Source organism: Colobus angolensis, unplaced genomic scaffold (genome assembly GCF_000951035.1).
Source record: "Colobus angolensis palliatus isolate OR3802 unplaced genomic scaffold, Cang.pa_1.0 Scaffold21, whole genome shotgun sequence".
NCBI classification, from domain to species: domain Eukaryota; kingdom Metazoa; phylum Chordata; class Mammalia; order Primates; family Cercopithecidae; genus Colobus; species Colobus angolensis.
In genome coordinates this window covers 8,167,254-8,226,205 of record NW_012115266.1, presented here as the reverse complement: position 1 = coordinate 8,226,205, position 58,952 = coordinate 8,167,254, and the positions used below count along the sequence as shown (strand labels likewise).

The 58,952-nt window shown below is 57.8% G+C and overlaps 1 protein-coding gene across 1 annotated transcript; it reads left to right on the top strand.

Annotated features, from left to right (window-relative positions):
• Positions 1-25,873: 25,873 nt before the first annotated feature.
• On the top strand, positions 25,874-53,444 carry DAGLA (diacylglycerol lipase, alpha). Its single transcript, XM_011942721.1, has 19 exons — positions 25,874-26,014; positions 26,457-26,668; positions 28,645-28,746; positions 29,231-29,369; positions 31,802-31,889; positions 33,979-34,113; positions 34,755-34,832; positions 37,101-37,225; positions 40,912-41,065; positions 41,633-41,716; positions 41,811-41,888; positions 42,342-42,422; positions 43,272-43,414; positions 43,774-43,842; positions 44,223-44,295; positions 45,549-45,745; positions 46,528-46,657; positions 47,227-47,414; positions 49,990-53,444. The coding sequence occupies exons 1-19, from the start codon at positions 25,920-25,922 to the stop codon at positions 50,948-50,950; spliced, it is 3,132 nt and encodes a 1,043-aa protein (XP_011798111.1). The 5' UTR covers positions 25,874-25,919; the 3' UTR covers positions 50,951-53,444.
• The last annotated feature ends 5,508 nt before the right edge of the window (positions 53,445-58,952 follow it).

Here is a 58,952-nt window from a genome sequence, read left to right as displayed (position 1 = left end):
TTTTTCTTATGCATAAGTCAGCATGTCTGGTCTGGGGTCCCCGGTCACAGCGCACCTACCCTGCCTAAGATGAGGCCTCCTTCAGCCAGGGGCAGCCCAGACTCCCCCACTGGGGTGACTTTCACCATCGCCTCCCTCACTTCCGGGGTGTGGCTGATGATCCCCAGGGCTTCACCCCGCTTCTCCTGCTTTCTTACTTCCTCTCTGCTTTGAGTCTTCCCTGATGATGGCCAACACTCCTTCCGTTTTACATAAGAGGAGAGGGTGGGGCGGGGACAGCTGAGAGGTGGGAAGCCCCCAGCTTGCAAACCTCTGAGGCCAAGTTTAGTTTGGCATCACCTAGGCGACTAAATCTCAATTCCAGAGTCTAGGCACATAGGATATGCTCGGAGAGTAATGGCTGCATGAATGAGGCTGGGAAGGCAGCCAAGGATGGGGCAGAGGCCCGAAGCTGTGTGACCTTGGCACATCAGTATTCCTCTATGAGCTTAGGGTCCTCATTTGTAGGGTTCGGGGAATCTAGGAGGGTTGGCATCTAAGTTCCCTGGGCCCCTCCAGCTCTGAACTTCTGGGGACTGTCACATGGCTCCAGTCCTGCTTCCTTGCCTGTTTTTTTCTAAGCAATTTGTGCTGCCCAAAAAGACCTCACCTGCGTGTTCCAGCTGCCCAGTGAGTTTGCGTGTAAATGGCTGCTCAGGGCAGGGCTCTCCAGGCAAGGGTCTGAGCAAGGCCACTGCTGTCCCCACAGCCAGGCTTCCATGCCATGGCAGGAGGAAGGGAGACCAGTGCTGGGGCACAAGAGCAATCCACCACCCATAGCAGAGGACCAGGGTGCCTGTGTGTGCTTGGACCTGACACCCGCCTCGCGTGCACCCTTTGTGCCTCTGCGCTGGCTGCCTGTTGGTTGTCAGGTGTCTGCCTTTCATCCTCTCCTGGCCAAAGCAGCCTTTATTCAAGTGCCCCCCGCCAGGCTTTGTGACTGATACCCCATTTCCGGCAGCCCTGAGTCTGTGGCCCTTTGAGCTGCTGTTTTGCATTGAGTGGCTCTGTGGGGAGGAAGGGTGGGAGAAATCCATTCAAGTCATTTGTTTTAAAGACATTGAAGTAAACCCATGGGATTCATGTGGTCACATGTTTTCAGTCTTCTTTCAAAGTAATAGATGGGTTTCTGGATCGCTCGCATTACCCACTTCCCTGCCTGGGAAGAGCAAGAGGCCTGGTCTTCAGGAAGAACCATGGAGAGGGGAAGCCTGGAAGATAAAAGCTGGGGGCCTGGTGAAACCCGAACATGTGCATGTCTCCCCGCCAGTGGAGGGGCTCTGCCTGGGGAACACCAAGCACCTGTGTTCTGGTGATGCCAGGAAGCAGCCCCACCGGCCCTCTCTGTGTACTCTCAAGCGTGTTTTTCCTGGCCCAGGGAGCCTGCAGAAACTACATCTGCCAGCAACCGAGAGGCAGGGTTGGGAGCTAAAGTGGTGCCCAGCCTCTCTGCTGGCTGGAATCTGGCCCTGCACAAGGTGTATCTGCCCACAGGCTCTGGGGAACGAGGTGGGAGGAGGGTGAAGAGGAGGGTAGCTAGCTTTGCTTTCCCTGCTCTTTCTGTTCAACCATCAGGCACCTCCAGGAACCTTTCTCTGTCTGCCTGGGGCTGAGCAGTGGTCCGGGCATCAGTGTCAGAGCTCTGTGCTCACTGACCCGCCCCGGTTTCCTTGTTATTCTGCACTGTGAGCTCCTTGAGAATGGGGCTTGGCATCCTCCAGTTCATGTCCCCAGAAGCTCCTGCCTAAGGGCCTGCTGAGTCCAACCCACCCGCACTTCCCAGTGGGGAGGAGCAGTGGGAGCTTCTCATCTGGGAGCTTCCAGGTCCTAGGTCTGCTCTCTGGCCCTGGTCTGAGCCTCCCACCCCCCTCCAGCCAACCGGTCTGGCGGGTTTGTGGGGACCTGGCCACAGGCGCTTCTCCAGGGACAGGATGTCCTGCTGTGAGGAGGCTTTGTGCCTGGCTTTCTGTTCTTCTCAGCTCCTCTTTGCTCCTCCTCTCTCTCTCCTCCCAGGGAGGGTACTGACTCCTGGCCTAAGTCCGCTCTCCATACTGCCTTTTTGGGGTCCAGGGCAGCATATAGTGGGGGTGCTGGGCTCAGGCAGAGCAGTGGCCTTGCCTGGAAGGAGGGCAGGGGCAGGGCCCTTCAGGAATGAGGTAGGGTGTGCATCCCCATGCACCCCAGTGAGACCCCGGAAAGTCAGATACCCAGCGTGTGGGTGGCAGGCTCCAGGCCAGAGCCCAGGGGCTGTGGTGAGTGTTCTGCCACCTCCTCCCCTGCTGATGTTCAAGGGTGAGGGACCAGAGGCCCAAAGACGGCAGCAGCCTGCTGAGGCCTCGCTCCAGGACTCCGCCCCCACTGAGACGCCTCCCTGCCCCCACCACCAGGCTCGCTCTCAGGGAGCAGGAAATGGGAGTTGGGGAGCCCGGGTGTTCCTCTCACCCTCTGCGGGAAGGGCTGGGCACCCCGTTCCGTAGGTGTCAGCGGCACCGTCACCAGCGGTGGGCGCCAGTGCTGGGATTTCCCTGCTGACTCACCCTCGGCCTGGCTGTGCCTCAGCCTAGGCACGAGTTCTTTGTGAAGGTATCTGGATAGTGACAGCGATTCCCATGGAGTCCTGGGAGTGGGAGAGTGGGGGTGGAGGTGCCCACCACCCTGGCCGCCTGCCTTCCACTCCGGTGGACCTGAGGCCCAGCCGTCCATCAAGCACACCACCCCCACTTCCCAGCAGGGAGGAGCAGTGGGGCTGGAGCACACCCTGAAAGATCCCTCCAGGGGCCACATGCCTCCCCTCCCCTTCCCCTGTGGGAGAGGCAGGAGAATAGGGAAGCCATTGATTCCCTCCATCTCTCCCAGAGTAAGAGGCATTTCACAGACTGGGCGACCCAGGGTTGGGGATGGGGTGGGATGGGGAGCTGTGAGAGAGGCAGGAAGTGGGGTCAGCACCTGGATCCAAGGACCCCTTGGAGAAAAGGGGAAAACTGTAGTCCCTTTCCCCAGTAAGGTTTGCATGAAGCACATCTTTGGGCCCTCCCAGCCCCCTTGGCAGCGAGCAGGCAGCGGCAGGCGCTGTCAGTGGGGCGGAGGTGTTGCAATTATGGTGTGTAGGGGGCTGGGGGAGGACTGAGCAGACAGAAATGTGGAGTGTATGGCTTGCGAGCTGGCCTGTGGGGGCGGTGGCAGCAGAGCCGCGGGGTGGGATGCGAGGTGTGGATCTGGGTGGTTTGCCCCAAGACCCTCACCTTCCTATTGCCAAGGGGAAGGAGGCCACCCCGACCTCCCTGGGATGGCATAGCAGGGGATGGTAGCCTCTGGGGACTGGTTTGCCAGGGCTAAGGGCACAGGGTGACATTCAGGACCCTGGCATGGTTCGGTCTTGGCAGGCAGACTTCTCAGCCCCCTACCTGCTCACCTGGCCAGTGAGAAATGAAGCAGTTTCTGTGCTCCAGTGCCATGGACAGCTCCAGTGACTCTGATGAGGCTGTTAGCTGGGCTAATTCCTTTGTGGGTAGCCCCAGGGTAGGGTGGCCCTGGAAAGGAATGTGGTTGATAGGCCCAGCCCTGCCCAGCCTCCTGAGCTTGGCCCGCTGCTGTGGTCAGGAGCATAGAAGCTGGGCCAGGGCGCGGGAGGCCTGGCCTAAACTGAGATGGGCCCTCCAGGCAAGGCCAGCATTACCTCAGTCCTTGGAAATGCGTCACTCTGCTTGGGGGAATGGCTTAGCCCCTAGGTGGTGCCAAGGACAGGAGGACAGCAGCCATTCCTGCGCAGGAGCGCACCAAGGCCCCCGGAGCCTGGGCTGTGGGGCAGGGTTCCAAGTTCTGCTCTAAGCCTGCTGCTGACCTCGGTGTGGCCTGGGGCAGCTGTCTATGTCCTTCCTCGTCTTCCTCTTTCAAATGAGCATTTGTGACTCAGTGGCTCAGAGCCTCCTTCCCACTCGGATATTCTCCTGTTTTTTTTTTGTTTTTTTTTTAAGAGACAGGGTCTTGCTCTGTCACCCATCCTGAAATGCTGTGGTGCAATCATAGCTGACTGCACTCACTGCAGCCTTGAATTTCTAGGCTTAAGTGATCCTCCCATCTCAGCCTCCCAAGCAGTTGGGACTACAGGCATGCCCTGCCATGCCCAGCTAATTTCCTCCCATCATGGCCCTGGGTAGCCAGGTGTGTCTGCAGTGAGGAGCAGTGCCAGGGCCCCTTCTTGGACCCTCCATTTCCTCTTCCCCTGGGAGTCATGGGGCGAAGTGAGATAATGACTGGAAGTTCCCAGTACCAGGTCTTTTGGCAGCTAGTCGGGCTCTCAGTGAGCAATGGCTGGTACTACTGCCCTCATCACCCTTATATTTACATTGTCATCAGTCTTATTGTGGAGTTGCCTTCTCAGAGCCTGTTGGGGGCTCCCTGGAAAAGGCAGTGTGACTCGTGTCCTGGGCTGGCATCCTGGCCCCCAGTCTGCTCAAGAATCAGAAGGTCAGACTGGGCTAGCCAGAGGGTCAGGGCAGGCAGGTAGGGTCCCTGACATCTCTCCTGTGGGGCCTCTGCAGCTTGGCTGAGCTGCCGGCTCCCATCTGCAGAGGGGCGGCCCAGCTCTCTGCAAGTTGGCTGGGAGACCTCAGAATGAGGAGCGCATGTTCTCCAAACATCTTGCTCACAGCAGATGGCAGCCACAACTGCTTTCTCTCTGCAGTTCCGGTGCACTTCCCTTTCCTTTGCTCACCCCCCTGCTAACTTTGCTTTCTGCTTTTGGAGATGGGGAGGCAGCCTGCAAGCCTCCAGAGCCACTTCTGATTGTGGGTGAAGCTTGGTGCATGTAGCACGGACAGTTTCCAAAGGAAAGGAAACCTCGTACCCACCTGCTTCCCCGGGGCAGCTCACTCTTGCCCTGCTTCCCACATGCCATCTCTGAGTCTCTGGCCAAATGTGCTGGCAGCATGATGTGAAAGGAGCAAGGGAGCTGGGCCGGGGGCCTTGTCTGACATTTCTTGAGCAGCTGCTAGGCACCAGGCATGGTGCTGGGTGCCAAGGACACAGAGATGCAGAGTGTAGCCCTACCCTCCTGGAGCTCCTAGCCCAGCCGGGAGCCCGGAATGGAGGGGGCACTGATTAGGTCTGCACTTGGGGGTTGGTGGGCCCTGGCAGCTTCACAGAGGAGGTTGTGTTTAGGCTGAGCTTTGGAACACTGAGGAGTTTCCAGGGGAGCAAGATTGGAAAAGGCCTTTTGGGCAAACAGAATAGACTGTGCAAGGGCACAGAGGCCTGCGGACCGCCTGCAGGCTCAACCATGGTGTGCAGCAGAGCAGAGAAAGTGGGACATGCTGTGCACCCTCGGAAAGACAGGACCTCCTCTGGCTGCCTATGGGTGGAGGCCAATCTGAAGCTGAAGCCCTGGATGGGAGACACTGGGGGTACAGCCCTTTCTCAGCTGGGGGGAGTTCTGCCCTGAATTTGGGGCTAGCAGACGCACCAGCCCCTGCTGGTAGAATAGAACTGGACCATCCTTCCCTCCTGGCTGGCCCTGCAGCCACTGGCCAGAAGTCTGGTGTTGGCCTTACTGCCCTGGGGCTAAGGCCAGGGGGTCACAGATCAGCCAGGTGAGCATGGCCTGGGAGAGTGTGTGGGCCAGACCGCCATGGCATTGCCTCTCCTGCTGCGACCCGCCCTGGCTCCACCCCACACCCACAGGTGGCACTAAGCTGAGCACCCACGTATCCAGACCCTCTTCTGTGCCAAATCCTCTCTCAGTGGTCCCACGTGGGCCTTATCCCATTTAACCTTCACAAAGGCCATGCGCAGTGGGCATTCCTGGCCCTGAGGTCCTTTGACTTGCTCCAAGTCACCCAGCCAAGGCGTGGCCCAGCAGAGACTCCAGGCCCAGGTCCGTCTCACCCTCTGAAGACTCATGCCTTGCCTGTTCTTCCCTGCAGCTGCCTCTGTCACCTCACAGTCAGGCCCCTCCGGGGAGTACAGTGGAGGGAAGGCCGAAGCACTCATCCTGGAAGACCCTCCAAATACTGTGGGCAAAGTGCTGGGGACACCAGTGGCAGCTGTGGGCAGGGCCACCCGAATGCCACCCCATAGGGCAGCGGGCCTGCAGCATGGAGGCCCTCCGTGTTTGCTTTTCCCAGCCCTGCATTTGCTGTGCTGCTCACACCTGGCTGACTGTTTGCCCAAGGATTTCTCCCCTGGAAGGTGGGTGGGGCTGGGGAGGGTGGCAGGCAGGTGGCCAGCTGCCTCTGGGCACCCAGCTTTTCTGCAGACCCACAGTGCCTGCGAATGCCACGCCACCCTGCATCCCCAAGGCTGCCCCAGCAGTGCCTGGCCTCGCCTGCACAGAGCATGTGACTTGGCAGCACCCGGGCCTGGCATGCCTGGCATGCCAGGGCAGCAGCAGCAGCAGCTGGACTGTCAGTAAAGAGCTGGAGAGGGCCCCAGAGCCCTCCTGTTGGGGCACTGGTCCTGGGTCATGGGGGTGAGGGGATGCATCAATGAGACTTTTGTATGACAGGAGGCAGAGGAGCACATGATTGAATCTAGGAGTATTTATGGACACATCTGCGCCTTTCTTTTCTGCAGCAGCCTGTCTGCAGGCCCTCACCCTTCTTCCTAGCAAGGAGAGCCTGTCTTGATTCAACCAGTCCCTGCCCTGACCTTCTCTTCACCCTCTTTCTGATGAGTCGGCCCCAGGAACTTGAACTTGGACTTCTCTAGCCTCTGGGCCGGCCCTGGAGGCAGAAGCCCTGGACCTGCCTCCCCAACACCTGCCCTCCTGAGGGTGTGGCCTCCAAGCGTCCTCTCCTGTCAGACTCAGCTCATGGTCAGTGACTCCTTGAGGCTGTGGTCGTGGTCCTCAGGCCAAGGGGAACAGATTAGATAATCAGCTGCTGATGGATCTGGCATCCTAGGGAAGAGGGAGCCCTTTCTGTCCCACAACTGGGACCCCAAAGAGGGGCTTGCATTAGCCAGGCAAGGAACCAGGTGCCTCCCTCCCTGGAGTGCCGCACAACCCCTTCCTTCTGTTGCTGCTGTGGGGATCTGCCTAGGGAGAGCTAGCCCAGTATACCCACCTGGGACACACCCAGAGAGTGCCAGCCTGAATGGCACTGCCAATAGTCCGATCCTCATGCCTTTCACTCTGCACCTCCCTGCTCCTCCAGCAGTAATAACGAGACCCCCTGCATGTCAGTCACATGTGGCCCCAGGCCAGGCACTTGGCCTCCTCACAGTGAGCGATGCTGGGAGGCTGGTGTTCTTGCAGTCCTACTGGCAGGTGAGGAAATCTGATTTGTGTCACGCTTTCTCCAACATCGCTCAGATGTTGTTCATCCCCTTTTTCCAGGAATTGGGGCTCAAAGAGGTTGTGACTTGCCCGTACCTCTTGAGTGGCCGGGCCCCAGTTCCAGCCTGGATTCTCTGACACCAAGCCCCGTGTGTTTCCCTCTGTGCCCTGCAGTAAACAGAAGTGCTAATACAGAAGCATGTTAATACATCATTAATCCCACCTCCATCCCTCGGGCCTTTTCTCTCCCAGACGCCCTGAGCACTGCCCAGATGTGATCTCATGTGTCCCGCCAAGGCCCCAGAAGAGTGGAGAGGAGGCTGGGCTCCAAGGGGCCCTGGGGACTAGGAGCCAGCCGCTCCGCTGCCAGGCCCAGCCCCACCACATGCCCGCTGCCTGCCTTGCCCTCTGCTCTGGGTAGGGAAGCTGCTGAGGCTTGGGCACGTCTCAGGTACCTGCTGTCTTCCTCTGGTCTCCTGGATTATACGAACCTGGAGGAGGAAAGAAGCCGGGCTTCGATGAGACCCCATGTGGTGGGGATGTGTGCACGCAGGAGCCCAAGGCTCTGCTTAAAGGGAAGGAGTATTGCTAAGGCTTTTTCTGGTGCTTTCCTCTAAGGAGCCCTCAGTATATCTTGTTTGTTCTCACATTCGAGGGAAGCTGGCAAAGGGCAGTTCTGTGTCACAGGGAAGGGGGCGGATGAGGACCCTGAGAACCTGCCCTTTACCAAGTCTCATCCCCAAGCCTGCTGAGGTCACACAGCAGCAGTCAGTGGGGAGTTAGGTTTTCTTGTTTTGTTTTTAGAGACGGAGTTTTGCTCTGTCACCCAGGCTTCAGTGTAGTTGTGCGATCACAGCTCACTGCAGCCTGGAACTCCCCAGCTCAAGTGATCCTCTTGCCTCAGCCTCTGAGTAGCTAGGACTACAGGCATGTGCTACCATGCCCAGATAGGTTTTTTTTTTTTTTTTTTTTTAATAAAGACAGGTTCCCCATATGTTGCCCAAACTAGTCTCAAACTCCTGACCTCAAGTAATCCTCCTGCCTGAGCCTCCTGAGTAGCTGGGACTATGAGCATGCACCACCACATCTGGCTGAATTTAAAAAAAATTTTTTTGTGTGTGGAAATGGGTTCTTACTAGTTGCCCAGGCTGGTTTCAAACTCCTGGCCTCAGTGATCCTCTAGCCTCGGCCTCCTAAAACATTGGGATTATAGTTATGAGTCACCATACCTAGCCCATGTTAGGTTCTCTCTCTCTCACTCTGATAATTACAAGCTGAACATGTTAGGTTTTGAACTTAGTTCTGACAGATTTCAAAAGTGGGGATCGTCAAAGCGCTGGGCCATGGTATAGAAGTTCCTGGCTTCTCTACCTACTGGGCATTGTCAGGGTCCAGAAGAAAGTGGGTGAGAAAGATGATAGCACCTTAAGGCTCCGAGTCTTCTGTGGGATTATATTCCTGAGTCAGAGGCTGTAGACCCTTATAAATTGAGCATTGCGGGGTGGAGAGAAAAGTGGATCCTAGGGAAATTAGAGATCATCTGGTCAACCCCCTCATCTTCCAGATGAAGACACTGAGTCTCTTAGAAGAGAAGTCATTTCCCCAGGTCCTTCCCCTTCTCACTCACAGCCAGGCCATGGCTGAGGTGCCCTCCGGGCCCCCGGTTGGGAGAGGGCTTGAGTCTCCTGGCTGCATCCTGAGAACGTAGCTTTCTGTGCTCTTTCCTGGAGGTGCCCTCTCCCTCCCACAGGATGCTGTGCAGAGGTGGACGCAAGTCACGCTTGCCCGGATGCACAGGGAGGTGGAGGGGAGCCAGGCTTGTCAACGCTGGGGAGCCCTCCAGTAGAAGGACCACTCACTGCATTACCACAGGCAAATCACCCCACAGCCCCTTTCTACCACAGTGGCCTCATCAGTAAAATGAAGATGCCACGTTTCCTCCCTGCCTCGCCCACAGCGTGGTCGTTGGTAGCCAGCGAAGTCGCATATGTGGGCAGTTCAGGATAGGGCTTTGGATCCCAGGCATGGCCAGCAGATGGTGTGGAAAGAGGCCAGGGCTGGGAGTCAGGAGCCCTGGGTTCTGGGTGCAGCTCTGCCTTGGCTCCTATAATCTCCTATTTCTGTCCTTCTCAGGCCGTGCTCAGAAATGGTTTCTGTTTCAGGCAGCAGGGACGTGATGAGCTCCCCCAACCCGCCAAACCTTTACTCAGTGCAGGGAACCTGGCAAGGAAGAAAACAGGCGAGACCCCTCCCATGAGAAGCCACACTCTGGTGAAGGGAGCCAGACAGTAAACACATGAACCAGAATTTTAGATGGTGAGAAGTGCTGATAGGAAAACAGAGTCCTATGATGGGGGCGCTTGGGGTACCTGAGATTTGGCAGGCAGGTCCCAGGAGGGGCTGTTTGAGCTAGGAGCTGAATGACAGGAGAGAGCCAGCCACGCAGAGCTCTGGGGGTGGGGGTGGGTTGGGGTTCTGTCCAGGCTAGAGGAGGAGTGAGGACAAAGGCGTTCGGCACGCCTGGCCTGTTGTAAGAGCAGAGAGAAGGCCAGGGTGCCTGGGAGGTGGGTGAGGGCAGGCAGAGGCCAGGCCACAGGGCTGGCAGGCCAGCGTGAGAGGTAGAGGGCTTTCTAAGCATGATGAATAGCGTAGAATGACTGGAAATGGTGGGTGGGTGGATGGAGGATGGAGGAATGGATGGATGGATGATGGATGGATGGATTGATGGATGGATGGATGATGGATGGATGGATTGTAGGCGCAGCTATAGGGTGATCCCTTTTCTCCCCATCATGAGCGTCATAGCCAACACTCCTATAACAAAAGACAGGTTAACAAGAGGAAAGCATAACAAATGTGTTTATTCAAAGTTTTACATGACATGGGAGCCTTCAGAATGAAGACCCAAAGATCCAGGGAAAACTCCATTTTTATGCTTAAGTTTGAGGCGAAATGGACAACCATGAAGAGCTGTGATGGGACGAAAAGAGTAAGACGCCATGGGAGCAGACTGAGTGGGGAAACCCAGCAAGGCCTGCTCTCAGATTCTTCTTGGCCTCTGTGTGCTGCATTCCTTCCTTCAGGGTATGGGGCAGGATTCTGAATGGGGGTCTTATGATCTCCTATCAAACAAAGTAGGTCAGAGAATTTCTTTTTTTTTTTTTTTTCCCCGAGACGTGTTTTTTTTTTTTTTTTTTTTTTTTTTTTTTTGAAGTTGGAGTCTCATTCTGTCACCCAGGCTAGAGTGCAGTGGTGCGATCTCAGCTCACAGCAACCTCCTCCTCCCGGGTTCAAGCGATTCTCCTGCCTCAGCCTCCCAAGTAGCTGGGATTACAGGCGCGTGCCACCATGCCCAGCTAATTTTTTATATTTTTGTTAGAGACGGGGTTTCACCATGTTGGCCAGGCTGGTCTTAAACTCCTGACCTCAGGTGATCTGCCTGCCTCGGCCTTTCAAAGTGCTGGGATTACAGGCGTGAGCCACTGTGCCCAGCCGGAGAATTTCTTTATGGCCAACTCTTACACAGAAAGGCAGGGAAAGGCTGATACTTTTAGGTTTTGTGGGTGGCTTTAGGGGAAAGGAGTTCTGGTTTCTATGAGCTGCCTTGGAAAGAGGAATTCTAGTTTCTATGGCTTGCCTCTGGGGAGAGTGAGGGGTGGGGAAGAGAATTTTAGTTTCTATGGTTTGTGTCAGGAGAGTGAGGGATGGAGACAGGAAGGCAGGAGAAGGTCAGAGGAAAGCTTTGCTTCTGAGGCTGTCTGTGAGGTCTTCACTTTGGGGTACCATTTTCTGAGCCCCAACACATGATTGGAAGAGTGGGTGACTGGCATGCAGAGACCCTCCCTCCATTCCCCTCCTGTAGTAGGTTGAATTAGCTCTGAGAGCTCCTCTGCGGAGTCCTGTTCATGGTCAGGGCCGGATGGCAGGAAGAGCGGGGAGCTGAATGTTCAGAAGAATGCCTCAGATCCCCTCAAGCACATGACTGGGGACCCTCGGCGGTGGGGGCCGAGCGCCGAGCCCACTGACTGCCCCTGAGTGGGACTCCTGGATTGGTGTCCTGACCTGCTGTGCCCGGGCTTGCCTGAGCTCGGGTCTGGGCTGAGCTGAGACTGCAGGGAGTGGGGGGGACACAGACTTCACCTGTGTTCACAGAGTCCAGGGCCGACTCCTGGAGCTGTTGCTCTGAGGTTGGGGTGGGCAGCCCCAGGCCTCTGTTCTCAAGGCGTTCCTCTGGGATCAGGTGCCCCCTCTGCCTGCCCAATTGCACGGGCCAGATAGCTGGGGTTGTCTTTGACAGTGCCAATGTTACAGCGGGCAGTAAACATCCTTAATACCCGCCTTGTCTGTCCCCATTTTGTCTGCTGAATCTCCATCTGGGCCACCCGCTTCTCTTCACCCTCGCACCCACCTTGGCTTATTCCCAGGCTCTGAACCCAGGTCCTGGCCCTGCCAGCCTGCCTGCCTCGGCCTCCTCTCTGCTGGCCTGGCCCTGGCCTTGGCTCCATCCTCCAGGCCTCCACTGTCCTCACATCTGGGCCCTGCTGCCAAGGGTATCGTCCAGTGCATGTTCCCCGCCGCCCTCTCCTGTGGTCGCTTCCCTCTTCTAGTCCTTCCCAAACAGCTCCAGCTCCGAGCTCTGCAGGCAGCCTCCCCGTCTGAGCGCGCATCAGAGGATTTTCCTGTGTTGTGTGTGAAGGTTCACTTGAAGTTTCTTTCCTCCTGGACTGCAGGCTCCATAAGGGCTGGCACCGTGTCGGCTTTTATTTGTCACCATCCACCTAATCCCTGACACGTGGTAGGCACTCTGGTGATTTGTGGATGGATGGAGAATGACTGCATGCACTAATTTGACTTTAATCAGATTTCACATGTGTTCACACCACCCAGGGCCCACCCCCAGAGCTGTTTCCAGCCTTTTCTACTCTGAGAGCCTGCCCCTGCCCTAAGCCAGGGAGCCTGGAACCAAACCCTGGCCATCTGTGGGTGTGGGTGTCCTCACACCTGCCGGGGCCAGTACCACCTCCTGTCCTTGCTCCTGGGCCAGCCCAGCCTGGGGCTTGAGGCCTGGGCCTGGCTGGGACCTCCAGAGGAGAGAAGGGCTCACTCAGAAGCGTGCTACCAAATGGAAGAATGAAATTGTCAAGGACTCACCTGAGCAACTGTAGAACAGTCTCACAGGGCCCCTTTCGAAGTAGAGTACACCCCAGGGAGGCTGCCAGGGTGGTGACAAGTTTGGAAACCAGGCTGAATCAAGAATCGAGGACAACCACAGGACTGAGAAGTTGGGGGCGGGGAAGGGACTTGGGATCAAATGGCTTTGGAGCCTTCACCCTTGAGCTGGGCTCCAGAGGGGGGTGGGCATGGAGGAGAATGAATAGCAGCAGACCTCAGGCTGAACCAGTGGCCCTGGGTGCCATGTATCTTTTGGGTCTCTTGGGCTGGCCAGGGCTCTGCTCCCAGGGACCTGGTATCTGCACCCTGCCCACGAACATGTTGAGGTGCACGTTGGAGGAAGCTGTAGGTTTGGAAGCCATCTCCCCTCAGTGTTGGGGTTTTATCTCCTGGCCGAGGGCCCTGCTTGTGCTTGGGGGTGGGCTCTAACCTACAAGGATGTTCTGGTCAGGCAGGCTGTGTCTAAAACAGGCGGGGGGTGCACCCAGGAGGCCTCAGAGCCCATGATTCTAGGTCACCTCCTGCAACATCCAGAGACAGGAGTGGTATTTATAGCAGCCGGCGGCCACTGAAGGTGGAGGAGTCAGCATGAGCTGTGACGCAGGCTGACCCCGCTGAGGTCCCCTAGCTCTCGCTGACTTGCTTACCGCCACCCCCACCCCAGAGTCTTCCTAGGATTGGGCCTGCTGAGGAAGCAGGCATTGTCACATTGCCTCCCCAAACCCTGGAGGAGACGAGGTGCCACTTTCTGCCTGGCAGGAGCCTTGGCCTCTGCCAATCTCACCAGGACCTTGTCTGGCTTGACAACCCCAGCTGGGTGTCCCATTAGCACTGCTGGTCTCTCTCGGATGTTGTCGTCAGCTCCTTCTTAGAAAGGTTCATCCCTTGGAGTTACAGCAGCTTCACTGACCTCCCCTGGGCCCGTAGGCATTAGCAGGAGCCTGCCTCCTCCCCACTGCGGATGGTTAAGGGGGCCAAGGGCACCAGCCCCTGGTTGACTGGGATGAAGCCCTGCACTCCCGCCCCCTCTCTGCCATGGCCTCGTTAAGTGGGAGTGGAGTGCCACTGGGGCCAGAGGGGCTGTGCCGAGCACGTGGCCCTAGCTCCACCTCCCACCACACCCTGAGCAGGTCGGGAAGCAGAGGCCACAGAAGTGACAGTGTGACAAGGCTGGGGCCCCAAGCTCCTGAGGGAGAGTCCCTTGGGAAGGAAAGTGATGCCAAACTCCGGGGTTAGAGGTTGAGCAGATGGGCCCTTACCTACCCAGAACAGAGTGGGCCCATGGCCCTGCTCAGGCATGGGCGGGCAGAGGCTGGCACTTTTCAGGGGTCTGATGGTGTTGCCCTCATCGCGGAGGCCTGTGCTCCCCTCCCCTTTCGAGTCTCCTTGTTGCCCAGAGCCTCCTGGCCTACTCCCCCACAGGCCAGGAGAGAGGCAGGTGGAGGCCAGGGTCTTCTTGGGACCTACAGTGTAACGGAGGAGGCGAGGCAGGCACAACAGAAACATGCAGGAAAGTGGGTCACGGGCTTACCTGGTCATTTGTGGGCTGGTTTGCCAGGGCTGGGGCTGAAGGCCAGCTGGGACAGACACCCAAGCAGGCTGCGGAGGCTGTGGAGGCCATGTCGGGGAGGGGTGCCCGAAGCAAACGGGGCTATCTGGAGAGGAGGAAATGCCCGGGCACGGGGTGCACTCAGTGGCTGAGCAGGTGGAAAGACAGGAGATGAGAGTGGGCGTGCCTGGCTGGCAGGGACAGGGTCAGACGAGGTGGATGGTGTGGGTGCTTACAGCACAGCTGGGCAGGGCAGGGTAGGGGTGCAGTTGGTGTAGAACTTTATAGCTAATGGTTGGGAGTTTTAATTTTATTTAAAGGGCATTTAGGAGTCATAATATGCTCTTGAGAAGGGAATTTATGTATGTATGTATGTATTTATTTATTTATTTTATCATTTTGAGGCTGAGTCTTGCTCTGTTGCCCAGGCTAGAGTGCAGTGATGCAATCTCTGCTCACTGCAACCTCTGCCTCCCTGGTTCAAGCGATTCTCCTGCTTTAGCCTCCCAAGTAGCTAGGACTACAGGTGCCCCCCACCATACCTGGCTAGGTTTTGTGTTTTTAGTAGAGATGCAGTTTCGCCATGTTGGCCAGGCTGGTCTCAATCTCCTGGCCTCAAGTCGTCCGCCTGCTTAGGCCTCACAAAATGTTAGGATTATAGGCATGAGCCACTGCGCCTGGCTTGGGGGTTGATTTAATTAAAGCTGTATGTCACCAATTGCCTCCTCTGAGCTGGAGCCTGCTCTCAACACTTTACAACTTTTATTTATTTATTTACTTATTTATTTATTTATTTATTTCAGACGGAGTCTTGCTCTGTCGCCTAGGCTCCAGTGCAGTGGTGTGATCTCGGCTCACTGCAAGCTCCGCCTCCCGGATTTACGCCATTCTCCTGCCTCAGCCTCCCGAGTGGCTGGGACTACAAGCGCCCACCACCATGCCTGGCTAATTTTTTGTAGAGAGGGGGGGTTTCACCATGTTGACCAGGCTGGTCTCGAACTCCTGACCTCAGGTGATCCACCCACCTTGGCCTCCCAAAGTGCTGGGATTACAGGCGTGAACCACCGCGCCTGGCCTTCAGACATTTTTAAGCACTGAAATTGTTTTGTTCAAGCACAATGTTACAAGGAACCCCAAGCTGTTAATGATATAACTGTATATATCATTATATACAATATATATGTGTGTGTGTGTATATATATCATATAGCCGCTGAAAGCTGCTCTGATTGACATTGCCTGCAAGCCTGCTGAAGCCTGCCCACTATGGCCATCTCCTCTCATCTGGGGTCCCTGAGGGCTTCCGGAAACACACTGAAGAGCCCTGAGATCCCCCTCAATGAGCACAGGAGAGGAGGGTGACAGAGGGAGGGGACGGGGCCAGAGCCTGTGTGCCCTTGGTGGCAGCAGATGCCACCTCCCTCTCCAGTCTTCATGGGGGCAGGGGATGTTGGCCCTTCCTGTCACATACTAGAGCTCTGCAGACTTCCTCCCCTGGGGAAAGAGCTCCTGTTACAAAGTCACTTGATCCGTGCTTGCTTCTGAGATGCCCGGGGAACAGTCGAAGGGTAACCCAATAGCCCAAGTGGCCAGCCTGTGCCCTAGATGGCCATGCAGCTTAGGGAGGTGGCCCACGAAGCCTCCCCACCTTTGAGCAGCATGCACCCACTCCAGTCAGACCCCGAGGGCCAACCCACAGCCTGAGGAAAGGAGGCGGCAGGACCAGGGCTCAGGGTAGGCTGGGCAAGGGGGCGGGGCCCCCAGAGGGGAGGTGTCAGGCTAGGTGTGCCCACTTAGCGTATCATTAACAACTTCGTTAGGGGGCCCCCTAATGAAGTAGAAGGTGCTAATTCTTCACTGAGGCATTGCCAGCACCCAGACGGAGTCTCCTCTCGAGGAAGCTCTGAGAGGAAGCTCTGAGAAGCCAGAGCACTGGGATTCGTGCTGGGAGCTGATGAACTGCCTGGCAGGGCGGCCATCTGGGGAGTGAGCTCCCAGCAAGTGGCTCCTAGGAGAGGGGGTGTCTCTCGGGGGAGGAGCAGAGGGTGGGGCCAGTGGAAAGCTGGAAGGGCAGATGGGCTTAAAAGGAGGGGGGACCTCTACCTCTCAGGGCATCCTGTGTTTGAGCTGGGAAGGGGCCTGCAACGAGGCATCCTGAAACGCAGACATGCAAGCAGATAGATGCGGGGCATCCTGGCAGGATCTCAGGCTTTGGAGTGTTCTAGAGTCTTGTGGCCTTGGGTGAGAGCTCTGTGGTTCAAGCTGGTCCGGGGGTGTTGAGTCCCCTCTCCCTGGGTGGTTATGGATTAAAGGAGGCAGTGCCAGTACGGCCGTGCTGGGCTCCTAGGAGATGGAGCCCTCCCTGCCCAAGAAGGCAAGTCAGAGGATTACGCAGGCTGGAAGGGGGAGGGCAGGTGTGGGTCAGACTGCTCACCTGTCTGTTTGGGAGGGTTGACTTAGATTGCAGAGAGTTGAGAGTTATTGCCCCTGCCATGCAAGGTGAAGAAAAGGTTCTGCGCACTTTGGGGAGAGATGGTTACTAAATCACAGTGATGGCAGCTCCCGTTTTCTAAGAGCTGAGCACTTTATGTGCATTATTTCATTGACTCCTCATGACTCAGTCCCTGTGAAGTGAGTACCTTCATTATTCCATCTTACAGATGAGGAGACTGACGCTTAGAGAATTGACGGTCATAGACAACTAGAAGTGGTGGAAGTAAGATTCAAATCCAGGGCTGCTCCGCTCCGAGGCCAGAAGGCAGCCCTTGGTCGGCTCATTGGATGGCCACCCCAAGTCGATGCCTTTGAGAGTCACATTCCCGGGAGAGTGGGGTAAAGACGTGTTAGGGCATGAGGGGACTGAGAAGACCACAGGGGCAGGTAGAAAGGACGCAAACCACGGACACCCTTCCCCACAGACAGGCAGGAGAAAGCAGCCTGGTGCCCCACATTGTGGGGCGGTGTTGGCCTTTGCATGGGGCTTGGAGAACCAGGCTGCCCGGTCGCACCCATCACAGAGGCCAGCAGGGCCTGCCTGTCTGGGCCTCGCCAGAGGGGACACGGACGTATGGGGTGTGAGCTTGTTCCGAGTTTCAGAAAAATGTATAATCTCCAAGGAAGAATCCAGAAGCCAGACCTGGCCTGGCCAGAGCCTGGGGGACTCCTTTCACTATTGGAAAACATCGTCAGAGCCCAGGACTGAGTGGGCTTTGGTAGGAATCCCCCTGGGAGAAGAGGTCAGAGGGAGGCCGGGGGCAGGAGGAGGGCCCAGCCTGGCCACCAGGGAAGGGTCCTGCTGCCCTCCTGGCCCTCACTCCCCGCTCCCCGGCAGCCAGCCATCCTTCCAAAACAACCAGCAGGAAACGAAAGGCCCCAATTGATTCCCAGGGAGTTGGCTGGTGTCAGTAGCAGGGCTGGTGGCAGATGGCAAATTCTGCTCATTGTAGACAAGTAGAAAATAATTAGCGTGAGAACGAGTGGCTGGAGCCTTGGTAATAAATGGAGCCCTGGTGAGGCCTTCTGGGGAGAGGCCTGGAGCACAGGCTCTGCAACCTCAGGCCTGGCTCTGCTGCTGAAGAGCTGAGTGGCCTTGGGCAAGTTACTTAGCCTCTCTGGGCCTCCATTTCTTCATCCGTAATACAGGGCATAAGAGGTTGTTAACAGGATTACGTTAAAAGAGGTAATCTTTGTGAACTGCTTGTTACAGTAGCCGGCATATAGTAAATGCTATATAAGAGTTTGTTTTTAAATAAACACGATCGAGTAATTGTTGGAACTATTTCTGGGTCCAGCCCAGGATGGCATTGCCCCCGAGTCGTTGGGACTTCTCTTTCCATCCTCCTCCCTGAACTCTGTGCCCAGCTGCCTGACTGCTGTTTTATAGGTGGGGGGGGGTCTCTGGCCAAGAAGCACGAGGAGGGCACAGAGAGAACACAGCAGGTCAACCTGGCTTCAGAGCCTGACTCGGCCACTCACTCACTAGGTCTTTAAACTCTTGGAGCCTCAGTTTCCCCATCCACGACATGCGAACAGCTAGACCCACCCCTGGAGTTGTAGTGAGGTTGGTTATGTGGCTGGCACATGGCGAGGGGTGGAGGAGGTGCCTCCCCTGGTCCTTCCAGGCCATCCTGGAGGAGACTGGGAAAGGCGTTTGTTAGCCTAAGACCCTGGGCGGCGGGTAGGAGGGCACAAATGTCAGTGGCCTCCCACTCCTGCCCCCGGCTGCACCAGGCACACTGTTTTCATCCCTGGGCGTGTGAGGACCTATATCATGCTGAAATCTGGCCCCAGCCCTGGGCAGGCTCCGCTCTGCCTTCTGCTCCAGCACAGCTGACGTGTGAAAAGCGACAGCTTTCAGGCCCCTAACTTGGGTTGCACACACCCGGGTACAGGCTGGTGGCGCACGCGGCCCCCAGCCCACATGTGCTTTCTCTCCATCGTCTCCCTTGTCACCTTCCCCCTCCTGTGCTTTCAGAGGCCAGCCACTCGGCCACTGGGAAGAAGGGGAAGGTACTGCAGCCCCGGGAGCCCAGGGTGGGACCTATGGGTCCTTCTGTCTGTGTTTGTGAAAATAAGGAGTCAGACTGACAGGCAGAGAGGGTTTTTTTTTTTTTTTCTTGCAAGTAATTCAAGGAGGCTGCTTGAAATCCCAGCTCTGCGATGTCCTCGTGGAGGGATCTTCAGGCAAACCATTTTGCCTCTCTGAGCCTCGGTTTCTTCATCTGTAAAGCTGGGGTAATACCCTGTGGCCTGATGAGGCTGGAGTTGGATGACACATAGTGTTTCTAGTGCCGTGCTCTCTCCTGACTCCACAGCCTGCTCCGTGGAGTTCCTCTGGGTTCGGTTTTCCTAATCTGCATGCTGTCCTAATCTCCATGCTGTCCCACATGATTGTGAGTCTGAAACCAGATGAAGACCCAGAGAACTCCTCAGTCTATAAGATGAGGTTTAGAGCCAGCTTTTGAGTTCAGAAACAGGTGCTTAGCTGAATCCTGCTTCTCAGAAGCAGCATGCAGAGGTTAAGTAAGACCTGGGTTCTGGGCCTAGGCTGTGTGGCTGTGGGCAAGTCACTTCAGCTCATCTGTCAAATAAGGGGAAGGGTAGTGCCTACCTCACAGAGCTGTTGTGAGGACTAGGTGAGTTCATGTTTGTAAAGGGCATAGACAGGCGCCAAGACCTTGTAGGCAATTCATAAATGTTAGGAGAACCGAAGCACCCGACTTATAGGTGGCTGAGATCATTCTGTCCCTGTCACCACCCAGGATCCTGGAGCCTACAGTTTCACCAGTGCAGAGAGGTTAACTCGCTACCATAGTCCTGCAGCCGCAGAGTGAACAGCTAGGATCTCGCTACCGCCAAAGCCTGTGCTAAAGAGAGCAGGACCTGTCTGCCAGCCCAGCGAGGCCAGACAGCGACCTGCTGGTGAGCCTGCCCTAGCTGGGGTAGAGCCTCTGAACACAACGCCTCTGCTAGGGGGCGGGTCACCAGTGTCCTGCAGGGGGCCACCGGGGGACCCAGCCTCACTGTGCTAAGTCCCCCAGACCAGATAAGCTCCTGCCCAACAAGGCGCATTCAGAATCAGATGGACCACAAGAGCATAGCAGGCAGCAGGCATCAGTTCCTCTCAACTATTTTGGACCACCTTCCAATTTCAAAGCCCTTTTACATAGAAATCCCGTTCGTCATGGAAATGGGAGTCCTGGGCTCTCCCTTCAGGACACCAAGGGTCAAAAAACCCTGCAGAGCGAAAAAGAGCCCTTACAGACTTGCCAGTTTCCGCATTTACTTTGGCCACCAGGAAGTGTGGCGTCCAGTGCTAGTTTTACATATGGCAACCGTGGGGGCCGTTATGTCTCACACGTGTGCAATGGACTCATCCTCCCGGCCCTCTATTTTAATTTACTGGGGCCTAGAGGGGTTGGGACTTTCTGTCCTGGGGACACTGCTCTTGGTACAGCACTAGGCAACTCTAGGATGTGGCTGGATCTGGTCCCCATCACCAGCCCCAGGAGGCAGGAGTAAAATGGAGGCCCAAGGAAGGTGGCTCTCTGGATCTGTCTGAGAGTCTCCTCTCTGTCACCACAGCTGCTGCAGAGCAACAGGGACTCCACCGCTGGAGGCAGGAGAGCCAGTCACAGGTGACTGAAGTAGGCACATGGCTGATGCCTCCCTGCAGATTTATTTCCAGTGAGGGAGCTCCTGCAGATTTTGCTGGCTTCTGGGAGGGTTAGGCATCTCCAAGAGCATGAAAAAGGATCTCAGCCCAGGCTCCCTGGGGTGACAGGCTGTCAATGGGGAGTTTGAGTGGGGTACGTAGTGAGGTAGAAAGGAGCAGGCTGGCTTGGGGGCTCAGGTTGTGTGGTCCAGCACCCGGCAGTGACGCTGCAGGGATGGATATCATGGGAAGAGCTGGGGCCTCTGTGTTCTTTCTGAGCCTCAGGTTCCTCTCCCATTTTAAAAGGGGACAGTGGGACTGTTCTGAGACTCCTTTTGACTCGGACCTTTGCTAGGTGTGGGCTGTGGATGGCAGCAGGAACGGCCTGCGCCTCCTGCCTGCCTGTCCTCTTCATCCTAGGATGGCGTCAGGCAGTCTCTACATCTCAATCTCATTCTTCAGTAGTAATAGTAATGGCAGTGGCAGCATTGGCTGAGCAGTTACCAGATGACAGGCACTGTTTAAAGTGTTGACTGATTTAACCCTCCTGATAATTCGGAGGTAGGTACTCTTCTTATCCCTGGTTTAGAAGTGAGGAGACTGAAGCACAGAGAGGTTAAGTACCTTGTCCAAGGTCACACAGCCAGTAAGTGGCAGAGCCAAGACTCAGATGCAGCCTGTTTTAGAGTACAGGGTCTTAACCACCCCTTGCACACTCTGTGGAATGAGAGCCACACTGCGACCCTGTGTTACTGCTGTGAGGACTGAAGGCAGTTAGTCTAGGACTTGGGACACAGAAGGTGCTCAGCTCATGTCAGATGGATCCCTATGGCTGGACCTGGCTGTCATCCCCTCCTTCAGGCCCGACTTCCATCCCATCCCCAGGCCAATGACCAAAGCCACCTCTGGCCAGGTGGGAAATCTCATGGGCTGGCGGTGGCACTGGCTGGGGTTCCCAAGCTCATTGTCCAGTTCCTTGTGGACACTCCAGAGGGCTGAGCCAGCACCTTCTTCCCACCCCCTACCCCACTGGGAGCTCTTGGAGCCCCATCTGCTGGGAGCCTGGCTACCAAGGGACTCTGCTCCCTAAAATCTGCTCCCAGAGCCAAGCCCACAGGGTGCCTTAGGACGAGGGGCCGAGGCCCAGCCTGGGGTGCTTTTACCAGCAGCACCGGAGCACTCACGGTGGGGGCAGGCTCTTCCTGCAGGGCTTCTGTTTGCTTACTCCAGCCCTTTCCGACCAGCTGGGCACCAGCAGCACCTTCCAGACCCCAGCACCCAGTCACAGGTCACATCACAGGAGGTCCCCACAAAGCCCTTCAGGTGTCTGCTAATGCAATGGCAGCCATCAGCAGATCCTTGGGGTGTGCAGGGCAGGTGCAGAGTCCTGTAGTGACGTCATCCCAGCCCGTTCTGACCACAGCCTTGAGAGGGGTATTGTTAGCCCTATTTTACAAGAGAAGAAACTGAGGTCCCAGAACAGTTCATCTAGCTAGAGGAGGGGGAGAGGGTTCTCCCTGAGCTGTCAGGGAAGGCACTGGGGTGGGAGCCCAGCCTGGCAGGCAGGAAGGGAGGGACATTTCCCCAGAAGGGAAGGGTGTGAGCTCAGAGGGGGAAGGAGCCACTGTCTCAGCCCTTGTGACTGGGAGGGGAGCTGTGCTGAGGAGGCCATGGGGTGGGGCTGAGGCGCTGGAGCCAGGCATTGCAGCTGGCACCCGGAGGTGTGGCGATGGATGCTGTGAGACCCTGGCCCCAGAGACTGTTTGTTGAGCTGGAGCAGGGATGGGCAGCAAGGAGTCAGCAGGTTAACGGTAACACAGTGTAACCAGGGCCGCACTGGGGGAAGGGCTCTGAGGTTCCCATAAGGGAGTAGCCATTCCTCCGGGAGAAATGCATGGGACCTGTCAGGGAGGGCTTCAAAGAAGAGGTGACTTCTAACTGACCTAGAGAGATGAGTTGGATTTCACCCATCAGAACTGGAGTAAGCAAAGCATGGACCGTTCCAGTGATGTGTTTCTGGGGAGCAGCACGTTTGGGGGATGTTGAGAAAGAAGGATGTGGCAGTGTAAGAAGGTGCTGGAGAGCCTTCCCAGCCAGAAGGACTTGTCAGCTGAGGGTGGGCTCTGTGCTGGAGTCTGTCTGCACTGGGATCCCTTTCTGCTCAGGGGAGAAGGGAAGGCATGGATTCAGAGAGGGCGAGGCAGGTGCCTGAGGTTGCGCTGCCTGTCAGTGGAAGGGTAACGGAAGCCTTTAGCTGTCGCCCCAAGGGCTTGGACTTTGTCCTGCAGGCCATGGGGAGCCAGGAAGGATTTTAAAGTAGGGGGCAGCATGTGCATTTTTAAAAAAGAGTTTGCATTTTTAGAAAGAGGAACTCCCAGAATGGTTAATACTTAGTCCAGGGGCCTGAATCACCAGCAGGAAAATTGGGCTGTGTGGGTGGGGGAAGAACGAAGCTTCCTTGGGCTGCTTCAGTCATTCCATCCATGTGAGAGGGTTCCTGGCACCCCGTTCACACTTGCCTGTGCTGGGGGGCCAACCAGAGGCAGGAGGAGCCCCCAGCAATGCCCCTGTGGCCCCTGCTGGAAGGTATGTCGTGCCTACCCTGGAAGCCCCACTGGTGTGGGATAGAAAGGGCAGGCAGCGCCCACCCCCGCCCCACTGTGGCTGTTAGAGGGGAGGACCCTGTGCCCCAGGGGAGGAGAGCCAGAAGAGGTGCTTTGTGGCAGCCCCAGACCAGGAAGTAGCCCCTGCCCTCCCCACTCCTGAGACATTTCCTCCAGATGAAATCACATCCCCAGCAGGGGAACAGGCCCTTATTGTGATGGGCCGGGGTCTCTAGAGAAAGGGCACCATTCAGGCCCTTAAAAATAGCAGCCCCAAGAGATGTATGAATTGACTTGGAGATTGGTGCGGCCCACCCCCAAGCTCCATGCAGCACAGGCCCTGCCACCCCCATCCCAGACCTTGACTTGTTGGTGACCAGCTGGAGATTCCACCAGCCCAGGCGGGAGGGGTGGCTGGTCCAGCAAGGGGTTCCCTGCACTCCCTCCGCCTTGCCCGCTCCAGCTCAGACAGTTAGGGCCTCTGCAGACCTTCTCTCATATGATTCTTACCAGGACTTTTGGAGGTAGGGATAATCGACATTTTACAAATTGACATTTTACAGTTGAGGAAACTGTGGCACAACTAATAAGTCACACAGTGGGTATGTGGTAGAGCCCGGGTTCAAAACCAGCCAGCCTAGCTCTTGCATCCCAGCCTCTGTGCCTCGGATTCTATGGTGGTGGGCCGGTCACAGGTGCAGGCCTGTCACTGGGTACCCAGCAGTGTCGGCCCCATGAGCCCTGCCTCACGCTCTAGGTAGGCACTGGCATTGACCATGGCAATTAGCCTCAGGCTGGTCACCCTGAGGTGGGGGCAGTGGTTACCACTGGTCATATCCCTCCAGCGTCTTGACAGTCCTGCAGCCACCTCTGCAGGGCCCAGTGCCAGGTTTGGCTCATTCCTTCCAGCCTGAGAGCTGGGGCGAGCGGGCATGGTTCGGGCAGAGGAGGGTAGTGCAGAGTGAGTGTGAGCATGTTGGGTGGATGGTGTGTGATCTCGAGGAGTGTTAGCTGTCCTGGGCTCCATGGAGCCAAGGGTGGGAGTGAGAGGAGGGGCCTCCCAGGGTGACTGAGAGGGGCTATCCATGGGGTGGACCTGAGAAGGAGATATTCTGGGCTGCTGGCAGGGGCAGGCCTAGGGGCAGGGTGGGTAGGGCCAGACCCTAGCCCTCCAGCCAGCCCCTCTGGGACAGTACTGCCCCCTTCTGCCCCAGTCTGGCCAGATCACAGCAGGATGCGGAGCCACAGCACCTGCAGGGGCGTGCTGCTCCCCCACCTCTAGATTCATTCCATTCCATTCATGTGAGGGGCTCCTGGCAGCCCTGACAGCCCCCTGAGCCCGACCCGGCACTGCGCCTCACCCTCTGTGAACCACCTGGAGATGGGGAGGAGGCGGCAATACCAGCTGTTGGCAGCTCTGTTCTGCCCCAGCCCAACTGCCACCCGTGGTACTCCGGCCCCCTCCTGTCCTATCATGTCCAACCCTAATCTGAAGCTGGTGCTGTCAGCCACATGTCACAGGCACTGCTGAAGCCCCGGCCCCCTGCAGTCCACAGACCACCCCCCTTCCAAGCCCAGCCACCCCACCACCAAGCTCCCTCACTCTCCACCCTTCTCCCCGCTTCCCAGAAGCTGAGCTCCGACTCCTCCTTGGAGAGAGAGTGGGATGATGTCACTTCCTGAGGGTGGGGGGAGGAGTAGGCACGACCCCAGCAGGCTAGCCCGCCAGCCGGAGCCAGGCCACAGCTCGCCAAGTGACTGCACCGGGGATAGGGAGGCGGGCCGGGCGGACATGCGGGCTGGCCACCCGGCCCCACGCCCTCTCGCCCACCCTGAGGTCTATGCCCACTGGCCAAGGGAGACTTGGCTGCTTTCTCCCCAAATGATGCCGGGCTCCTCGGACACACATTTTTCCCGGAGCCGCCACTGGGGAGAGGAGGATCTGCCGCCTGCCCCGGACCAGGTGCCATGTAAGCCTCTGCTGGCGTCGGGGGGGCAGCTGCCCACTAACTTGGTCCCCAGCCCCCTGCAGCAAGGCTCCCTCTCCACAGTTTAGTGTAGGGCTACCCTGAATTCCTTTATGGGTATCTCTGGAGACCTAACTCCCTGTTGGGTCATCTCCCACCCATGCTGCTTTCTTTCTCTTAGGGGTGCTGAGGAGTGGGGGCCCTGAGTTCCTGGGCACTCTTTCCTGAGCTTGCTCGAGGCTGATTTGAATTCAACTACTTCAGAGAGTTGGAAATCCAGCTGTAAAAGCTGCATGGCTCAGGGTAGGCTTGGGAGGTATGGTTGCCGGGAGGGTTGTTACCCCAAAGGGCTCACCCCATCTTCTAGCAGTGTGGGGTGGAAGGTGTCCCAAGCCCTACTCCTGACCCTGCACCTCAACCGTGCCCTTCCCTCCCTGGAGGCATAGCTGTGGTGGGGACTTCTGTCTGATAGGTTCAAAACCAACACATAGAGCATGCTCTTGGCTTCTAGCAAAGCAGGAAACTGAAGCCCTCATTCAAGAAATACTGAGCACCTGCTCTATGCCAGGCACTCCTCACCCTCCATGTTTGTCAGTCCCAGCTGCCAACCATACAGGGTCCCTTGCTCCCACCTTCCCAAGGCCTTCAGCTTTCCTCCTTCACTGGCAGGCTTTGTGCTACTGGATGGACTTGTTCTTGGTCTGGGAAGCCCCTCCCTTGACTCCAAGGGCAGTGTGCACTGGGCCAGGTCTAAAGATTATAGGGTTTGAGGGCTGGGCTGAGGGTCCCAGTGATCCCATGAAGGGGGAAAAAGGGGGTCTTTAATAGAGCTGAACAGTGACTGTTGGGGTAACCCCCAGATAGAAGCCAATCCCTAGGGGCCAGTGCCAGTCTCAGGGGACAGGAGAGACCCCAGGGGGAAGGCTGAAGTCAGTTTCCTGCTGCTAAGGTCCTTTATGTTGGCTCCCGCCTGGAGATGGGTCAGCACTTCCAGTGGCCAGCTCCAAAAATGCCTGTGCTTCTGGCCACACCAGGGACTGGTCCTGTGGCCCAGGAATGCAGTGGCCCTGGGTGCTTTCACCTCCTCAGGCAGCTACAAGGTCCTCTGCTTTCTTTCAGGAGGTGAGCACCAGGCCCGCTGAGCCTCTGCAGAGCCGCCAGCCATGCCCGGGATCGTGGTGTTCCGGCGGCGTTGGTCTGTGGGCAGCGATGACCTCGTCCTACCGGCCATCTTCCTTTTCCTCCTGCACACCACCTGGTGAGTCCCCAGGCCCAGGGCCACAGGCCTGGGTTTGGGGAGCAAGGCCTGGAAGGAAGCTTTCTGGCTATTTGTTCCTCCCTGCTTGGGCCCAAGTCCTGACCCTGTCATGCCCCCAGCTGCCTGGAGGAGGTGCCTGAACCATCGAGCCCCTTAGGGCAATACCCACATAGAGCTGAGACCCCTGCTACCTTTGCTGGACCTGACCTCAACACTGGGGGGAGTTGCTGCCGCTGTCTCCCCATGGCTAACCCTGAGTCTTTTATTGGCTGCCCATGCCCTTCTAGGCATTCGATGCCAGGTGGACTATGGTCTTATGGAGGAGGCGCCTGCTGCCACCCCTCCTTCCACTGAATCTGGGCTGGGGAAGGGCCTGCCTGCTAGTGGCATCTTGAGGTGCAGGGGCCGCCTGGCCTCGCTCACATGGGCATTCCTGTGACAGGTTTGTGATCCTGTCCGTGGTGCTCTTCGGCCTGGTCTATAACCCGCACGAGGCCTGCTCCCTGAACCTGGTGGACCACGGCCGCGGCTACCTGGGCATCCTGCTGAGCTGCATGATTGCTGAGATGGCCATCATCTGGCTGAGCATGCGCGGGGGCATCCTCTACACGGAGCCCCGCGACTCCATGCAGTACGTGCTCTACGTGCGCCTGGGTAAGGGCCACCCACCCTGGGGTGCTGCCCCAGACAACTCCCACCTCTCCATTCATTCAGCCAGTATTTACTGGGCACTTGTTGTGAGCCGGGCCTTGTTTTAGGACTGGGGTACAGCAGTGAACTAAGGCCTTCTATGGCTTGCATTCTAGACTAAGGGTCAGCAAACTGCAGCCTCAGAGCCAAATCCAGCCTGCTGTATGTGTTATTAAATAAAGTTTTAGGCCAGGTGCGGTGGCTCATGCCTGTAATCCCAGCACTTTGGGAGGCCGAGGCAGGTGGATCACAAGGTCAGGAGTTCGAGACCAGCCTGGCGAACATGGGGAAACCCCGTCTCTACTAAAAATACAAAAATTAGCCAGGTGTGGTGGCACATGCCTGTAATCCCAGCTACTTGGGAGGCTGAGGCAGGAGAATCACTTGAACCCAGGAGGCAGAGGTTGCAATGAGGCGGAGGCGGAGGTTACAGTGAGCCGAGATCGTGCCACTGCACTCCAGCCTGGGTGACAGAGCAAGACTCCGTCTCAAAAAAAGAGAAAATAAGGTTTTATTGGAACATATCCTTTCAGTTAGGTATTATCTCCAGCTGCTTTGCCCCTACAACAGCCGAGTTGAGGAGTCCCAGAGTCCGACATGTTTACTCTCTGACCTTTTACAGAAAAAGGTGCTGACCCCTGTCTTAAACCATGTGCATCTCTTCAAAGCACATCTTCCTTGTGATCCTTCTCAAAACAGGCCCCCTGCTTCCTGGGAACCCCCTCAGGGGTCTGGGCCAGCTCGCCAGGGGACCAGCCTGTGTCCTCTTCTTGGGCTCAGGTTGCAGCCTCTTCTGGTCATTTCTAGTGGACACTGCTGTTGTGCTTCTGTGCACTGGGCTAAGCCCTTTTTCCTGTGTTAATTCACAGGGAGCAGGTGTTACTGGTCTCCGTTTGTAGATGAGGAAACTGGGGCCCAGTCTTAGCCCCCCTGAAGGTCACACAACTAGTAAGCATGTAAATGTCGGAGCTGGGATTTGAACCCACGCTGTCTGGCTCCAAAGTCTGGTCTCTGAGCTGCCACACTGCTGCCCATGGAGCTGGGGCTTCCCAGGCTGCCCTCGTGAGGCCAGCAGATCTCCTCAGCCACCACTCCATACCCCTCCCCTCCAGTCTCGGCCCCTGAGGGGCCTGAGCTGGATGCAGACCAGCTGCTGGACCCTTCCCTTCTCCTCCATCAGGTTCCAGAGGCCTCTTGCTGGGAAATAGTTTCCATGAAGTGAACATGCTCTCATCTAATTTTTGCACAGTCCTATGACATAGATGTTGTCACTCCCGTTTTACAGATGAGGAAATGGAGGCTCAGAGAGAATAGGTAACTTGCCTAAGATATGTCTGATTCCAGAGTTCGGACATACGATTCTGAAATCCTGAAAGAATGAGGAAATGGGCCAGGCGCGGTGGCTCACGCCTGTAATCCCAGCACTTTGGGAGGCCGAGGTGGGTGGATCACTTGAGTTCAGGAGTTCAAGACCAGCCTGGCCAACATGGCGAAACTCCGTCTCTACTGAAAATACAAAACTTAGCTGGGCCTGGTGGCGGGTGCGTGTAATCCCAGCTACCCTGGAGGCTGAAGCAGGAGAATCGCTTGAACCCAGGAGGCAGGAGTTGCAGTGAGTCAAGATCGCACCATTGCACTCCAGCCTGGGCAACAAGAGCAAAACTCCATCAGGGAGGCCCTGGGGACCTGAGAGCACAGAAGCTCGGAGAGGTGGTGGGCCCATTGCAAGCGGTCGGGCAGGGGCCAGCAGGACCAAATGGTGACAGGACAGGCTTGGGCCTGGGAGGTGGGGGTGGGGGAGTGCTGCTGGCCCGCTGCCTCTGCCTTTGCTACTGAGCTGGCTGAAAGCCTCATAATAGGAAAGGCCAGGCCAGGGTTCTAGGCCCTTCCCTGGCGGGCAAATGGCAGCCATCCTTCAGCCAGGCCTGCTCTCCTTGCAGCCATCCTGGTGATCGAGTTCATCTACGCCATCGTGGGCATCGTCTGGCTCACTCAGTACTACACCTCCTGCAATGACCTCACTGCCAAGAATGTCACCCTCGGTATGTCTGGGTGAGGCCTGCTGGAGCCTCAGCAGCCCCAGGGGCACAGGAGACAGGATCAGTTTAGAGAGGAAGAAGCTTGGGTATTGCGAGAGGGAAGTGGCTTCTGTGGGGGCACCAGCAGGTTGACTGGGCGAGGCTGCTTCCCTCACCCTTGAGGCCTGCCAACTACCCTTGGGGGACCCTTGTCTGAGGTGGGCTGCAGCAGGCACAGAGCTGCTCAGGTCAAGTCAAGGCTCCTCAGCACCTCCTTGGAAACCCACAAAGCTGCCTGCTCTGAGCCAAGAGTGGCCCTCGGGGTTGTGGGTGGGCAAGAGGGTGGCCACATATGTGGCCAGAGACTGGGACCAGGGGCTTTGGAGCCTGGCTTTGTCCTCAGCAGCATTTGGGGTTAGGGAGGCTCCAATGTCCCTTTCTTCAGAGCCGGTGAGCCAAAGAGGTGTCCCCAGCGCCTCTGCCTATTGCCTCCCACTGCTGCCCACAGGAATGGTTGTCTGCAACTGGGTAGTCATCCTCAGTGTGTGCATCACTGTCCTGTGCGTCTTTGACCCCACGGGCCGCACCTTTGTCAAGCTGAGAGCCACGAAGAGGAGGCAGCGTAACCTGCGGACCTACAACCTGCGGTCAGTCAGCGGGCTGGGTGGGCAGTCCCAGGGTGGGCTTTGCTGACTGGTGGGCAGAGGTCTCCATTCTCCAGGAGGCTATCCCAGGCCTCCCAGACTGCATGCCAACATCTTGTGAGCCATGGGCATTAGTCAAAGGGCTTAACTGCTGCCTGCCTCAGTTTCCTTGTCTATAAAGTGGGAATAACAATTCTTGTCTTGTGATGTTGTTGTGAGATTTAACTAAGATGATACCTGCAGAGTGACTAACACAGTGCTCACACTGGGTAAGTGCTCAGTTAATGGTAACTGTTGTCATCATTGTCACTGCTGATCATAACAGTGATAATAACAGCAAAACCAAGCATTGTGTGTAGTAAGTTACAAGTCCACCAGACAGCTGTCATCTTCCCCATCATATGGGTGGAGAAACTGACGTACAGAGAGATGATGGGACTGGCCCGAGGTTGCACAGCTCGAAAATGGTAATGCTGGGAAGTAGCCCAGGCTGTCTGGCTTTCAAGTCCTTGCTTAACTAACTGTTAAATTAGGCTAGGCTGCCTGTAGGATTCGGAGATTGAGAACGGTAAGTCAAGGAAAGCTTCCTAGAGGGCGTGAATTTTGCGTGATGTTTTAAAGATGGGGAAAGTGTGCCATGGCAGACAAAATGAGAGAGGGCATCCAGGCAGTGTCACAATAATTTCTGTTTGTTGAAAGAAAAAGACAGGGGCTTCCAGGATGGGTCCCAGTACCTCCTGTTAATGGGGCTTCTACAGTGCATTACGTAAGAAGCTCCCCATGCACACAGTTCACACAGTTCATCCATTTAATCCCTTTGTGAACCCCGGCATGGTTGTGAGATCCGTTCCACAGATGAGGAATCCATGTCCCAGAGAGGGCAGGTCGCCTGCCCCAGGTCAAGCTGCTGAGGTGCAGAACTGGCACCACACCTGCAGCCCAGAGCAGCTGGCTCAAGCGCCCTCACCTGGGGAGCCGGCTGCCTGGACGCCCCCCGCCCGGCAGGAATTCTCCCCGTCCCACCCTCCTGCACTGCTGTGTTCGGCTCCCCGTGGACCTTCCACGTCAGCTCAGCACTGCAGCCAGAGCCACACCCGTGCCTCCTCTGGCCACGTCCCAGCCCAAAATGTCAGGTCTAGGAGCCAAGGCCCCATAGCCCATTTTCCCTCCCAGCCCAGCTGGCCACCACCACCCATCCCACAGTGCTCTGGGAACCCTGCTTGGCCAGCACACTGTCCCTTCATCAAGCCCTGGAAGGTGGGACATTGGTTTTGGATATACAGCTGTCCAAGTCCCTAAGAGCCAGCAGGTCCCCAGAGGAGCAATTCCCTGCACCCTTCCCTACCCACCTTCTTTAGCCCTGGAAGACCCTGTTGTCCTCCTCCTCGTGGCCATCTGCCTTATGGAGCCAGGGTTGGAGAGCAGGAAGCGATCCTTAGACAGACGGAGGAGCCAAGAGGCTCAAAAAAGGCCTGGCCTGTCACTCCAGATGGATGTTAAGTGCCTTGAATGCATCTGAGGGCCACCCTTGCCTTCCTCTCCTGACCACCCAGCATCAGGCTTTTAAGGGGCCAGCACACGGCACAAAAGCAAGCCAGCCCCTTCTTGCCCGGTTTGGAGGTCTGCACTTTTAATGTTGGATCTGTTATCTTTACGCTCAAAACACACCGACTGCAGACATCCAGCCTAGGAGGAACCTCTGTGAATAACTGGCGCATTGCTCTGCCTTTGGGTACAGACTCCTGGAGACCCTGAATCTCCATCCGAGCAGCCAGACCCACTGGGGGTGGGGTTGGGGGGTGAGAATAGACAAAGGCAACCATGTGGGTGAGGGATGGAGCCCTCTCCCTACCTAGGTATCAGATCCAAGGAATTGGGAAATGCAGAACCTCATTCAGCCCCATGAATTTCCTATAAGTAGAGTATGTAAGTATGTAAGCGTCTGAAATCCTTTCTGGGGAAAAGCAGGTCTTTCTGGAAGGTCTGTTCCAGGCCTTAGAACGAGACGACAGAGAGGCCCAATACCCTGCTGACCTCTCCCAGGGTTTGAGTCTTTGGACACCTGAGCTGCAGGGTAGCCCCCACTTTGGGCTCCCAGCTCTGAAGCCCCAGAGCCTGCCTGTGTTCAGTCTTCCAAAAGCCAGGTAGTCTCTCCAGCACTCCCCACCTCCCTCTTCCACCCACCCACCTTTGGCCAACAGCACACACCGTTTTAGGCTAGCAGGAGGCTGTCAGGGAGTGCCGCTGTTGGCCGGCAGCCAGGCCACTGGCCACCAGCTCTGACAGGGCCTGGGCCCTGTTACCCCCAAGAACCCCCTGTGGGAACCCTTTGGTAAGGTCCTGGGAACAGGCTGCCCTGTTTCCAGAATGTCTGGGTCCCAGCTCTTCTGGTCCAGCCCTCTGACCTCACACATATCGCCTCTCCTGCTTTGCAGGCACCGCTTAGAGGAGGGTCAAGCCACCAGCTGGTCGCGCCGGCTCAAAGTGTTCCTCTGCTGCACGCGGACGAAGGACTCCCAGTCAGTAAGTACTGGGAGGTCGCTCCCCTCTGGCTCACATCCTGTGGTCAGGTGATTAAGGGGCTGTTTGCTCCTTTGGCAAAGCAGGATGGGGCAGGGCTGGTGGGAAGGAGCTGGGTTTCCAGCAGCAAGTACAGCCTGCTCACACAGGGCCTGTTATTCACTGAGCCACTCGCTCCAGCATGCAAGACTGCGTCCACTTGCTTTGTCAAGGGAACAGAAAGCTGTGAAGACTGCATCGACTCCCTTGGAACTTATACTGTAGTTTAGGAGAAGAAATACACAGAGTCAGGGTGACCTAAAGACAAAGAAAAGTAGCATTTCACTAGCAGCAAATTAATCAAGAAGGCCTGGCAAAGCCGATAGGCATTTAGCACAGTCTTAGATGGGGACACATAGCCTTCAGCACCTGGGAGCTCGGAGGAGTGGCCAGAGGGTCAGACTTAATGCCAGGGCACTGCAGAAGGAAGACACGGCCAGCTGGGGGTGGCCCCCAAAGGGAGGGAAGGGAAGCAGGCCCCGGGATCCTCCAGGGGCGCCCCGCAGCGAGCAGGGACCTTAGAGATCATCTAGTCCCACCCCTCATTTTACAGATCAGGCAGCTGAGGCCCAGAGAGGTGGAGTGACTTGCTCAGCGTCCCACAGCTAGTTAGTAGCAGAGCCAGTGAGGTCAGGAGACCACTCCTCCCTGAGGCAGACAGCCAAGTGCCTTCCATGGAAGCCACCGGGAAGCCTCGAGTGGCTCCTGCCCACCAGCGTCCCCTGGTGAGCCGTAGAGTGAGTAATCAAGTGTAAGAAAGCCCCCGAGTTTCCCTGGTGGGCGGGGAGCACCCCCTTGGGTCTCTCTGGGGCGGTCTGAGGGGTCTGGGCTGTAGGCAGGCCTTGCAGAGGGCAGAGAGCTGGCCCCTGACGGATGGAGGCTGGGGCTGCTGTGTGGAGGGCACGCCAGCCCCTCCGGGTGCACGGGCAGAGCTGGGGCTGTTGTCAGAGTCTGGGGAAAAGATAGCACATCACAGCGGAGCCCCAGGGCAAAGGTCCTGATAGACACTGATGGCCTCAGGGGCCAGGTCCGGTCCCAAGCACGTTTTGATCAGCCTGTGGTGTGTTGCTTACATTTTAATTGGATGCCAGTATTTAAAAATCAGGGGTGTCTCCATAAACTTCTGTATTTCTGAATCTGGCGAAGTGGGCCCTGGAGGGCCTCCGGTCAGCTGGAGCTGAGCAGTAGCTGGCTCTGTTTGGCTCCATTCGGCATTTGAATTTGTAGCCCTTGATTTATTCACTTACGAGTGCCAAACACCCAGGGGCGAGAGCCATTGAGACAGACTTCATGGCCATGTGGTTGTTCCCACCTCAGCTTCTCCTGACAGGTTAGGGAAGAGGCTCGGGGCTGGGGCTGCAGCGTGGGGCCAGGAAGGGAAGACTAAGAGTGCACCAGCCAGCAGGGCTCGCCTCCTGCCCTGAGGCCCAGACATGCGCTGTCCTCAGGCCAAGGACCTGGAGAGAAGCCACGGGGGGGGGCCACTGGACCAGAGAGAACACCCCCCTTCTAGGGCACATTGTGGGGATCACTGAGCCAGCAGCCTGTGGGTAGCTGGGGGAGGGGACCTGAGACCTAGCAGGCTCCACAGAGGCCTTAAGAGGGACTTCCAAGGTCCCAGCTGGTGGGGCGAAGGCAGCCAGGAGCTTAGTTTGGTTCCTGTGCTCGAGAGAATGGCTAGAGGAGAAATGAGCCAGAGCCACCCGGCCTTGATCCTAGCATCTGGGAAAGCAGAAAGGAGTGACTCAAGTAGGCACCTGCTCTTGGTAGACAGTGGGCACCGCACAAATTCCAAGGAGAGGAGAGGGCTGGGAGGCTACTGCCAGGTCTAGGAGCCCAGAGCCCTGGGCAGGGCCCTCAGGGTCACAGGCGCACAGGGCCGCATGGGGTCAGGCTCAGCGGGCGCTGTGGAGGTGCCAGGGAAAACCTGCCCAGGGGATCCCCTAGCAGACACCTGCTTCTGCAGCGTCCCAGTCCTGGGGGATTTACTCCTGGCCTCTCGTCCTCTCTCCTGCTCCCCTGCCACTGCCTCCTGCCTTCCTGGACCTCATAGGATGCCTACTCAGAAATTGCCTACCTCTTTGCGGAGTTCTTCCGGGACCTTGACATTGTGCCGTCCGACATCATTGCTGGCCTGGTGCTGCTCCGGCAGCGGCAGCGGGCCAAGCGCAATGCCGTGCTGGACGAGGTGAGCACTGCCAGCCCCTCTCCAGGTCACCTCTCCACACCACCCTCCTTTCAAGCCCCTTCCCTGCGGCCCCTGCAGCAGAGGACTCAGCTCCCATGCCACTCCCCAGTGACCATGCACCCTCTTGCACCCTGGAGGTCACCTTTTCCTCTGGCTCCCCCTGCCTTCCTGAGCTTGTCCTTCGGCCAGGCTTTCTGTGACTACTATTCGAGGGACTTTCCAGGCCGTGCATGGCTGCCTCTGGGGCTGGCTCTCAAAGGACTTCTAACCGCAGGCTTAGTGGATGCTGTGAGCTCCCGAGTCGGTCTTCTGCATGGCCGCTCTGCCCACCCCACATCCCCACCAGCACACCAACCCCAGTTAGGGTTTCTCAGTGTCTCATACAAAATACCTTCCCCCTGCTGTGGGCCAGGAATGTCCTCAGGGGCTTGATGTTTTGGGTAGAAGGGGAGCATCTGGAAATATGGGGACACCTCAGATTTTGGAAAAGTGGCTGAATCCTGGAAGAACTAGAAGCTGCATGCCCTTTGGGCCTCTCGGCCTTTGGGAAGCAGGCGGACACCGAGGTCTGGGCCCCCTTTCCCGGCCATGCAGCCAGGCCTGGGCCAGCGATTGTCCCTCTTCACCTGCCTGTCTTACAGGCAAACAATGACATCTTGGCCTTCCTGTCTGGGATGCCGGTGACCAGAAACACCAAGTACCTTGACCTCAAGAATTCGGTGAGTCAGAGATCCGCTCTTACCCCACCCCATCTCCATCCCTCGCACTCTGCCACAATGACCTAAGCAAACTCCTCCTAGCTGCCCTCGCAGTGCCAGCCACATTGCCCCCGCCCTGTCCCCCTCCTCCAGGCTCTCCGGAGAGCCTCTCTGCTCAGATCATGCCCCTCACGAGAACCACCCACCTCACACCGGTTCTACAAACAAATCCCCTGAATTCCTTTACCAAGTTCAGAAGTGTTTGGTCCCGGCCTCTTGAGATGACAGAGTGCTTCACCAGGGTGAGCTGCTAGGATTTTTGCTGCTCCTGCTGCTGTTATGAAACACAAGGGGCATAGTACTTGGGTTTCCAAGCTTTTTTGTAGTGGAACCTTTTCTCAATCGTCTTTCGTAGAAATCCAGTGTGTTATAGGGAAAGGTGGTGCCAGTACCATGGTGGGAGGGCCCCAGCCCAGGGCCCAGCACAGCCCAGGGCCTAGTGCAGCCCAGGCTGAAACCACAGCTGGCAGCCGGGAGAAACAGGCCCTGCCTTAGGAAGCAAACGATTGGAGCATGCATCTGCTCTGATGCCTGTCTCTGTGACCTCCAGCAGGCCGCTCATCCCCTCTGAGCCTGATCCTGTATCTGTGAAATGACGCTGGGCACACCTTCTACCAGAGCTGTGCTGAGAGGATGCGAGCCATTCCCATCACAGTGCCAGGAAGCCTCAGTGCCAGCCAGGATGCTAATGGAAAGGATTCCGTCACTTAGAAGTCTCAGTCCTTTAGGCCACATGTGCTGTCTTGCACCTGCAATCCCAGCACTTTGGGAGGCCAAAGGGGGAGGATTGCTTGAGGCCAGGAGTTTGAGACCAGCCTGGGCCACATAGTGAGACCCTGTCTCTATAAAAAATAAAAAAATAGCCAAGCATGGTGGCACATGCCTGTGACCCCAGCTACTTGGGATACTGAGGTAGGAGGATTGCTTGAGCCCAGAAGATCAGGGCTGCAGTGAGCTGTGATTGCCACTGCACTCCAGCTGCACTGTCCCTTAAAAAGAAGAAAAAAACCCCAACACTCAATCCTCTAGAAAAGCCTCAGTCCTCCCTGCCTGTCCCTGCTCCCCACTAAAGCAGGCATTTGTATCCTCTCTGAAAATAGCCATATCCATAGTAGGTGCCCCAAACCAGCCCATTTCTGCTTGCCAGGCTCTGTCCTGGGTATTCTCACCACCCTCTCCCTCCCACTCCTCACAGGGAGCGGGGAGGGCAGGCAGCTGTGACTCCCATCAAGTGACTCCCATTAAGGTACCAGGGTCACACCTGCCACCTGGCAGAGGCTGCCAGGGCCCACCCCATCCCCAGGGCTGCAGGGAGCTCCTGACAGGGAGAGGATAATTACCTCCTTCCCACTCTCGTTCCTGAAGAGCAGCTGAGCTGGCCAGGGATGTTTCCACCCCTCCCGGCCCTGATCAAGATGCTACCTATTTCACTTCACAAGGTGACTAATCACCCTCCTTAACTTTTACAAGGTGACTAATTCCCTCTCCCAGTGCCTGGGGCACTTGGGAAAAACTGGAAGCTGCCAGATTGCTGGGACACCCCTGCCTCTTCCTGCCTTCACCCCAGCAGCTAATAACCTCCTCAGTGTCCACAGTGGCCGCTGGGCCTCAGACACACTGACTTTCAAACTGGCGCCTTGCTCCGGAGAGATCCCAATCTCCCACCACCACAGCCCCTGCCCGGAGCCCTGGGAACCTGCAGCTGGCTGAGTCAAGTTGAAGGTTCCCGATGTTTGCAGTCAAAGAACAGGAGGGCCAGAGATTTGGTGACTGGTCTCCTGGCCCAGCGTGGCTGCCCTGTTGCTCAAGGCCCACACACCCCACCCAGCTAGAGGGCCGGGGCCTCTCAGGGCTACATTTTCCCAGCACTGATTGCTGAGGTGCGGGGATTACTCCTCACACCCCTCAACTCTTCCCTTCTCTGGAAAACAGGCAAGGAAATGGACCAAGTGATTTTCTGTCCCCAAATCATTCATTCTGAGACTGGAGCAACAGGACAGATCTCTGAGGATTCGTGTTCTGGTTGCATGTAGATAATTAGGGAAATGCAATTATCGCCTGGAGGCGTGGCCTTCCTCCAAGGCCTGGGCCCCACACCTCAGCAGGGGACCAGCAGCGCCTCCCTGCCTGGGGGTGGGTCTGCAGTCTCCCACCCTGGGGAACTGCTGGGCCCTGAGGCTGCAGGCAGGAAGGGCAGGAGGTGACTGCCCTCTGCCTCCTCTCTTCTAGCAAGAGATGCTCCGCTACAAAGAGGTCTGCTACTACATGCTCTTTGCCCTGGCTGCCTATGGGTGGCCCATGTACCTGATGCGGAAGCCTGCCTGCGGCCTCTGCCAACTGGCTCGATCTTGCTCGTGAGTACCCCTGTCCCGTCTCCCAGCGATTGCGCCTCTCCTCCCGGGTGGTATGTGAGGAAGGGCTAAGGGGCTGCGCCCGCTGCTTTGCCCTGAATGGCTTCTTTTCTGCACCTCTGTGGGCCTCAGCCTTTCTAGTTCTGTGTTATCCCTGAGCAGTGAAGTTGTGGGCTTCGGAGTCACACAGTGATGGGTTTGAATCCAGATGTTGTCACTTGCAGCCTTGGGCAAGTGGGTCTACCTCTCTGAGCCTTGGTTTCTTTATCTGCGAAGTGAAGATGTTGATACATACCTCGTGGAATTTTTTGGAGAGGGCTAGATGAGATATTGCATAACACCCATACTGCTGCCTTCCCTCCCCTTCTGGCGTTCTCTCTCTGCCCCCTCAGCCATTCCCTTCTGCCCACATCTTCCCTTCTCTCAGCTCCCCTCATGTGCTCTGCCTTTCTAGAAGAAAGGACTTTCCTGGTAGGGAGGCCCAATCCATAGAGGTCTCTGGAAAGGCGCCAAGAAGGCCTGTTACTTAAAGGCTCCAACCTTCTTCGTAGGGGTCTAGGAAAGGCCTTAGTCCCAGACCTGACCTGCAGCCTGGCTCCACCCTCAGCCCACCACTTGGGGACTGGGTGGACTCTCTCTACGGAGTCTCGCTCTGTCACCCGGATCTCAGCTCACTGCAAGCTCTGCCTCCCGGGTTCACGCCATTCTCCTGCCTCAGCCTCCGGAGTGGCTGGGACTACAGGCGCCCGCCACCTCGCCCGGCTAGTTTTTTGTATTTTTTTAGTAGAGATGGGGTTTCACCGTGTTAGCCAGGATGGTCTCGATCTCCTGACCTCGTGATCCACCTCCCAAAGTGCTATCTCGGCCTCCCAAAGTGCTGGGATTACAGGCTTGAGCCACCGCGCCCGGCCGGACTCTGCTTTCCTAAGTGGGCCAGAGAAGGGCACCTGCTCCAGGAGGAACCCCTCCCTGTCCTGGGTGTCTCCGTCCTCCGCTCATGCCAGGCAGAAGGAGGACAGCTCCCTGGGCTCCCGTTCTGGAAAGACTGGCATTCTGGGCAGCAGCTTCTTTCCTTGACACCTCTGCCCTTGGGACCCGCAGCAGCCACACCTACTCTGCAGTGCCCTCCCTGTCCTCAGAAAGCTGGGTGGCTCTCAGGGCCGAAGCTCACCATCCCTCCAGCAACTGATCAGAGAGGACTAGATCACCTCATGCCCACTTCCCATCTTTGTCAGCTGCACGTGCCTGGCATTCTTGTCTGCATCCCTGGGAGTCCTAGCCATGGCAGAGAACTTCTCAAAATGAGCACCAGGCTCCATTACTCGCTGGCAGTGTGAGGACATCTCTTGGAGCCTCAGTTTCCTAAATTGTAACAGGTGGTATCTGTCCTGCCTGCCCATAGGGTGTTTCAGAACCCAGGGCGTCACTGGCAGGCAGGGCTCTTTGGTGCTCTGCAGACAGGAGGGATGCTGGTATCTGCATTAGGTGCCTTAGTGCTGCAGAGAGAGCAGAGTCCCTAGACTCATGAGGACCCAGCCAGGCCCCTGCCTGGAAGAACCAGGTACTTGTGGGGCTGAGAGAGGCAGGCCTGCAGCCCAGGGTGTTGGGAGGAGGCCAGAGTCCAGTGTTCTTCTCAGTGCCCCAGCCTGGCCATAGCAGTCTGGCCAGAGGGAGAAGGGCTGCCCATCTGCCTCAGGCCCAGGCCTCTCCCCTGGCAGCAGTTCTCAGCCCATGCAGAGCACAGCAAGCCAGGCCTGCTTCTGGCTTGGCCCCAACCCTGCCCTGGATGAGCCCCAGGGCCCTGCCTTCCAGGGTGCTGGCCCTGCTCCCCTGACTGGTCCCCCTGGCCTGCAGATCACTGACTCAGAGGCAGCCCTGTCACCAGAGAAGGGAGGAGCCACCCGTTATTAAGAACTTATAATAGGCCAGACCATTTCTGCATCTTGGACCCTTGATCTCACACCAGCCTTGTGAAGTAGCTGTCAGCACCTGCTCTTACAGAAGAGGAAACTGAAGCTTAGAATGGCTGAATGACCTCCAGGCCCTTGCGGTCAGGAAGTGACACAGCAAGGGTTCAAACTCAAGCTTCCAGTCTCCAAAGGCCACACTGTTACAGCTTCATGCTCAGCTGAGATTGGAGAGGGAACAGCTGCCGAGCACAGGAGCTCAGCCCCTAGGCCCTGGCCCGCCACCACTTGACCTGCAGTAGGGGAGACCATGCCCTCTCATTGTACATTGGGGTTGTCCCCTCCGCAAACACCGTGGATTTCTCAGCGAAGCCTCTCCCCATTGGAAAGTGTGTAATAGTCACTCAGGTGATGTTCCAAGTGAAGACAAACCTCCCAGCATCACCAGAATCCAAGCTTCTTAATAAAATCTCAGCTGTCATCCTGTGACAGCTGGCAGGCCCAGTCACGTGGGCTCCAGCGCCTGGTGCCCTAGCCATTGGGTGCTGGCTCCCTCTGGTGGCCTGAGGTACAGCTGCACCTAGCTGGGTGCCCAGCTCCCGGGCTGCCTCATCCTCACAGGGGAGGGAGGCTACTGTGTGCCTGGCACTGTTTGGGTGCTGGCGATACAGCCGTGGACCTCTCTGTGGTGATCACTGCCCAGCAGGGAGGTGGACAGCACATAGACAGGGCGAATAGGGCACATGGTGGAGCAGATGGGCGCTTTGGACCCACATGAAGCCAGGTGTCTGGGGGCCTGGGGAGCCCTCGCAGTTAGATGAGGTGGCAGGAGAGACCTCACTGTGACAGGATGTTTGAACAGAGGCTCAGAGGAGCAAGGGCCAGGCTGCCACGCTGTCTCAGGTGCTGCTGAACATGCCGGCAGCAGGCCAGAGAGACCAGGGCCAGGTGGGGTAGACAGGGTGTTGCTGTAGGGTCTTAAAAAGAAAATGATGTGGCTCGACTTATCTTAGAAGGGCCACTCTGTTGCTGAGCTGAGAGCATAGGGGCAAGTGCAAGGAGGCCAGTCAAGGCCACTGGGGCAGTCCCAGGCAGAGCTGCCAGGGCAGGGGTAGGGGAGGTGAGGGAACGCCTGGAGTCCAGCTCTGAGTGTGAAGGGAAGCCGAGCACGTGTACTGACCGAGTAGCATGGCCATGGGGGTGAGAGCTGAGCCACACACAGCTGCAAGCCAGAGGCCAAGCAACCAAGGGGCCTTGGGAAGACCTCAGGAGGATTGGGGTACACAAGCAGGGAAGGGGTTGGAGAGCTGGCGGGTTGTCAGGCCTCCAAGGGAGGTGTTGGCTAGGCCATTGGATGGAAGCATCTGGGGGTTGGGGCAGGCCTGGGATGGATTCCTGAGCGTGCAGATGGTGTCTGAAACACAAGACTGCATGAGTGCATGGAGGAGCCAGTGCCCCCAGAGGGACCCCAGGACCTCAGTGTTGGGGGCATCGCTGAGTAGGCCCTGCCCAGAGGGGAGATCCCAGAGAGGAGGGAGCCCCAGCCAGGTGGGGAGAGGGAAGGGCCCACAGGGTCAGGTGCTGCCAAGAGCTCAGTTAAGAGGAAGGCTAAGAGTGGCCAGTGGATTTGGTGACGTGGGGGTCACCAGGACTTAGCAAGGGTGATTTGGGAGAGGCAGTGGGGCTGAACGCCCAACTGGAACTGGTTCCAGGGACGGTGGCAGGAGACAGTTGTTCCCTCAGGGACTCCCTGGCCCTGAACTCTCTGTCACCCCACCCCAGGTGTTGCCTGTGTCCTGCGAGGCCGCGGTTCGCCCCTGGAGTCACCATCGAGGAAGACAACTGCTGTGGCTGTAACGCCATTGCCATCCGGCGCCACTTCCTGGATGAGAACATGACTGCGGTGGACATCGTCTATACCTCCTGCCACGATGCGGTGAGGCCAGGCAGGGCGGGAGCCTGGTGTCCGGAGCAGGCAGTGGAGGGTCTAGGGTGCGGAGGCTGTCCTTCCAGGCCAGCAGGAGCCCTCGCTTGGCTGGTGCTGGCGCTAGCGCTGGCTGGCTGCAGCTTCCAGGCATCCCTAGCTGGGCAGACCAGAGGTGGCCCCCTCCTCCCTGGACCCTGGCCTACCTGCACCCCCTCTGGGGCTGGGAAATCTGACGTCAACCCCACACCCAGTGTTTGGGTTGCCGGGCCCTAGCCCTTTGGGGAAAGGAAGTGAGGGCAGAAGCAGGGAGGGGCAGACATCCCCTGGACTGAGGGGCAAGTGGTGGCACTCAGGGCTGCCAGAGCCAGCAAGGAGCTGGGCGGGCAGGGCAGGCCTGTGACTGGGGTCAGGGGGAGATCCCCAGTGACCCTGGGAGCCCGTCAGCCTTTCCAGCGGCAGAGGCCCCATGGCTGGTGGAGCCAGAGTTCCTGGCCAGGAAGGAGACCTGCCTAGGTCACTTTCCCCGAGTCTGGCCCCACCAGGGCCGCTCAGGCTCACGAGCTGCCCGCCTCCTAGGTCTACGAAACGCCCTTCTACGTGGCGGTGGACCATGACAAGAAGAAGGTGGTGATCAGTATCCGGGGGACCCTGTCCCCCAAGGTACGCTGCCCGTGGCTCCCAGCCCCCGGGGGTGCCTGCCTCCCTCTTCCTATCCTCTTTAGCCCACCCCTCACCTGTCTCCTCTCTCCCCAAGGATGCCCTGACTGACCTGACGGGTGACGCTGAGCGCCTCCCTGTGGAGGGGCACCACGGCACCTGGCTAGGCCACAAGGTACCCCACATCATGGATCCCAGGGCCCCTGGGCTTCTTTCCTCCCCTGCCAGCGTGCAGAGGCGTGTATTGTTGGGGGTTCCTCCCTGCCTGCTGGGCTCACTGGAAGAGACTGGTCAGAGAGGCATGGATTAGTCTGGAAGGCCCATGCGGCCCACTGCTGCGACCCCCACTGCCCTGCCCAGCCCAAAGCCTGTCCATGGAAGAACCTGAGAGGCAGCTGGGAAGTGATCATAGCAGCTTCATTAGCCACACCGCCCCTCTGAGCCTCAGTTCCCACCTGTGAAATGGAAGTGACATGGTCAGCATGTCTGCCAGCCCCCACAGCCGGGTTGTCACGAGGCCCAAAGGGAAAAATGGATGGGGCGGAGTTCCTGAGCTGCAGGTCACTGTGGGTTTGCTGGTCACTGGGAGGCCTCCCACCAACACCTGCTTCTGTTCCTGCCCACCCAGGGAATGGTCCTCTCAGCTGAGTACATCAAGAAGAAACTGGAGCAGGAGATGGTCCTTTCCCAGGCCTTTGGGCGAGACCTGGTGAGGCATTTTCTATGACACCAAGCCCTTGTCACACCTGGGTCCCCCTCCTCCAAGGCAGCAGAGAGAGGAGAGGATGGATGGGTGATGGAGCCTCGCACCTCCCACGCAAGCCAGGCTCCTGCAACCTCTTCGAGCCTGGCTCCCAGCCCCTCCTCTTTTGTGCCAGGTCTCGTGGGTGTCCTGCTCCGCCCCACCTGCAGTCACTGGGCACCTGATTCATGCCAGACACCAGAGGCGCAAAGATGATTCAGGGCAGGCGGCTTTTAAGCGTCATAGCTGCAGAACCATTTGTCAGAAGGAAACATGGAGAGGCTCAAAATACAGAGCAGAGAGAAGAGGGGAACTGAGGGAGGGGCGGGAACTGAGTCCTGCCCACTGGCCACGGTCTGTGCAGGTAGCTCCTGAGGTGCCACCAGCTGCCCTTTCCAAAGCAAAGCAGGCTCTGGCCTCAGGAGACTTCAGTCTAGTAGTGATGGTAGAGAGATGGGGTCAGGTAACCACATGTTTACAGCAGAGTAATCACCGTAGTCACAAAAATCTCCATCCCAGGTACAGATGCAATGACTAGAGGGAGCGAGCCACTCCTGGAAAATCAGGAGAGCTTCCCCAAGGACATAACCTCTGAGCAAGGTTTGGAAGCATAAGTAAGAGTTTATTAGAACAGTCAGCCTGAGCAGTCGCTCTGTGGGGACCTAGCTTGGTTCTCTGTGCCCCAGCATTCACACAGCACAGACATGATCCCAGGACTCTGGGAAGATGGGAAGACCCTCTGCCTTCCTTGGGTTAGCTAAGACAGTCGCTTGGCAGGCAGCGGGGCAGGGCTCTCAGGCTTCTCTCGGTCTCCAGGGCCGCGGAACCAAACACTACGGCCTGATTGTGGTGGGCCACTCCCTGGGTGCGGGCACCGCTGCCATCCTCTCCTTCCTTCTGCGCCCACAGTACCCAACCCTCAAGTGCTTTGCCTACTCCCCGCCAGGGGGCCTGCTGAGGTGAGCTGTCTGGGGCCTCAGAGTGGGCTGGGGCAGTTGGGACCAGTGGAGGCTGAGGGTTGGCTGGTGCTAGGGGCTGGACTGGGAGTCTGACTTCTAGTCCCATGAAGGTCTGGGAGTGGCTTGGAGAGTGGAGGGTGGGGGCTCTGAAATGCCATGCGCCCCCCAGGATCTACCCAGCAAAGCCTTACCAGCAGGAAGGACAGAGTAGGGGGCAGGCAGCCCAGCCTGCTCCCATCCAGCTCCCCGGGAGCCAACCCAGGAGTGCAAGAACAGAGCTTGCTCGTGGCTGGCCCCCGATTCCGGAACACCACCGCCCTCCCCCTTGGCCTTAGCTTCTGCTTCGGCTTCCCTTGCAGTGAGGATGCGATGGAGTATTCCAAGGAGTTCGTGACTGCTGTGGTTCTGGGCAAAGACCTCGTCCCCAGGTGAGTCCTTCCCCCGACTCCACGGTCCCTTGCCAGGCTGTTCCTCTCTCCTCCAGGCCTCTACCCACCCCCCAGCCCCTGTGTCGCTCTCACTCCGATTCCTGTCTCTCAAGGGACTCCACGCCCCTCCCCACCGTTAGTTGCCCAGTGGTGAGAAGCCCAGGTGAACACACGTGCTGGTGCCCTCCCTGCCTGTCCTTCCACTCTTCGGCTCTGCTCTGGGGAGCTGCTCTGTGGATGCCTCTCCACCCCATGACCCTAGCTGATGTGTCTTCTTGTTCCAGGGGCTAGGCGTGTGCCTGCTCCTTCGCCCCTCGCCCCGTACCTCTCATAGCCCCTGACCAGGCCTGGCTGACGGCCCTGTCTCGCTCCCTCCCCAGGATTGGCCTCTCCCAGCTGGAAGGCTTCCGCAGACAGCTCCTGGACGTCCTGCAGCGAAGCACCAAGCCCAAAGTGAGCCCCCGCCTGGGCACCCTGCCTCTGTGCAGCCTCATCTGTCCCTGCCCTTGACTGGTTTCTTGGGACAAAGCACAAAAGGCCCTGCCATGGGAGGCCAGGGCAGGGTGTGGCTGGTGTCATGGGAACTTTAGGATGTCAGACCCTCAGCATTCCCTAGGCTCAACCCATACAACACCTGTCATTGTGCAGATAGGGAAACTGAGACCCAGAGTGGGAGGGACTTGCATTTACTCGGATAACAAGTTAGAACAGAATCCGGATGGGAACCGAGAGGCTTCCATCACACAGCACTGGGAGCTGCCCACAGTCAGGAGAAAGCGATCTGGAGACTTTGAGTGTTGAGGAAAGGCCTCTGCCGAAGCCTCTGAGATTCCCCAGGCTCAGAGAGGGCTGGGAATGACCCGTGGAGAGGATTTGGGTACAGTTTGTTCTCATTTTCTGCTGTGGCCGAGAGGAGAGGGTCAGCCCTTCCTAATCCGCATCAGGTCTCTGGAGGACACTGGCGGGCGGGTTGGCCAGGTGGGGGTGGGGACGTGGTGGCCAGGCACACTGAAGCAGGCCAGGCGCAGGAGGAGAGGGTCCTCTGTGTGGTCACCCCTCCTCGGCCCCCGCCCCCCACCCCCTGCGCCGGGCGAGCCCTCCGCCCATTCACTGTCTCAGCCCCGTCTGGACCGTTCCCAGCTTTGGTGCCCTAGACCCTGTGGCAGGCAGGGCCCTGGGCCAGGTACCAGGTGCCAGGCGGTGAGCAGGGCAGCAAAGCTTTGTGGGACTGTGCCTGCCTGGAGGAGCCTGGTTCTGGGGAGGTGGAACTGCTCCCACCAGATTAGTCCTGGGCTTTCGTCAGGCCAGGCCTGGCAGGTCCAGCTGGACTCAACTCCAGGGTGTGTTTTGTCTTGGACTTGCGGAGTGACCCAGAATAAGTCCCTTCCCCTCACTGGGCCTGTCTCCCCATCTACTAGATTAGGGGTTGGCTGGGCTTCCAGCCCCTTGCCAGCCCTGAAATTCAACAATTCCATGTCACCTGTCCTTGGCACCTTATTGGCCGTCTGGCCACCGTGCACCTCAGCCACTGCCTCTTCAGGTGGGCACCGACCTTTAATGCTCCGGCCACTGCCCTTCCCCTGGCCCTTTGCCATCTCACCACCCACCTCTCACCTGCTGAGCCCTCCTTCTCAGTCCCCCTGTCCCTGCCCCCCAACCAGTGCCACTTAGCTCTGTCCCCATGTCTCCCACTCCACCCCACACAGTGGCGGATCATCGTGGGGGCCACCAAATGCATCCCCAAGTCAGAACTGCCCGAGGAGGTAGAGGTGACCACTCTGGCCAGCACGCGGCTCTGGACCCACCCCAGCGATCTAACTATCGCCCTGTCAGCCAGCACTCCACTCTACCCGCCTGGCCGCATCATCCACGTGGTCCACAACCACCCTGCGGAGCAGTGCTGGTAGGTTTTGCCAGGGTCTGCTGCTGCAGGGGGTAGCGGCCGTGGAGGGCAGGGCCGGCCTTGGCTTAGTCACCCCTCGGGGCTGGGGCTGGAGACTGGGAGAAGATGGCCCAGGGCTTCCATGGAGGGATTTCCCCAGCATCGGGCTCTGGAAATGGAACAAAAGGCCAGCCCTGAGCAGGACTCCAGGCATCTCTCTCCATAGTTTGGCTTCGCCTCCAGCATCAGCCCTTCCCTGGTGTCCCCCAGGGCAACTGTCCCCACTCGTGGTCCATTTAAAAGTAGGTGCCCTGGAGGGCTCACCCCTCAGGCCCTGGCCAGCTTACACCTCAGTTGTCACTTGGCTTCATCAAGGGGATTCCTCGAAGACAGCTGTGAGCAAGGTGGGGGCCGCGCCAGGAAAGAGAACAGGAGCAGGCAAGTGGGCAGACCTTTCCCACCGCGCTCCTTCAGACAGCTGGGCGCTGGCTCCTCCCTCCAGGGTCGGCTTCCTCGCCTGACACAAAGCTGGTGAGCTGGGCCCTGCAGCAGGTGGAACGGGTGTGACCCAGGCCAAAAGCTGGTCGAAGGCTGTGGAGGGACCATGGCTGAGGCTCAAGGTCAGCCTTTCCCAGGCTGAGGGCAGGGCAGGAGCCAGGCCAGGGAACAGAGCCCTGCTGCCAGGCAGGCCAGGGGCCTCCAAACCATGCCAGCCCTGCTGAGCAGGGCAGAGAGCAGAGCCAGGAGCTGAGGGCCAGGCCACCACCCTATCCTTAACTCCCCTCTGCCCACGTCCCTCTCAGCTGCTGTGAGCAGGAGGAACCCACGTACTTCGCCATCTGGGGCGACAACAAGGCCTTCAATGAGGTGATCATCTCACCAGCCATGCTGCACGAGCACCTGCCCTATGTGGTCATGGAGGGGCTCAACAAGGTGAGGCAGTTCCTGGCAGGGTATCACCAGGGAACAAGGCACTGTCACCCCATCAGAACCCCGTAAGCACCGTCGGATCACTGCCCCATTTTACAGACATGGGTGCTGGGGCTCAGAGAAGTAGGTAGCTGGGCCAGAAAGCCCCACTCAAATACTTCAACCTCACACCCCTGGCTCTCTCCACATCATCACGTTGCCCCATGGTGGGGAGGAGATAAGGAGACTTCCAGGGGCCTGTCCCTTAGGCAGGCTCAGCTCAGAGGCCCTGAAGGCCACCTGGCACTTAACAGATGCATGGGCAAGCAGCGACAGCCACAGCCACTCCCTGTCTGCGGAAAGGCTGAAGGCAGGCAGGGCAGGAACACTCGCCGGGCTGTGGGGCAAGTTGTGACCAGATGGGCAAGTCTCAGGCCTTGGGGAGTGGTGTCCTCAGGAGGAGGAGAGTGGGACCCAGGTGACTCCATGAGGCTCTGCTTGGCCTGAGAGGCCTGGGCCCTGGCTCCACATTGGTCCCAGAATGGGGCCTGCTGTCCCTCCACCACCCCCAGCCTCCTCTGTCCTGTCCTCAGGTGCTGGAGAACTACAATAAGGGGAAGACCGCTCTGCTCTCTGCTGCTAAGGTCATGGTGAGCCCTACCGAGGTGGACCTAACTCCTGAGCTCATCTTCCAGCAGCAGCCACTCCCCACGGGGCCACCCATGCCCGCTGGCCTCGCCCTGGAGCTGCCAACTGCAGACCACCGCAACAGCAGCGTCAGGTGAGCCTTGGCTACTCCCAGCCCCACCCCGGGGTGAGTGTGGTTCAGAGCACATAAACTTGTGTGCATGTGCATTTTGTGCATGTACTGGGCTCAGCTCTGCACACGTGCACAGGAGGGGTCAAAGCCCCGCTCTGTGCTCCGGCTATCCCCCAGCCTGCTGTCCCTGAATCCCACGTGGGCCAGGGGAGGCACACAGAGCCACAAACCCTGGGCCACAAAAGCACAGATTCACTCTTTTTTCTTTTTTCTTTTTTTTTTGAGATGAAGTCTCGCTCTTCTCCCCCAGGCTGGAGTGCAGTGGCGCAATCTTGGCTCACTGCCACCTCTGCTTCCCGGGTTCAAGCAATTCTCCTGCCTCAGCCTCCCACATAGCTGGGATTACAGGCATCTGCCACCATGCCCAGCTAATTTTTGTATTTTCAGTAGAGATGGGGTTTCACTGTGTTGGCCAGGCTGGTCTCAAACTCCTGACCTCAGGTGATCCGCCTGCCTCAGCCTCCCAAAGTGCTGAGATTATAGGGGTGAACCACCGTGCCTGGCCTGCACAGATTTACTCTTTCACACTTAGACCCAAGCAGCTGGACACCCATTTACTTCCATATTTGTATCGAAGCTTACACACATGCATTATTAGTTATAATTACACGTCACCCCCTGTAGACATGCACATGTACAAGACACACACCAGGACAAAGGTGGAGACACATATACAAGGACACACGTGGACAGGCAGCCGCGCATGGAAATGCATGAATACACCCGTGCGCAGACCCAGACACACAGGCCAGCTGACATACACAGACATCTGGTCTCCACACTCATACACATGAACAGAGGTGTGCACACATACAGGGGCGTGCACAATACAGGGGCGTGCACACATGCTTACAGAGGTGTGCACAGATGCTCACAGGTGTGCATACACGTGCTCATGGGTGCGTGCACACGTGCTCATGGGTGCGTGCACACGTGCTCACAGGGGCGTGCACACATGCAGGGGCACGCGCATATGCTCACAGGGGCACGCATGTGTGGGCTACAGCGCCCTTTCTATTCACACACTCTTTTGAGGGTTGCAAGGCTCTTAAGTGGTAGTCCTTCCAGAGGAGGATTGTCCTGCCTTTCTAGGACCTTCCCACATAGGCCCTGTGTGCTTGGTCACAGATCTGGTCAAGAGGCTGCTTCCTGGCCCTTGGTAGGGACACCTGGACATCTCTCCCTGCCATTTGTGCATTTCCTGTGGCAGCTGCACAACCAGATGAAGAAGCCAGTGTCCATTTCCGGCTGCAGTGACTGCTGCAAGCCACCCACTTCCTGCCTCGTCACCCACTCCCTGCAGGCTGGTCTGCGGAGCCCCAGGCTCCCCACCCAGCAGAGGGCTGCAGCCCATGGGACAGACCAGGAGGAGACCCGGGTGAGGAGGGAAGTGATGAGATCCCTGGGAGTGGCACCTAGGGGTGCTGGCTCTGAGATTGGCGTGGAACCAGTCGGGCAGCTCTGGGCAGGGCTCTCTCCCTTCCCTGTCTCCTCCCTGCTGCCCTCTGTCCTTCCTTCCCTCCTTCCCTCCCTCCCACTGTCTCTCTCATTCCACTGTGGCCTCATGAGTGACCTGGAGCAGCCAGTCTCTTGGAGCCTCATTCTTGCATTGGTACAATGACAGGGGTTCTGGTGCAGAGAACCCCAGCGGCACTCCTGAAGTCCTAGTGCTGCCAGCAGGGCCTTAGCCCCTTAGGGACCCCCCACCACGGCTCAACCCAGCATCAACTATTTTGTCTTTTATCTTGGATTCTTGTGAGTTGTTTTTAAAAAATAATCATTCCGGCCGGGTGCGGTGGCTCACGCCTGTAATCCCAGCACTTTGGGAGGCCAAGGCGGGCGGATCACAAGGTCAGGAGATCGAGACCACGGTGAAACCCCGTCTCTACTAAAAATACAAAAAATTAGCCGAGCGCTGTGGCGGGCTCCTGTAGTCCCAGCTACTCGGGAGGCTGAGGCAGGAGAATGGCGTGAACCCGGGAGGCAGAGCTTGCAGTGAGCCAAGATCGCACCAATGCACTCCAGCCTGGGGGATAGAGCGAGACTCCGTCTCAAAAAAAATAAAATAAAATAAAATAATCATTCCTGGCCAGGCGCGGTGGCTCACGCCTATAATCCCAGCACTTTGGGAGGCCAAGGTGGGTGGATCGCCTGAGGTCAGGAGTTCGAGACCAGCCTAACCAATGTGGTGAAACTCCCGTCTCTACTAAAAATATAAAAATTAGCCGGACGTGGTGGCACATGCCTGTGATCCCATCTACTCAGGAGGCTGAGACAGGAGAATCGCTTGAACCTGCCTAGGAGGCGTAGGTTGCAGTGAGCTGAGATTGCACCATTACACTCCAGCCTGAGCGACAGCGAGACTCTGTCTCAAAAATAAAAATAAAAATATAAGCATTCCCTGCCCCAAACCATCAACAACTGCTAAATTAACTGTACCCTTTATTCCGTGCAAGTTCTTTTTAGCCAAGGAGCTGGGATTCAGTCCCCTCTCCCTTCTGAGTCTCATACCCCCTGCTCTCCCCTCCCTCTGCAGGAGCAAGTCCCAGTCTGAGATGAGCCTGGAGGGCTTCTCGGAGGGACGGCTGCTGTCGCCGGTGGTTGCAGCAGCGGCAGCCCGCCAGGACCCGGTGGAGCTGCTGCTGCTGTCCACCCAGGAACGGCTGGCAGCAGAGCTCCAGGCCCGGCGGGCACCACTGGCCACCATGGAGAGCCTCTCGGACACTGAGTCCCTGTACAGCTTCGACTCGCGCCGCTCGTCGGGCTTCCGCAGCATCCGCGGCTCGCCCAGCCTCCACGCTGTGCTGGAGCGTGACGAAGGCCACCTGTTCTACATTGACCCTGCCATCCCTGAGGAAAACCCATCCCTGAGCTCGCGCACTGAGCTGCTGGCGGCTGACAGCCTGTCCAAGCACTCGCAGGACACGCAGCCCCTGGAGGCAGCTCTGGGCAGCGGGGGCGTCACTCCTGAGCGGCCCCCTAGTGCCTCAGCCAATGACGAGGAGGAAGAGGTTGGGGGTGGGGGTGGTGTACTGGCCTCCCGCGGGGAGCTGGCGCTGCACAATGGCCGCCTGGGGGACTCGCCCAGTCCTCAGGTGCTGGAATTCGCCGAGTTTATCGACAGCCTCTTCAACCTGGACAGCAAGAGCAGCTCCTTCCAGGACCTCTACTGCATGGTGGTGCCTGAGAGTCCCACCAGCGACTATGCCGAGGGCCCCAAGTCCCCCAGCCAGCAAGAGATCCTGCTCCGTGCCCAGTTTGAGCCCAACTTGGTGCCCAAGCCCCCACGGCTCTTTGCCGGCTCAGCCGACCCCTCCTCCGGCATCTCGCTCTCGCCCTCCTTCCCGCTCAGCTCCTCGGGGGAGCTCATGGACCTGACGCCCACGGGCCTCAGTAGCCAGGAATGCCTGGCAGCTGACAAGATCCGGACTTCTACCCCCACTGGCCACGGAGCCAGCCCCGCCAAGCAAGATGAGCTGGTCATCTCAGCACGCTAGCACCCTTGTGTGGCCAGCCGGGCCCAGGCAGGAGCAGGTGGCCCCGTGGGCACCTGGTGCCTGTCCCCTGCCGGGCAGCTTTGAGGACAGACCCCCCAGGGGCAGTTTAGCTTCAGGCACAGGCATCGCTGCTGAGCTGGGGGTCCGCATCCCTACCTCAGCTTAGGACCCCCAGAGCCAAGGTGGCTGGGATCTGGCCCTGCAGATGGGGAAAGATGGGGAAGGGTGAGGAGTAGGGAGGAGCCTGGGCAGCCTGACTGGCCTCCATGGGGGCATTCTGGCACCCCCCTGCTCCAGGACAGGCCATGGGCAAGCTGCCTCCCATCACTGCCTGCTGGCTGCTCTTCCAGGGGCCGGGGGCCGGAGGCCGGGGGGAGAGCAGTGTCCCGCACACATGTATTCTCATCTGTGGTCCAGGCTGGCATCTGCCCTGGCCACCCCCCAGATCTGGTACCTGCTGGCCAGCCCCCTGGGGTGCCCCTGCCAAGGTGGCCTGCAGTGCTGTACATGTTTACAGAAGGTGCTGGGCTTGGCCCAGGATGTGTTGTGGGCTTGCAAGCCCCCTGCCCACTCGTGTTCAGTAGCCCTCCTCTGCGCAGGGCCCAAGGCAGCCAGGGGCCTGGAGGGGCCAGAGGAGGGTGGGGTCAGGGCCGCCCCTTCTCTGCCTTGTGCCTCTCATGCTGCCTCCTCTGCTCATGGGTCCTGGGCACCCAGGCCTGCCCTGCCTGCTGGCTACTTCCTGGCTTACCTTCTACCCCCAAGGATCCTGGCCACCCAAAGGGTGGTGGGCACTGCTGTGACCACCCCAGCTGCAGCATCAGTGCCCTGGGCAGAAGGAAGGCACCGAGAGCTCCCTTCCTCTGAGGGCGCCACCTGACCCCTTGGTGTCACCCCCACCATGCCTAGGCAGCTCTGGGCCAGGGATCTGGAACCAACACACCCTAGTCCCCCTCAGCTTTCCCTCCTCACTGGCCTGGGCACCCTCCTGGGAGCAGGCCTTCCTTCCTCCCACCCTCAATGTCATGTTGTTAGGAGGTGGGGCCAAGAGTGGGGTATGGTGGGCGTTGGCTGGAGACCTCTGTCTACTGCCCAGGGAGGGGCCTAGGGCTGGGAGCAGTCCTGGTTTAGCCTGAGGTCCCCATAGGGGTTCCTTCCCTGCTGGGTTTGGGAAGCAGTTAGGGAGGTAGCGACCCGGTGTTTCCCCAGAAGCGGGGTGGGAGGGTGTGCATGCTAGTGTCAGCGCGTGTGCATGTGCATGAGTGTGCACCGTTCCTGAGGAAGGGGCTGCTGGGGCCGCCCACCCTACCTGCCCTGCCTGCCTGCTGTCCCTCCCAGCCTGCCAAGGAAACGGTCAGGGAGCATGATGGGGCCTTTGAGGCGGGGCTGCAGGGACAAGCTCAGCTTTAGACACCATCTGTTCTTACCGCGCCTGCTGCTCTGACCCCTGGTTTGGAAGACTGGTGTGTACCGAGGCGCTGACTGCACGGCTGACCGCCTGCTCGTGCCTTCATTCTGCGGTGGCATGGTCCCTCCCACTCTGGCCCCGCCCACAGCCTCCCTGAGTGGCCTAGGCTCCCCTGACAAAGAGCCCCCCATCTCATGATCACTGGTACCTGGGGGCCTGAATCCTGGCCCCCAGCTCCCCACACAGCTGGGACTGGCCCGGATGGCTGTCCTGGGAACCCCTGCCCACCCTGACAGAGGGAGCTGGGTCTCCCCTCATCCTGTGTAACTCCTACCTTCACCAGACTCAAGGACACCCTGGCCCTGCTGAGGCACAGCTTCAGCCCAGCACAGAAACAAGACAGAATCAGTGGCTCTTGAGAGTTTAGCAAACAAGATAGACTCTCAGAGGAAAGATCTGACGAGTACCCCGGCCAGTCACAGGGAGAGACTTGATGTCTGGTCTTTTAATTCCTCCTCTGCCAGGGTGGGTCCTGGGACCTCTAATGTGGGCATGTTGCCCACCCCAGGACTGAGCCATCAGGGACAGACCCCCCACCCCCAAGGCTGCAGCCACAGCATGTTTCAGGCTTGGGGCTGGGGCAGGCTTGGGCTTAGTCCTGGGCACCCAGGGGCAGCCCACCCCTAATCTGCCTCCTACCCACCTTTCCCCTGAAGGATGGGCCTGCTGCACGTCTCCCTCCTCCGCCCCATACCACACTGGGGGATCTGAGCCACCCCCCTCAGCCCGGTTCGGCTCAGACCGACCCCCACTCCATCCCCAGACCTGCAGCACAAGTGTGCGGGCCTGTCCGCCCAGGGGCCTAGGCGACTCCATATGCAATCAGTAGCGAGCAGCCAGGCCCCACAGACCCTCACGCACTTTACGTGCCATTCTCCCCAGACTTTTTTTGTACTTAATGTATGAAAGATCCAAACTAATATTGCTGTAAAAAGAAGAGAAATTAATATAGCTTATTCTATAAATATATCTGTATATAAAGGTTTCTGTATATTGTATAGAGCTGTGTATAAACCGGATGTAGAAGCACGCTGGCTGCCTGCCTCGAATGTCTTTGCTTCAGGTGGGGACTGTGTAGAAACCTGATGTTGAGGTTGCAGCAGAGCAGGGGGTGGGCATGGGGCGGGGGGCCAGGAGGGCCTCTGCCACTGTTCCCTGGATGGAACAGAAAGCCTAAGGGGGAAACAGATTCCTTGGGACCAGAGCCCGTTTCATCCCAAGATGGAAGGTGTGTTTGGGTGGTTCAGGTTCAGCCCTTTGTCTCTACTGGGTTAGTGCTTTGCTTCTCAGTGTTCACGGTGCTCATGACTCACCGGGGCGCTTGCTAAATGCAGGTGCAGGTTCAGTGGTCCGGGGTGGGGCAGGTATAGATTTCTAACCTGCTCCTCCTCGGCCAGTGCCCTGGCCCAGGGCCACACTTTGAGTTGCAGAGAGGGAGTAGAAGACCCTCGAAGCCCCCTGTGAATGAGGGCAGCCACTTGCGGAGTCCTTCCTGTGTGAGAGATGAGCCAGCGGGTGCACGTTCATACTGCAGCCTGGAAAGATACAGCTTGCTGGCCACCCCTTCCTCCCTGAGGGGTCTGAGGCTCAGAGAGGATAAGCTGCCCAAGACTGCTGAGCCAGCAATTGGGGGACCAGGCTGGTCTGACCAGGCCCACCTCCCTCCCCAACAATGCGGACAGCTAGGGCAGGCAGGGGTGGAAGATCCCAGTGGGACAGCACTGAAATGCAGGGCCCACCAGACGTCTTTGCTGAGGGCTTTCCTAAGAGGGCACAAAATACCTGGCCAGGGCCAGCGCAGCCCAGGAACCGCAACCCAGCCTGGCTTCGGGGCAGTGAGGCCTGGGGAGTGGCTGGAAGGCCCAGGTGGTGGGGCCTGCCCCCTCCACACAGCAGGTGGCGCTGTTCATCCATGCCTTGGCCGCAGAGTCAAGTCACAGGCACTGACCCAGCCAAGCTGACCGGACCTTTCCCTTCCCCCTACCCTGCCCCCATCTCAGCCCCCAGTGTCCAGTGACCCTACTTGGTGAGGGGCTGGGGAGGGTGATAGAAGAATGCCCTAGGCCTTAGAGCCTGTCTTCACCCACAGCCACTGAACAGAAGAAGAAACGGGCCAAACAAGGGTGAAGACCTGGTGCCCAAGGTCGCCTGGGAGGTGGGGACAGACTGGGGACCAGAATCAGGGCCTCCCAGCCTAGGACTCCGGCCTCCACCACACCTGATGATTTTCAGAGGTTCTTTGCCCTCAGTGGTCTCATTGGTCTGCAAATTATCCTGTCCAGTGAGCACAGCACAGGCAGAAGAAACTGAAGGCCAGGTAGGCTCTGTGGCTTGCCCGGGGCCGCAGCCACGGTGTGGCATGGGGAGGGTCTTGAGAGGCTGGGAAGGGCTGGAGAGGCACTCTGCCTCGAGCTCCACTCAGTACCTGCAGCAGCCCCCTCCTGTCCTGGTGCCCCTGCAGTCAGGAAGGGGATCTACCCTGCAGGCCCCCACACTCAGGTGCACCCTTGGGCCCTAGTCCAGGGAAGCTGGACCCCCAGCCTCATGGCTTGCTGGATTGACACTCACCCCACTTTCAGGCCTCCTCTTCCTCTGTGAAATGGCCCTGGTGCCAGTGCTGTGTGGGTCCACGGGACGGCAGGAGAGTCCCGGGGTGGGGAGGACAGGGCTCTACCTGCTCCTGGGCTGGCCTCTACACCCATTACCCATTAGCCCTCAGGTCCCAGCATCCCTCTCCCCAGTGCTGCCTTCTGTCTGCCACCTCCTCCTGGCCCTGCTCCCACTCAAGGCCCAGTGATGGATGCTGGGAGCTGATTGGAACTGGAGAGGGCACCATTTACTGATCACTGACCTGGCACTTTACCTCCACTGTGAGGCAGGGATACTGAGCATCCTTTATAGATGAGGCCTCTGAGGACAGAGGGCAGGCCTTGGGGACTAAGTGGAGCTGGCCACAGGGGACAGCCATGTCTTCTGGGCTAGGGCTAAAATCTCAGCCCCTCACTCACTGTGGCACGGTAGGGAAGCCAGGGGCACAGATGGGGACGCATCTCCATTGATGGGCCCCCTAGGTCCTGGTATGCAAGTCCCCTGGGCCCCTTTCACCAGCCTAGCCACCTTCCTGCCCCAGCGGTACTTGGGCCCCAACTTCATTATGGAGTTGGCAGATGGCAGCCTCGACTCTTGGCTGAGCCCTTGAGTCTGGGACATTTCAGTCACCTCTTTCCTCCAGTCCAGAGATGGAAATCCCTGGGGACAGTTGCTCCTTTGCTCAGTGACCTAGTTGAACAGGGGAGATGGCAGGGCCTGAGCTCCCTTGGCTGGATCAGCTCCTATGGGGTTAACAGAAGGCTCGATTCCACCCCTTCCAACTTCAAGGCCACCCCAGAAAATGAATAATCTATAATCTTAATTGATTATAATTCAATGGAGTTGGAGCGTTAGGGACAAAGTACGAGTCTTCCCTTCTACCTCCAGCCCTTGCTGACCAGGACAGGGACAATGTGTAGCTCAACGGATGGTGGTGAGAACTTAGATGATGGTCAGTTATGTAGCACGTGGGATATGGAGGAAAGATCCATGGGTACGTGGAGGCTTATAGAGAAGCTGGTTCTGTGGCTGGTCCCAGGCAACTCATAATGTAAATCCGTTTTTAAGAATCGCATGGTGTAGGTGGGTGTCTACTTTGTCTGCAAGCAGGCCTGACCCCGGGTGGAGGAGGGGCAGGGTGGAGAATAACAATTGTCTTAAGGGAGTCTGCGGAGGGAGAAAAACCTCTGGGTGTATCAGCTGGAAAAGAATAGGAGTCTCAGTGTGGCCCCTCTCCCCCTTCTCAGCCCAGCCCCTGCACAGGCGACGGGGGAGCTGCGGTCAGCACACACAGCTGGGGCCTCCAGCAAAATCCCATTCTATATATCTAAGAGCAACAGCTCCGAGAGCGGCCCCCAGAGGGACAAAACCTCATTGTGAGGCACCCGCCGGCCTCAGCACCCCCTCCCCCAACCCCAGAACTGTCGTGGCATTGACCCCCCTCGGCGGGCCACCACGGGCCTGCTGACTGGGCCACATCTGGGACTCAGGCACTGGCTGCCCCTCCCCCACGGCTGGCCACTGAGGACCGACAGGGAGGCTGGGGTGGGAGCGGCTTCCAGGCCTCTCACCCCATCCCCACCGGGTGGCCTGGCTTGTGCCCCGCCCTCCCCAGGGATGCTGCAAGGCAGAGGTGAGAGTCCGAGGCGGGCTAGGTTGGCATCTTGATCTGCCAGCAGTCCCCCACACCTCTGGCCTCTGTTTAGTGGCTTGTCAAACAGTGATTGGGCGAGGTAGGTTTTTCCAGCTTTTACACGCTGCCTTGAAGGGTCCTAAGAGGCTTCAAGTTGAGCCACTCTGAAGCGGGATGATTCTCTAGGTTGGGGATTCCAGAATTATCTGCTCCCAAGGTTTCAGAGGTCTGGGATTCTGTAGATTTTTGTTTGTTTGTTTGTGTTTGGAGACAGGATTTTGCTCTGTCGCCCAGGCTGGAGTGCAGTGCTGCAAACATGGCTCACTGCAGCCTCAACCTCCTGGGCTCAAGTGATCCTCCTGCCTCAGCCTCCCGAGTAGCTGGGATCACAGGCATGTGCCACCATGCCTAGTTAATTTTTTTATTTTTTGTAGAGACAGGATCTTGCCATGTTGCCCAGGCTGGTCTTGAACTCCTGAGCTCAAGCGATCCTCCTGCCTCAACCTCCCAAAGTGCTGGGATTACAGGTGTGAGCCACTGGAGCCTGACTGGATTCGGTAGTTTGAAGATGCTACCATCTATTCATTCAACACATTTATTGAGCACCTACTGCTTGCCAGGTCATGTTCTTGGTGTTGAAGTTATAGCAGTGACCGATACAGAAAGATATCTTGCCCTCATAGGGCTTTCGTTCTAGAGCAAGAAGGATAATAACAGAAACTAAATAGGAATCATTTACATGGTGAACAAGAAAGGCCTAGGTAGGGAGAACTGCTTTAGGTAGGGTGGTTGGGGACATGACATTTGAGCTGAGACCAACTGCTACAAAGAACTAGCCATGTGGAGACAAGCTCTGTAAACAGATGGAATAGCATGTGCCAAGGCCCTGTGGCAGGTGTGGACCTCGCATGTTTGAGCAATGGCAAGGAGGCCTTAGTAGCTGTTATTCAGCGAGCAATGTAGAGAAGGGAAGAGCTGAGGTCAGTGGTAGAGGTGGGGCCTGAGAAACCAGAGCAAGACATTCAGATGTTGTTTTGAGTGCAAAGGGAAACTTAGTTTTGCAAAGGAATGACATGATTGGATGTATGTTTCAGAAAGGGTGATTTGGGAGGACTGAAGGGGAAATCATTGAGACAAGAGGCTGTGCACGTTGGGCGGGACAGAGATGTGGAGGCAGTCAGTCATAAGGGTGAAGGCAGGGGCACAAGGACAATGGCTTTATCCTGGACTTATATCGAGTTAGAACCTCCAGGTTTCATTATACCAGACAGGGCCATGGTAAAGGAGAGCTTGGATTCCTGGGGCAGCCAGGATTTGACTCTGAACTTTAATGACCTTGAAATGCTTGGCCAGGGCCGGGAGCCGTGGCTCATGCCTGTAATCCCAGCACTTTGGAAGGCCAAGGTGGGCGGATCACCTGAGGTCAGGAGTTCAAGACCAGCCTGGCCAACATGAGGAAACCCCGTCTCTACTAAAAATACAAAAATTAACCAGGCATGGTGGCAGGTGCCTGTAATCCCAGATACTCAGGAGGCTGAGGCAGGAGAATCGCTTGAACCCAGGAGGCGGAGGTTGCAGTGAGCTGAGATCGAGCCATTGCACTGCAGCCTGGGCGACAGAGCGGAACTCCATCTCAAAGAAAAAGAAGCTTTTAGACCTGCATTGTCCAATACCACAGCCACACGTAACTGTTTAATTACAATTAAACAAAATGAAAAAATCAGTTCTTCAGTCTCAATAGGCACATTTCCAGTACTCACTTGTGGCCAGTGACTACCATACTGGACAACACAGGGGACATTTTCTTCTTCACAGCCACAGGACAGGACTTCCTGGCAGTCCTTAATGCAGTGAGCCTCAGTTTCCCCATCTGTAAAATGCAGGTAACAACAGCGTCTCCTTGATAGGGTGCCTGTGAGGACTACATGAGATAACGCCTGTGTGGCCTGGCATATAACACACGTTCCCTAATGCTGTTATTGTTGCTGAGCTGGGTGGGTGGCTAATGAGAGGGATGGGGGCTGTCTCTGAGGTTTGGATTCGGAATCGTGACATCTTGTCCTGTGCAAGACGAAGGCGAGGACGGCAAGGGCACACACACCCTTCCAGTCCCGACCCCACAGAAGCCAGGTGGCCCTTCGCCCCCATCCCGACCTGGGAAGGCCCAACGCCCTGCAAACCTGGGATGACCCCGCTCCCCCGACCCAAGACGGCCCTGCGCCCCGCAAACCTGGGACTGCCCCGCGCCACCCGGATCCGGGAAGGCCCCTAGACCCGCAAGCCTGGGACGGCCCAGCGCTGAGCGCCGCCTGCAG

Bases quoted from the DNA above. Each gene is read 5' to 3' on its own strand.
- DAGLA (XM_011942721.1), top strand. From the start codon at position 25,920: ATGCCCGGGATCGTGGTGTTCCGGCGGCGTTGGTCTGTGGGCAGCGAT. The intron at 43,843-44,222 runs GTGAGTCCTTCC...CTCCCTCCCCAG, and splicing joins GGCAAAGACCTCGTCCCCAG to GATTGGCCTCTCCCAGCTGG. The intron at 46,658-47,226 runs GTGAGGCAGTTC...TCCTGTCCTCAG, and splicing joins TCATGGAGGGGCTCAACAAG to GTGCTGGAGAACTACAATAA.